This window comes from Dendrobates tinctorius, unplaced genomic scaffold (genome assembly GCF_039654945.1).
Source record: "Dendrobates tinctorius isolate UK_male_01 unplaced genomic scaffold, ASM3965494v1 ptg000004l, whole genome shotgun sequence".
Lineage (NCBI taxonomy): Eukaryota > Metazoa > Chordata > Amphibia > Anura > Dendrobatidae > Dendrobates > Dendrobates tinctorius.
Window position 1 is genome coordinate 33,365,261 of NW_027361672.1, and position 72,089 is coordinate 33,437,349.

Genomic DNA, 72,089 nt, shown 5'->3' on the forward strand with positions numbered 1-72,089 from the left:
TCAGGAACACTGGGACAACGCTCAGGTTTGTCCTCCTGGAACTCTTCCAGAGCACGTCTCAAATCGGGCGAGATGGCAGAAAGAACTACCCCTTCGCCTAAGATGGTAGCAGGCTTGGTCACCACAGGAGAATCAGCAAGGAAGCTCCTAGAGAGGGCGTCTGCCTTGACATTCTTTGTTCCAGGAAGAAAAGAAACCACAAAATCAAAACGTGTAAAAAACAAGGCCCACCTAGCCTGTCTAGGGTTCAAGCGCTTAGCTGACTCTAGGTAAATCAAATTCTTGTGGTCAGTGAGGACCACGACTTGATGCTTAGCTCCCTCCAACCAATGTCTCCACTCCTCAAATGCCCATTTCATGGCCAACAGTTCCCTATTCCCCACATCATAGTTACGTTCAGATGGAGAGAATTTTCGGGAAAAGAAAGCACAGAGATTCATTTTAGATGTTACAGGATCCTTTTGGGACAAAACAGCTCCTGCACCTATCTCAGAAGCATCCACCTCTACCTGGAATGGAAGTGAGACATCAGGTTGCAGCAAAACCGGGGCGGAGGTGAATCTTCGCTTCAACTCCTGAAAGGAAGAAACAGCCTCCGGAGACCAATTTAACACATCAGCACCCTTTTTAGTCAAATCAGTCAATGGCTTGGCAATACTAGAAAATTTTGCTATAAATTTCTGATAAAAATTAGCAAAACCCAAAAACTTCTGGAGGGCCTTCAAAGAAGTGGGCTGAACCCAATCGTGAATGGCCTGTACCTTGGCCGGGTCCATTTCAATAGTTGACGGGGACAAAATAAATCCCAAAAAAGAAATCCTCTGTACTCCAAAAAGGCATTTAGATCCCTTGACATACAGGAAATTCTCCCTCAAGATCCGGAACACAGTCCGAATATGTTCCACATGAGAATCCCAATCCTTGGAGAAGATCAAAATATCATCCAGATAGATAATCAAAAATTTATCGACAAAATCTCGGAAAATATCGTTCATGAAGCACTGGAAGACAGAAGGGGCATTAGTGAGCCCAAAAGGCATCACCAGGTACTCAAAATGTCCCTCCGGAGTATTAAACGCCGTCTTCCATTCATCCCCATGCTTAATGCGAATAAGATTATACGCCCCCCTGAGGTCAAGCTTGGTAAACCAGCAAGCACCTTTAACTCTGGAGAATAGATCAGAAATCAGGGGTAACGGATACTGATATTTAACAGTAATTTTGTTGAGGGCACGATAATCAATACAAGGTCTTAATGATCCATCCCTTTTGGCTACAAAAAAAAACCCGGCACCCAAGGGTGACGAGGATGGTCTAATATGACCCTTCTCTAACGCCTCCTTAATATAGGATCGCATAGCCTCGTGCTCGGGTACAGATAAATTGAAGAGACGACCCTTGGGAAATTTACACCCCGGGCTCAGTTCAATTGCACAGTCATAACTCCTATGAGGAGGCAGAGACGCAGACTCATTCTCACTAAATACATCATAAAAGTCCGCCAAATAATCAGGAACATCATGCGACTGAGGAGAAGTGGAAAACACCGGAGCCTCACTAAAGGCACACCGACAACCCCAACTCACCACAGACACAGATTTCCATTCCAAAACTGGATTATGAATCTGTAACCAGGGAAACCCCAGAACAACAGTATCATGCAGATTATGCAACACCAGAAATCTGCAATTTTCTTGATGGTCTGGGGCGACCCGCATTACCACCTGGGTCCAAAACTGGGGTTTATTTTTAGCCAAATGAGTAGCATCAATTCCCCTCAAAGGGATAGGCGTCTGCAGAGGTGTCATCGGAAATCCACAACGTTTAGCAAAATCCAAGTCCATTAGGTTTAGGGCTGCTCCCGAATCCACAAATGCCTTGGCGGAAAATGTGGACAGGGAGCAGATCAGAGTAATAGCCAGGAGAAACTTAGGTTGAACACCCCCAACAGAAAACGTGTGTGCAAAGCGTTTCTCTCGTTTGGGACAGACAGAAATAATATGCGAGGCATCTCCACAGAAAAAACACAACTTATTACGCCTTCTGAACTCCCGACGCTGCTCTCTGGAAAAAACTCTATCACATTGCATAGGTTCAGACATTTCTTCAACAGGTGGCAACACCTCTCGTGCAGCTTTCCGTTCGCGCAAACGCCGATCAACCTGAATGGCTAATGACATAGAATCGTCAAGACCAGAGGGAACAGGAAATCCCACCATAGTATCTTTTACGGCTTCTGACAACCCCTTCCGAAAGAGAGCAGCCAAGGCATTATCATTCCAGGTAGTAAGTACTGCCCACTTTCGGAATTTTTGACAGTACAATTCTGCAGAATCACGACCCTGGCTCAATGCCAGCAGGGTCTTTTCAGCCTGATCAATGGCATTAGGTTCGTCATACAACAACCCCAAAGCTTGAAAGAATGCGTTCACATTAGTCAGAATAGGATCATCTGGTTTCAAAGAAAACGCCCAATCCTGGGGATCGCCACGCAGCAAAGAGATGACAATTTTAACCTGCTGCGCGGAGCTCCCTGACGAGTTAGGCTTCAAGGCAAAAAATAATTTACAATTATTTTTGAAATTCAAAAATTTAGACCGATCCCCAAAAAATACATCAGGTGTAGGAATCTTTGGTTCAGCAGCATGTGAATGAGCAAGGTAGGCGGAAATTCCCCGCACTTCCGCAGCGAGCTGCTCCACACGATCAGACAATTGCTTTATCTCCATTGAGAGAAAAAAAAATTCCCCCTACGGCCTCAGAGAAATAGAGGAAAAAATATACACAACTTTTTTTTTTTTTTTTTACAATTCTTTGCTGCTATTGAGTACCCTAGAATCTGCGGTATGGCGGGTTATTCTGCTATGAATGAGTAACCGTAGGAGGCAAAAGCAGAAATACAAGCTAAGTCCAGAAAACCAGAGAAGTTGGCAACTATCAGATTGCAGACCCCTGAACCTATCAACACAACTAGCAGTAGCCGTGGGGGGTTCCTACGATGCCCTAGACCCCTCGATCACAGCTGGAGAAATACATAGGCCTAAAGAAAGAAAGGGGAAATCTAAACTGCCCCAGAGCAGACCCCAAAGCAATAGGCAGCCCCCAACATATAATGACGGTGAAGCAAGATGAAAATACTAACACAGACAGAAAGATAGACTGAGCAAAGACGGGGCCCCCAAAACTACCTAGACAGGAAAGGACAGAAAGGCTGCTGTCTGCAATCTGCCAAAACCCTATCAAAGACATAAGCCAACCAGCTGATATGAAAAAGGCCCTGAAGCGGCTAGGCTTCAAAAACTGAATCAGCACTCAGGTATTTTCAGAAGACAGAGCTAAATGAATTCAGCACACCCCAGCAGGGAATGGCAGAAATCCAGAAAAACAAAGCAAAAACAAAGTCAATGCAAAAAAGCAAAAGGCAGAGCAGCAAACTTAGCTTTGGAGGAGCAGGAATTCAGACTGGTCTCCAAGGATCCAACAGAGAAATAACCCGCAGGGCAGAAGGGCATCGGCAGCATTATATCCAGTCCGTAGCTCCACTCAGCCAGTCACAATCATCAGCCTCAGGTGTTTGACAATCAGGCTCACTACCTTTCTTTACCAGAAGAGGGAGTTCCTCGGGCCTCAGTAATGAATGGGAAAATGAACTCACAACAGTACACATATTTGGTATCACCGTGTCCACAATGACCCGACCTATAAAACCATCCCACTAGTTAATCCCTTTAGTGAACACTATAAAAAATAAAAAAGCAAGGCAAAAAATAATGCTTTATCATCATACTGCCGAACAAAAAGTGGAATAACCCGCAATCAAAAAAAGATATAAATAAACATAGTACCGCTGAAAACGTCATCTTGTCCCAGAAAAACAAGCCATGATATAACTCTATCAGTGGAAAAATAAAAAGTTATAGCTCTCAGAATAAAGCGATGCAAAAATAATTATTTTTTTCTATAAAATAGTTTTTATTGTATAAACGCACCAAAACATAAAAAAATAAATGAGGTATCGCTGTAATTGTACTGACCCGAAGAATAAAACTACTTTATCAATTTTACCACACACGGAACGGCATAACGCCCCCAAAAGAAATTAATGAATTGCTGGAATGAATTGCTGGTTTTTATTCATTCTGCCTCCCAAAAATCAGAATAGAAAGCAACCAAAAAATGTCACGATCCCGAAAATGGTACTAATAAAAATGGCAACTTGTATGGAGATTGACTGGACCATGGGTACCTGCATGCCTGATCCGGAACTAAAAAGGCTGCATCCTCTGATTCCAGGGGAAAGCCTGAGAGAGGTGGACCTTCCCCTGCTGCAGGAGGGAAGGAGGAGAGAGATGGGTTTTCCTGCTGACAGGAAGGGGTGGGGAGAGCCTAAAAAGAGCGTGCAGACACAGGGGTATAAGAAGGAAAAGCGCGCTCTGCAGGTTGAGGTTGACGCCAAGTAAGTGCAGCGTGCAGAGATTAGAAGAGCGCGCTCTGCTTCCCCCACCAGAGAGTGCTGGCCTTGTGACAGGCCGTGCTGCTGCTGTCCAGGATAGGAGCTGTAGTGCTAGTACCAGCAGAGCCATGCCAGCAGTGAAGAGCTGTGCAGAGCCATGCCAGCAGAGCGGAGCTGTGTTGAGCAGTACGGAGCTAAGCCAGGTGCTATACACTATGAGACTGTGAGTACTGCACCTGCTCTGCCCAAGAGTGACCGCATACTTGATAGACCCCTGCATTCAGGTCCTCCGTTTGTGGATGACTGACTGTCAGCTCCCGCTAGCCTCCACGCTAGGAGGTGACCCCAGTTGAAGGCAGAGACAGCACTGAGTGTGCGATGCAGAGAGAGAGACAGACGGCTAGGCCAGAGTCTGACTACTAAGGACTCGTGTAAACCACGGAGCGAAGTCCCGTTCTGGCAGGTCCCTCACACTGGACTCAGTACCGTGCTAGATATGTTTAAGCATGGGGAATCTTCCTGCCCCTCAGAGACTTCGCCGAGACGTCCCGTGCCGCTGTTGCCGGTGCCACCATTGGAACACTGAACCTCCTCACGTCTGAAGACTCAATTACGATAAGTTTAAACTCTTTCTTACTGAACTCTCGTTCGTCCCTTACCAACCCTGTCATACTCCCAGTTATACCCCGTCCAAAGTGCCTTTCCCATCCTTTGTCCTATTACCACTTCTCCGTGCCCTGCTACTCCCTGCGTGGAGTATATTTGTTGTTAATAAAATCCTGTTAACTCTTGATCTGTCTCCTGTCCGTGGCGACATCCCACGTTCCCGCTTGTTATCTTACAAACTCGTCCTGCAAAAAACAAGACATCACATGACTTTGTGGGCCACAATATAGAAAAATTATATCTTTCAAAATGTGGTGATGCAAAAACAAATTTTTGCAATAAAAAGCGTCTTTTAGTGTGTGACAGCAGCCAAACATAAAAACTCGCTATTAGGCCTCTTTGACACGTCCTGATATTTCCGGTATCGGAGATGTCGGTGTCTGTGTGTAATACTTGCAGCACACATGTGGCATTCGTGTTCTGCATCAGTACCACACGGACGGGCGCTAGGGAAGAAGCGCTACAGTAAGCACTGTTCCAACGCTGAACACGGCTCTCATGATTCTCCCCTGCCCTGCCGGCAATTGGCGCGAGCAGGGTAGAATAATGAGAGTTACATTTAAGTGATAAAAGAGACAGCACCCTGTGGCTGATGGGACTATTACTCCCATCAGCCTACCCCCCGCTGCTGCTAATAACACTGACAGCAGGAGCGGCTGATGGGGTTATTCATCAGCCAACGCCTGTGCTATAAATTAATAAATTAATGAAAAAAAACGATGTGGGTTCCCCTGCATTTTCTATAACCAGCCAGGCAAAACTCACAGCTGGGGGATTCAGCCCTCAGCTATCAGCTTCAGCAAAGCTGGTTATCAAGAATAGAGGGGTCCGCATGCTGTTTTTTAAAATTATTTAAATAAATAATTTAAAAAACGATGTGGCCCCCTCATTTTTGACAACCAGCCTTGCTAAAGCTCACAGCTGGGGGCTGGTATTCTCAGGTTGGTAAGGGGCCAAGAGTATTGACCCCCAGCCTAAGAATACCTTTGTATTTTCAGGTGACATCAAGCCCTGAGGTTAGTAATGGAGAGGCGTAAATAAGACACCTATCCATTAACATCGCCGGCAGAGCAGGGGAGAATGATGAGAGCCGAGTTCAGCACCCAGCGCTGGGGAACAGCTCTTGCTGTAACGCTTCTTCTCCAGCACCAATGCATGTCACATGGATAACATCCATGAGTGTTATGCGTATGCACACGTGCAAAATGTTTTGTGGCCTGTGCTGACATTAAAAAACTAACATGTCAGTGTGTTTTGCCCACGGACACACGGTCTGTGGAAACATACTGACTTGTGCACAGACCCATTCACTTGAATAGGCAAATAGCGTTCTGTTCCTCCTGAGTCTCCCCTCAGGGCTGCCACTAGGAATTTCTGGGCCCCATACTGGCAAAATTTTCAGGGCCCCCTTGAGACTCCGCCCAGGCTCCATCCCAGCCCAGCCTCCACCCCTCAAACTGTCCACAGTCCCACTGCTCTCTCTTGGAAAAACTCCACTTCTCACCAATCACATCAACACATTAACAGTTCCCATTTACAGATCACACACATAGCCAGCAGCTCTTATTTTGGCCAAAAGATTTTTTAAATATGCCACCACGATAAGGTAGACTCTTTTGGCCAGGCCCTACTCTACTCTAACCTATTAAACATTTGTTAAAATATCCAATACAATTTAGGTATATTTTTTTATTTATTTTTCAATTTTTAAAATTATTATTTATTATTATTATTATTATTTATTTATTTATATAGCACCATTGATTCCATGGTGCTGTACATGAGAAGGGGTTACATACAAATTACAGATATCACTTACAGTAAACAAACTAACAATCACAGACTGATACAGAGGGGAAAGGACCATGCCCTTTCGGGCTTACATGCTACAGGATGGTGGGGAAGGAGACAGTAGGTTGGTGGGTTGCAGCAGTTCCAGTGTTGGTTGAGGTGATATCTCTGGTAGTGGTGAGAGAGAAGGAGGTAGCGGGGTCATTGCAGGCTGTAGGCTTTCTTGAAGAGGTGGGTTTTCAGATTCCGTCTGAAGGATCCTTATGTGGTGGATAGTCGGACTTGTTGGGGCAAAGAATTCCAGAGGATAGGGGCAATTCAGGAGAAGTCTTTGAGGCAGTTGGGTGAGGAGCAAATAAGTGTGGAGGAGAGAAAGAGGTCTTGGGGGGGCCGGAGATTACGTGAAGGAAGGTATCGGGAGATTAGTTCAGAGACATATGGGGAGACAGGTTATAGATGGCCTTGTAGGTCAGTATTAGCAATTTGAACTGGATACGCTGAGGGAATGGGAGCCAGTGAAGAGATTTGCAGAGGGGAGAAGCGGAGGAGTAGCAAGGAGAAAGATGAATTAGTCGGGCAGCAGAGTTAAGGATGGACTGGAGAGGTGCGAGGGTGTTAGCAGGGAGACCACAGAACAGGATGTTGCAGTAGTCGAGGCGGGAGATGATGAAGGCATGCACAAGTATTTTAGTAGATTGAGGGTTGAGGAAAGGACAGATTCTGCAAATATTTTTGAGCTGGAGGCGACAGGAGGTAGAAAGAGCTTGGATGTGCGGTTTGAAGGACAGGGCAGAGTCAAAGGTTACTCTGAGGCAGCGGACTTCCAATAATATCACATCCAAAGGGACAAATACCACCGCACCATGACCAGACACCATATTACCACCACATGGTGACCAATAATACCACATACAAGGAACAGATACAGCCACACCATGACCAGACCACATATTACCACCACAGTGACAGAATAATAGCTCAGTCAAGGGACAGATACCACCGCACCATGACAAGACACCATATTACCACCATGTGGTGACCAATAATACCACATACAAGGAACAAATACAGCTACACCATGACCAGACCACATATTACCACCACATTGACAGAATAATAGTTCATACAAGGGATAAATACCACCGTACCATGCCCAGACTACATATTACCACCACATGGTGACTGAATACTACAATACTGATCATTATTAAAAAAAAACATAATACTATCATCATAAGTGCCATTATACACTATTAGGGCTGGCGGAATGCACCAAATTATAAAATAATAGTAGGTGCGTTCGCAGCCCGGGGTCCACCATGCAGAGGTGATACACTGCTGCTAAGTAAAGGCGGAAGTATAAAGCAGTGTGGGAAGGTCACACATGGGTTATTGTCACCCAGTGTGACCAGCAGCGACTATGTTAACTCACAGAGCTGCACTACAGCTGAACATAAACACCAGAGCCTGTTTAACTCACAGAGCCCGGCCAAGGAGCGCACAGAAAGCGGTCACAGAACCCTGCCCCAAGGACACGGGTCAAAGTCCCTCTAGACCTTCTGAGCGCGCGGCGTCGCAACTGCGGACGCCGGTATGGACGCTGACTTCAGTGTGTAGAGCACATGCACTGTGGCATGCTGAACCACTGGTGGAGACCAATGCCTTTCACTGACTCTGACCTACCTACACCTAAGCCTGGGTGCTTAACAGGCTAGGCTGCACAACACATGCGTACCAAGGGTAGGGGTTCTTAATGAGTCATTCACCAGAGACATTCATACATGCATACAACACACACTCTTGATAGTCAGCTAACGCAGTCTATACTAGCACATGGCAGAGCAGCCATGCGAGCCTTTTATAGCCGCATGCTTCCGGGACCTTCCTGGCCTTTCGGATGGACCAATCCTAGCTGGAGAAGGACCTGAGCACGTGACCTTCGATCTCCAATGGGAGATCACACCACGGGCATGCTCAGTGGACCACAAGGAGGACTTAGTCCCTGGAGAGACTAGCTGCTGGCCAGCCTGCGTTGCTAAAGGTGGACCAGAGGTGGCAGCAGCAAGCAAGTCCACAGTGCTGGTCTGAGCAGAGCATTGAGAACGACGAGTCTGCTGAGCAGGCTCATCTGCGGCCAAAGGAGAATGGGAGACCGCCGAGTGCAAGGTTCGGGATTCCTGCTGTGCAGTGGCAGAAACCCAACGACTAACATACACAGGAGATCTGTACATAGTTTTTAGTGTCTGTGTACAGGTAATACATTGATCACCAGTGACTTTATACACCTGAGCTCTGTATATAGTGTCAGTGTACAGGTAATACAGTGATCACCAGTGACATTATGCACAGGACTTCTGTATATAGTGCCAGTGTACAGGTAATATAATTATCGCTGGTGACATTGTACACAGGAACACTGTATATAGTGTCAGTGTACAGGTAACACACTGACTCACCAGTGACGTCTCTAGGTTGAATGTTTGGTTTTCTTGCACTAGGCTGGACTTCTGGGTGTCACGACACCCGCTTCTGCTCAGGTCAAAGATGCATTTTGTGATGTCATGATGCAATTGACCTTCTTTGCACCTTTTGGATCAGAAAATGTGGACTGGACGGTTGACAATGAGCAGTGGAGGGGTCAGAGAAGTAAGTGGTGAGGTGAGTACAATGATTTTTTTAGTCTTTGTTTAACCATTTCATGGCACATTATTGTCCAGAAAAATGTCGGACAGCTGTTGCCATTTTGCTGAATGCAGAAAGTTAATTGCAAAAATCCACATTTTGGTGAATGTGGATTTTTGTAAAACTTTGCTCATCTCTAGTTGACAGTGTAAGGAATATTCTGAAGGTCTTTACCTTCACCCCACCTGATTCCCACATTTAGATTTGCTCTTACTCAGAGAACCACTACCACTTTGGCTGCCACTGCAATGCCCCTACCACTATGACTGACAGACCTTATGTCATGTCATCTGAGTACAAAGGTTGACTGTTCATCTCATCCAGTAAATCAATAGGAACAAGTTTTTGCTGTGAAATATCCTCCTTAGCCCCAGGAGGGCAAACAGGCAGGACAGATAGATATATCATTAATGTAATTGAAAGTCCGCAATGGAAAAGATTACCGTATATACTCGTGTATAAGCCGAGATTTTCAGCCCATTTTTTGGGCTGAAAGTCCCCCTCTCGGCTTATACGCTAGTCATATATGGAGGTCTGTGGGGGAGGGGGAGTGGGTGGTGTCAGAGACCATACTCCCCCCTCCTGGCACCGTCTCCACAGCCCCCCTGCTTCCCCATGATCTCAGTGTCCCAGCTGTTCCTGCATTCAGCGGTCACGTGGTACCGCTCATTAAACTCATGAATATGCGCATATTTATTGAGCGACTGCGGTACCACGTGACCGCTGAATGCACGAACAGCCTGGGACGCCGACATCATCCTGGAAGCAGGGGCTGAAGAGACCGGGCCCCAGGAGGGGGGTGGTGAGTATGATGGGGGAGCAGAGCAATACTTACTGCTCCCCATTCCATTGCTGTCTCCGGGTCCTCTGGCTGTGACATTTAGCGGAGGGCACGATGACGTAGTCAGTGCGTGCCCTCTGCTAACATAACTGCACAGGACCTGGGAAACAGCGATGGAACAGGGAACGGTAAATATAGCCAGTGCCGGGGGCCTGAGCCAGCAGCTACACCGGAACCTGGCCCCCAGCGACGGAGAGGTGAGTATGTCTTTTTTTTTTTTATAGCAGCAGCATAGGGGAGTATTTATGTATGGAGCTTCTACTTGGGCCACCATTAACCCTTGTCCAGCATATGGGGGTATTTATGTATGGAGCATCTACTTGGGCCACCATTAACCCATGAGCAGCATATGGGGGGTATTTATGTATGGGGCATCTACTTGGAACACCATTAACCCTTGTGCAGCAATATATGGGGGGCATTTATGTATGGAGCATCTACTTGGGACACCATTAACCCTTGTGCAGCAATATATGGGGGGGTATTTATCCTTGGAACATCTTGTTGGGCCACCATTTACCCTTTTGCAGCATTTTATGGAGGTACTTATCTATGGAGCATCTTTTTGGACCACCATTAACCCTTGTGCAGCACCACCCTCGGCTTGTACATGAGTCAATAAGTTTTCCCTGTTTTTTGTGGCAAATTTAGGGGGGTCGGCTTATACGCGGGTCGGCTTATACACGAGTATATACCGTAAATATTACAGTGGATTGTGCAGAGCACTAACTTGAATTGACAATTTTGCTTTCAGAGGTAACATCATCGGGCTGTGTCTGAGGTGAGGGATGTGCCATATATTCCATAACACCTTCTACTTCCTCTCCACTAATGCCCGGATGGCTGGTGCCAATGGTGGTGGTGCTACAGCTTGCGGCTTCCACTTTGTAGTATTTTTTTTCCTTCTACACTACTCTGTGCATTGTCTTTGCCACTTTTTCTTTGACCATACATTTTGTACAATGCTATAATCATTCCTAAAAAGAAAGTAACAAAAAATGCTAAGTTGACATATAGAAAGCAAAATGGGTATGGAAAGTATTCAGACCCCTTAAAATTTTCACTCTTAGTTTCATTGCAGGCATTTGGAAAATTCAAAAGAGTTCATTTTTTTCTCATTAATGTACACTCTGCACCCCATCTTGAATGAAAAAAACAGAAATGTAGAAATTTTTGAAAATGTGTTAAAAAAGGAAAACTGAAATATCACATAGTCATAAGTATTCAGACTCTTTGCTCAGACACTCATATTTAAGTCACATGCTGTCCATTTCCTTGTGATCCTCCTTGAGATGATTCTACTCCTTCATTAAAGTCCAGCTGTGTTTAATTAAACTGATAAGACTTGATTTGTAAAGGCACACACCTGTCTATTAGAGATGAGCGACTTTGCCTTTTTTAGGGTCGAGTCGGGTTTCATGAAACCCGACTTTCTCAAAAGTCGAGTTGAACGAAATCGGCCGACTATCGGGAAAAATCGAAGGTCCGAGTGAAACACGAAACCCAATGCAAGTCAATGGTGAAGCAAAGTCGGAAGGGAGTGGAGGACAGTAAACACAACTACATGCCGGACCGCTTTTTTAAAGTGCGCAAAATCTCTCTCTCTCCCTCTCTCTCACCAGACGCTGCACATGTCATCTCGATGCCCACAGTGTACGTCCTTGCTCAGTGGCTGAAAAAAGTTACGTGAAAGCATTTTGTGAAATCCGACTTTGGTGCTCGTTTTGCCGACCGCATGGCTGACTTCACACTGTGGTCGGGTTTCGGTAAGCGAAACCCGACTTTGCCATAAGTTGGCGACTTATGAATCTGGCCAACCTGTTTTGCTCAACTCTACTGTCTATATAAGACCTCACAGCTCACAGTGCATGTCAGACCAAATGAGAATCATGATGTCAAAGGACTTGGCCAAAGAGCTCAGAGACAGAATTGTGGCAAGGCACACATCTGGTCAAGGTTACAAAATAATTTCTGCAGTGCTCAAGGTTTTTAATAGCACAGTGGCCTCATTAAACCTTAAATGGAAGAAGTTTGGGACCACCAGAAATCTTCCTAGACCTGCCCGTCCAGCTAAACTGAGCAGTCGTGGGAGAAGAACCTTGGTGAGAGAGGTAAAGAAGAACCCCAAGATCACTATGGCTGAGCTCCACAGATGCAGTAGGGAGATGGGAGAAAGTTCCACAAAGGCAACTATCACTGCAGCCCTCCACCAGTCAGGCCTTTATGGCAGAGTGGCCTGACAGAAGCCTCTCCTCAGGGCAAGACATTTGAAAGCCCACATTGAGTTTGCCGAAAAACACATCAAAGACTCCCAGACTATGAGAAATAAGATTATCTGGTCTGATAATACAAAGACAGAACTTCTTGGTGATAACTCTAAGCATTATATGTGGAGAAAGCCAGGCACTGCTCATCACCGGCCCAATACAATCCCAAAAGTGAAACATGGTGATGGTGATGGCAGCATCATGCTATGAGGGTGTTTTTCAGCTGAAGGGACAGGACGACGATTGCAATTGAAGGAAACATGAATGCGGCCAAGTACAGAGATTCCTGGATGAAAACCTCTTCCTGCCATGGGAAGCAATGGGAAAACAGGAGATGAGGAATCTGGGCCCCCGAACGACCCCTAAGACTCAGGGGTACCCTTGAAGGTAGGGAGGCCTGAGTCACCAACCTGTCCCTATCTCCTGTCTAGCCCTGAGATAAAACTTCATCCCCCACCCCTGGAGGTGAACCGCAAAGGAAACTACAGATGAAGACTGACAGGGATAAAATAAACTGCACCACAAATCAAACTATCAGGATGACACAATATGTGTGAGAGAAACACAATACAAATAGGGAAATGAACAAACAACAAAGTATACTTCACCAAACTCCTAAATAAAGACTTGAGTACCAACAGCTCCTCTAACATAGGACTGGTATGCAAGAGACACGCAAATGCTATAGTCAGCATCCAGGAATGTTCTGAGCCATACTTAAAGGGATAAGGCATTCTCCGCAGCCTCCGACTTCAATTGAATCTAATCAAAAAGTTAAGTTCTGCAAAGCTGAATATCAGAGAACAAACCACCACCGACGTCCAAGCTCAGGCTGAGCAACAGGAAGGTCTAAGAATGCACATCAGACTCCCTAGTGTGAACAGAGTCTGAAGCTGGCATGACAGTACCCGCCCTCTACGAGGGACCCCAGGGCCCTCAGGACGCCATGGACCTGATTTATCAGGGTGACAACGATGAAAAAGAGCAACTAGTCGATCAGCATACATATCTGCTGCAGGCACCCAAGTCCTCTCATCAGGACCATAGCCTAGCCAATGTACTAGATATTGTCATAGAATCATAGAATGGTAGAGTTGGTAGGGACCTCCTGGGTCATCTGATCCAACCCCCTCTGCTCAAAGCAGGCTTCACTAAATCATCCAAGGCAGATGTCTGTTCAGCCTCTGTTTGAAGACCTCCATGTAAGCAGACCTCACCACCTCTCGTGGCAGCATGTTCCACTCATTGATCACCCTAACTGTCAAATAGTTTTCTCTAATATCTAATCTGTGTCTCCCCCATTCAGATTCATCCCATTACTTCTAGTCTTTTCTTGTGCAAATGAGATTAAAGATGATCCTTCTACAATGTGATAGCCCTTGAGATATTTGTAGACAGCTATTAAGTGGGCCATTTATATGGATACACCTAAATAAAATGGGAATGGTTGATGATATCAACTTCCTGTTTGTGGCACATTAGTATATGGGAGGGGGTAAATTTTTCAAGATGGGTGGTGACCATGGTGGCCATTTTGAAGTCGGTAATTTTGGATACAACTTTTTTCAATGCGAAGAGGGTCATGTGACACATCAAACTTATTGACAATTTCACAATAAAAAGAATGGTAGGCTTGGATTTAATGTAACTTTATTCTTTCATGAGTTATTTACAAGTTTATGACCACTTATAAAATGTGTTCAAAGTGCTGCCCATTGTGTTGGATTGTCAATGCAACCCTCTTCTCCCACTCTTGACACACTGATAGCAACACCACAGAAGAAATACTAGCACAGGCTTCCAGTGTCAGTTGTTTCAGATGCTGCACATCTCATATCTTCACAGCATAGAGAATTGCCTTCAAATGACCCCAAAGATAAAAGTCTAAGGGGGTCAGATCGGGAGACCTTGGTGGCCATTCAACTGGCCCATGATGACCAATCCACTTTCCAGGAAACTGTTCATGTAGGAATGCTCGGACCTGACACCCAGAATTGATGGTATGGTGTGGTATATGGGGTACAAAGATATTGGGGCCATTCTTCATCAATGGAAACCTCAATGCCACTAGATATCTGAAATTGCTACATGATGATTTGTTGCCCTCTTTATGCACTGAAGATGGGGCGTTCCCTGAGTTTTTCCAGCAAGAAGGTGAACCACAACATTATGGGTGTCAGGTCCAAGCATTCCTACAAGGAATCTGACCCCCTTAGACTAACATTTCTTCTGTGGTGTTGCTATCAGTGTGTCAAGAGTGGGAGAAGAGGGTTGCATTGACAATCCAACACAATGGGCAGCACTTTGCACACATTTTATAAGTGCTCATAAACTTGTAAATAACTCATTAAAGAATAAATTTATGTTAAAACCAAGCACACCATTGTTTTTCTTGTGAAATTCTCAATAAGCTTGATGTGTCACATGACCCTCTTCCTATTGGAAAAAATAAAGTTGGATCAAAAATGGCCAACTTCAATATGGCCGCCATGGTCACCACCCATCTTGAAACGTTTCCCCCCCTCCCATATACTATTGTACTACAAACAGGGAGTTGATATCACCAACCATTCCCTTTTTATTTAGGTGTATCCATATAAATGGCCCACCCTTTAGTTTAAAGCTCTCCTGATGAGTGTAGCAAGGTGACTTCCAAATACATGTTTTTCAGTCTTTGTAAGTGCACCCCATCTCTATCAAGCAGTCCATCGTATAGGTAATTCCCTCCGTGATCCAGAAATTCAAATCCTTGCTGATGACACCATCGACGTAGCCAGTTGTTTACCTGCAGAATATTATTCCACCTCCTTGTTCCATGGCCATCCACTGTGAGGATGGATGAGAAGACCACCTGCGCTCACAGCTCTTTAACTTTCTTACCTAAGCTTACAAAGTCACTGCAGATGGTTTCCAGGTCCTTTCTTGCGGTGTCATTTGTCCCCACATGTACTGTAATAGCAGGAATGGGTGGTTGTCTGTAGGTCTGAAGAGTCCTGATATCCTGCCAGACACATCTTTAATTTTTGCACCTGGAAGAAAGCACATTTCTCTTGAGGTTATATCCGGTCTGCGGTGATAGCGACCTCTGTTCCTCTCAACAGGGAATCCCTTCACAACCATTTTCTTTCTCCATCCAGGAAGGCTCTGAGGGCGTATAAGATTGTTCTTTGTGGGTAAAGTCTTGTCTTGATGTATTTTCTCATCGTTTTCCTGCGTGAAATCCTGGTCCTCCTGCTTCTCTGTGTCACAAGCTTCCATTTCTCTGTTTCTTCAGGTGCACTTCGAATTTCTTGTCTTTCTGTAACATGAAGAGATAACTCTGCTCTTTCTAAGAACTCCTCACCTTCCTTAATGGTTTTCAATGTAGCTAACTTCTCTCTTCTAGTTTTTGCAACTTTTTCTCCAACAGGGACACAAGCCCGCATTTCTGGCGTGTGAAGTTTGGCTTTCCCACTGGTAAGTCTGTGAACATGTAGCAAGAAATGCAGATCACCAAATGGCTCCTAGCCTCTTCCATGTTCTTACTGTTAAAGATATCAATGCGCTGAAAAGCGTGCCAAAATTCCGGCGCACAGTTTACCGATGACCTCCTTTCAGCTGCAATGGCCAAAATCCAGTATTCTTTGAGCTCGCGGAGACTCTTCACTTATCCCAGAATGCACTAGGAATATGCAAATTCTCTCCTCAGGATTCCTCCCCTGGTTTTGTAGAGACTGACACACTGACTGATGTATTGTAGAGACTGACATACGATACGAGAATCAACAATCCTGGATATCTCAAACTCTATAGAGCCATCCACTAAGACTGGTGGTGGAGTCACATACACCGAACCCCCAACTTCTTCAGAAAAGACTTATGGAAAACATTATGAATCCTGTACACGTCAGGTAAGTCCTGTCTGAAATCCAGGGTTGACGACATCTGAAATTCTGAATGGATCGATAAATGGGGGCCCAACTTAAGTGATGGTAAATTGAGTTTGATGTTCTTAGTGGATAACCACACCAAATCACCCACATCCAGGTCCAGACCAGGCACAAGGCTACAGTCAGCCACATGCTTGTACCTAGAACCCATACTAAGTAAACGCTGCTTAACTTTCCTCCATGTAGATGATAATGACGCACCCACCCAATCCTCCTCAGGGACCCCGGAAGAATACCCTTGCCGAAGAGTACAAAACTGAGGATGTTGACCATAAACACAAAAAAAAGGACACATCCCAGAGGACTCATGACGATGATTATTAATGGCAAACTCCGCGAGAGAAAGGAAAGCCGACCACTCCTCCTGATTGTCAGAGACAAAGCAGAGCAAATACTGTTCAAGATTCTGATTCATGTGATCTGTTTGTCCATTGGACTGAGAATGAAAAGCCGATTAGTAAGACAGCTTAATCTCCAAGCAAGAACGGAAAGTTTTCCAGAAATTAGCAATAAACTGGGTACCCCTATCAGATACAATGTCAGATGGAACCCCATGGAGATTGACCACATCACGAATGAATATCTGAGCCAGTGTCTGGACATTGGGTAAGGATGGTAGCACAAAGAAATGTGTGATTTGGGAAAAACGGTCGACCACAACTAAAAATGCGCACAAGTGGATGAGGCTGATACATAGGAGATGACATCCCTCCGAATTTTGGGCCACCAAAATTGACACGACAGAAGCTCCAACGTGCCCATAGCCCTGGATGACCAGCCAAGACCGAATCATGATGCTCCCCGAACACCTTAAGAAGAAGGTGCAGAGGAACGAAGGACTTGTTTATTGGAAGATCTGGCATTACCTCCTCTTGAGCCTCAGCTGTCTCAGCTTCCACCTCAGTACTGAGAGCTGACACTACCACACTCTTCTGGAGGATAGAAACTGGCTCCTCATGTGGTTCTCCATCAGGAAAACTTCTGGACAATGCATCAGCCTTAGTATTTTTAGAAACTGGTTGGTAAGTAACAAAGAAATTGAACCTGTTAAAGAACAGTGACCAGCGAGCCTGTCTAGGTGAAAGACATTTGGCTGACTCCAGATACAAGAGATTTTTGTGGTCAGTAATCACTGTGACTTGATGAGTGGCTCCAAGAAATGTTGCCATTCCTCAAAAGCCAACTTAATGAACGGAAGAGACACATCCAGCTGAACAAAGACGCCTGCCGAAGCGAAGCTTCTTTTCAATCAAAAGTGCATACAGCATTCTAAGACCAGATAGTAAAATCTGTACCCTTTTTAGTCATGTCGGTTAAATGTTTAGCAACCACAGAAAATTTTTTGATGAACTTCCTGTAATAATTCAAAAAACTCAACCGCTATAACACTTTGAGATTATCGGGACAGTCCCAATTTAACACAGCCTGCAACTTTGCGGGATCCATCCTAAACCTCAAGGCAGAAATGATGTATCCTAGAAAAAGTAATTCTTGCATGTCGAAAACACACTTTTCAAGTTTAGCATACAGCTTGTTCTCCCTGAGCAATTGCAACACCTGTTTAACATGCTCCATGTGTGAATCGCAGTCAAGCGAATTAATGAGAATGTCATCCAAATAAACAATCACAAATTTACCTAAGAGGTGAGCGAATACATCCTTTATAAAATGCTAAAAAATGGCCAGCGCTTTGGTTAAACCAAAAGGCATTGCAAAATTTTCGAAGTGACCCTCAGGAATATTAAAAGCTGTCTTCCACTCATCCCCCTGACAGACTCTTATGAGATTGTACGCTCCCCTGAGGTCAAGTTTAGTAAACCATTAAGTACCCAACACCTGATTAAACAGATCCGGAATCAGCAACAAAGGATATGGATCGTGAACCGGAATTTGGTTTAGCTCCCTAAAGTCTAGACACGGACGTAATCCGCCATCTTTCTTCTTGATAAAGAAGAAACCAGCTGCCACTGGAGACGATGATGGTCTAATTTGACCCTTGAACAAACTCTCAGAAATATACTCCTTATGTGCTTGTCTCTCTGGACTGAGCAGATTATACAGTACATTCTGCAATTAGTAAGTTTGGCCCCCTTTTTTAATCTTATAGTGCAGTCATAGGGCTGGTGTGGTGGCAGCTTCTGACACCCCCTTTCAGAGAACACATCAGAATACTCCAGTGAAGCTTTAGGGATACTAGGAGTCACAGCTGAAATACACACGCCTAGACATTTCTCCTTGCAGAATGCACTCCACTGGACTATGTCCTGTGTCCTCCAGTAAATTACTGGATTGTGAACCGATAACGAAGGAAACCCCAAAACCACCTGTACAGGTAGTTTTTAGCATATTGCACATTAAATGCTCCGAATGGAGGACCCCGATGCGGAGTTCCAAATCTGGTACACACTCATTAAAAAACCCTTGAGAGAGTGCAGACGTATCAATGGCAACAATCCGTATAGGACTAGGAAGCTTGTGGACTCTTAACCCAGATGTGCGGGCAAAATGTTTGTGAATAATATTCGCTGCAGAACCACTATCCAAGAAAACCTCAATAGAAACCTCCTGACGCCCAATTATTACCCTTGCGTGAGAATACACTGAGATGCCATCATGGAGGATATACGTAGGCTCAGGCTGGCATCCCACAAACTCCCCGAGCCTACCAGTTTTCCGCTGGTGCACATTTCATCGGTACCATGGGACAAGCGCTAATGTAGTGTCCTTTTTTGCCGCAGAAAAAACAGACCCCTTCTCTTTTAGGGATAAAAGGCTTTTTAGTCTCATGCGACATCCCAGCGATCTGCATTGGCTCTATGGAGGTCTCTGATGTTGCTGCCACACCGATTTGGTCCTCTGAGACCTTTGAAGAAAACAGGGTCAATGCGGACTACATGTGCCATAGCAACCTCCAGAGATGTGGGAGTCTCATACATCACCAAAACCTGCTTGATCCTCTCAGAAACCTCCTGCAAAACCTGACTCCTAAGAGCAGGGTTGTTCCGTTGAGTATCCACAGACCTGCAGCTAAATTCGGCACAATAATCCTTGGCCAGCCGATTCACCTGAACAAGAGAACAAATCTTGGACTTGGCTAAAGCCAGTTTATCTCGATCGTCATAGATTAGGCCACGTGTCCAAAAAAAGTCCACTGATTCAAAAACAGGGGAATCGGAGGGTAGAGAAAACCCCACTTAACAATGAGACTACTATACCCACACGCTGAGCCTCACCCCCAGAAGAAAGAGGACGCAGACATAAGTACAGTTTGCAGGATTCATGGAAAGAAAGGAACTTATTGCGATCTCCGGCAAACCACTCTGCAAAGGCCAATTTTAGTTCATATTCCCTTGTCAATGCTCCTTTAAGCTCAGCAACCTGGATAGACAGAGCCTCCAACTGTCTAGTCAGGGAAACAATGGGATCCATGGAAAGTAAAGTTTTTGGGCCGGCAATAATGTCACGGGAAGCAATAGGAAAACAGGAGATGAGGAGCCTTGGCCCCTGAACTGTCCCTAAGGATAGGGAAGCCCTGTCTTTTCTTAACTCAGGGGTACCCTTGAAGGTAGAGAGGCCTGAGTCACCCCTGAGCTAAACCCCCAACCCTCACCCCAGAAGGTGAACCATAAAGGAAACCACAGATGAAAACCGACAGGGGTAAAATGAAATGCATCACAAAGCAAACTATCAGGACGACACAATATGTGTGTGAGGGGAACACAACGCAAATAGGGAAATGAACAAACAACAAAGAATACTTCACCAAACTCCAAAATAAAGACTTTAGTATCAACAGCTTCTCCAACACAGTACTGGTATGCAAGAGAAACGCAAATGCTATAGTTGGCATCCAGGAATGTTTTGAGCCATACTTAAAGGGATAAGGCGTTCCCAGCAGCCTCAGCCTTCAATTGCAACTAATCAAAAAGTTAACTCCTGCAAAGCTGAATATCAGAGAACAAACCACACCCAAGCTCAGGCTGAGCAACAGGAAGGTCTAAGGGCCCCGTCACACATAGCTATCTTGCTAGCGAGATTGCTGCTGAGTCACAAGTTTTGTGACACAACAGCGATCTCACCAGCGAGATCGCTGTGTGTGACAGTGATCAGCGACCGGCCCCCCTGCCGGTATCGCTGATCACTCTTGGAAAGCCCTGGACATTTCTTTGATCGCTGGTCTCCCGCTGGCCCTCATGCATCGCTGCATGTGACAGGCGGAAGACCAGTGATCAGCTGGTAACTAAGGTAAACGCAGGGTTTCTAAGCACCGTGCGGTGCTTAGAAACCCTCTGTGTACCTTAGTTACCAGCGTGCTGATGCAGGGAGCTGGTAACTAAGGTACATATCGGGTTTCTAAGTGATGCAAGTCCCTTGGAAACCCGATGTGTACCTTAGTTACCAGCTCCCTACATCAGCGCGCTGGTAACTAAAGTACACAGCAACGCCGGGTGCTCGACGTCGCTGGTGCTGATCGCTGGTGAAGCTGCCTGTTTGACAGCTCACCAGCAATCACATAGCGACTCACCAGCGATCCTGACATGTTGATATCATTGTCGGGATCGCTGGTGAGTCGCTGTGTGTGACGGTACCCTTAGACTGCACATCAGACTCCCCAGTGTGAACAGAGTCCGAAGCCGGCATGACACTTCCAGAGTGCTCTGGACCTCAGACTTGGCCGAAGGTTCACCTTCCAACAAGACAATGACCCTAAGCACACAGCTAAAATAACAAAGGAGTAGCTTCAGAACAACTCTGTGACCATTCTTGACTGGCCCAGCCAGAGCCATGATCTAAACCTAATTGAGCATCTCTGAAAATGACTGTCCATCAACATTCACCATCCAACCTGATGGAACTGAAGAGGATCTGCAAGGAAGAATGGCAGAGGATCCCCAAATCCAGGTGTGAAAAACTTGTTGCATCATTCCCAAGAAGACTCATGGCTGAACTAGCTCAAAAGGGTGCTTCTACACAATACTGAGCAAAGGGTCTGAATACTTATGACCATGTGATATTTTAGCTTTTTTAAAGTAAATTTGAAAACATTTCAACATTTCTGGCTTTTTTCAGTCAAGATGGGGTGCAGAGTGTACATTAATGAGAAAAAAAATAACTTTTTTGAATTTACCAAATGGTTGCCATGAAACAAAGAGTGAAAAAATTAAAGGGGTCTGAATACTTTCAGTACCCACTGTATTGTTGTCAAATTGGACTAGTAAAACAGTTGTGCATAAACTCACATACAAGGGTATGCTTAGTATTTTTTTATACAAATGAAACCCCCCTTTTTCAATGAAATGATAGGTAAGTACACATATAGAAAGCAAAATGTGGCAGTAAGCTGAAGTATAGGTGTAGAGAGCATGTTTTTAAATTGCATTAGTCAAATAGATGCGCAAAAACAGAACTGCACAGTTAATTGTAAATTTTTTAATGACTTTCTTTAATTTTAATCAAAATTAAAAATCCCTTACTCAAAAAAAAGATATAAAAAGAATGTTAGGTAGGTGCATATTCAAAAATAAAACACTATGTGGCAGAGAGTTGTACTAATGTTGCATTCGCAAATAAAAAAATTTATGGGAAAAACAGGTAAAAAATTGTTTCTCACATGCAGTTAAATTTCTTGATTGTGGGAAATCTATTTTGTATTTTCAAACAATTATTCTCTCTTCACAAAAGTCAGAACAGTCTCTTGTGACAAGCAAACCACACCTTCTCTGGCTGACACTGATTTCAGATTTTGTAAAAATTACTGTGCTGGCTTGATGATGTTTTATAGTGCATTAAGAATAAAGAAAAAGTGTAAAATGTAGCAGGACAAATACCAGCTACATTTCTTCACTGACCAAAAACAGAGAGTTTGGCACTGTTGCTGATAGAAGCTTTAGGCTGGAGTCAAATTAAACGTATGAAAAATTGGTCAGAGTCTCCCTGCCGAGAGTCGCACGAGTGTAATGCAAGTGTCATGCGAGTACAATCCGATTTTTCACACCTAGCATCCAATTTGCATCCAAATGCAGTGCGATTGCTATCCGATTGCAATGTGATTTTAACGTGAGATTTTATATAGAGCAATTCTCTAAGTCATTTACAAAACACACACACATATACATACTGAATATAAATATATATATATATATATACAGTGGGGAAAAAAAGTATTTAGTCAGTCAGCAATAGTGCAAGTTCCACCACTTAAAAAGATGAGAGGCGTCTGTAATTTACATCATAGGTAGACCTCAACTATGGGAGACAAACTGAGAAAAAAAAATCCAGAAAATCACATTGTCTGTTTTTTTTCATTTTATTTGCATATTATGGTGGAAAATAAGTATTTGGTCAGAAACAAGCAATCAAGATTTCTGGCTCTCACAGACCTGTAACTTCTTCTTTAAGAGTCTCCTCTTTCCTCCACTCATTACCTGTAGTAATGGCACCTGTTTAAACTTGTTATCAGTATAAAAAGACACCTGTGCACACCCTCAAACAGTCTGACTCCAAACTCCACTATGGTGAAGACCAAAGAGCTGTCAAAGGACACCAGAAACAAAATTGTAGCCCTGCACCAGGCTGGGAAGACTGAATCTGCAATAGCCAACCAGCTTGGAGTGAAGAAATCAACTGTGGGAGCAATAATTAGAAAATGGAAGACATACAAGACCACTGATAATCTCCCTCGATCTGGTGCTCCACGCAAAATCCCACCCCGTGGGGTCAGAATGATCACAAGAATGGTGAGCAAAAATCCCAGAACCACGCGGGGGGACCTAGTGAATGAACTGCAGAGAGCTGGGACCAATGTAACAAGGCCTACCATAAGTAACACACTACGCCACCATGGACTCAGATCCTGCAGTGCCAGACGTGTCCCACTGCTTAAGCCTGTACATGTCTGGGCCCGTCTGAAGTTTGCTAGAGAGCATTTGGATGATCCAGAGGAGTTTTGGGAGAATGTCCTATGGTCTGATGAAACCAAACTGGAACTGTTTGGTAGAAACACAACTTGTCGTGTTTGGAGGAAAAAGAATACTGAGTTGCATCCATCAAACACCATACCTACTGTAAAGCATGGTGGTGGAAACATCATGCTTTGGGGCTGTTTCTCTGCAAAGGGGCCAGGACGACTGATCCGGGTACATGAAAGAATGAATGGGGCCATGTATCGTGAGATTTTGAGTGCAAACCTCCTTCCATCAGCAAGGGCATTGAAGATGAAACGTGGCTGGGTCTTTCAACATGACAATGATCCAAAGCACACCGCCAGGGCAACGAAGGAGTGGCTTCGTAAGAAGCATTTCAAGGTCCTGGAGTGGCCTAGCCAGTCTCCAGATCTCAACCCTATAGAAAACCTTTGGAGGGAGTTGAAAGTCCGTGTTGCCAAGCGAAAAGCCAAAAACATCACTGCTCTAGAGGAGATCTGCATGGAGGAATGGGCCAACATACCAACAACAGTGTGTGGCAACCTTGTGAAGACTTACAGAAAACGTTTGACCTCTGTCATTGCCAACAAAGGATATATCACAAAGTATTGAGATGAAATTTTGTTTCTGACCAAATACTTACTTTCCACCATAATATGCAAATAAAATGAAAAAAAAACAGACAATGTGATTTTCTGGATTTTTTTTTCTCAGTTTGTCTCCCATAGTTGAGGTCTACCTATGATGTAAATTACAGACGCCTCTCATCTTTTTAAGTGGTGGAACTTGCACTATTGCTGACTGACTAAATACTTTTTTTCCCCACTGTATATACAGATTGGGCCATGTACATGTATACACCTAAATAAAGTGGGAATGGTTGGTGATATCAACTTCCTGTTTGTGACACATTAGTATATGGAAGGGGGAAAACTTTTCAAGATGGGTGGTGACCATGGATGCCATTATGAAGTTGACCATTTTGGATCCAACTTTATTTTTTCCAATGGGAAGAGGGTCATGTGACACATCAAACTTATTGATAATTTCACAAGAAAAACAATAGTGTGCTTGGTTTTAGCATAACTTTATTCTTTCATGAGTTATTTACAAGTTTCACTTTGTTTACAGCCATTGACATGTCACAGAGGTTTATACGTGAGGAGCGGATAGAAATTGTGTTGATGTCCGGTGAATGCAGTACCTGGGTCATGGCAGCAGATTTCAATGCAAGACACCCTACGCAAGAAAATTGTCACCATTTTCATTTTATTTAGGTGTATAAATATAAATGGGCCACCCAAAAAAGTTTGCCTCATCACTCAACATAATGTTCTGTGTAAACTGAGGGTCCTGTTCCAAGTTTTGTTTTGCCATTCTGCAAAGTATATAATATACTGTATATATTTGTTATAAATAGAATAAAAGCTGGCAATTCATGTACCACGTACAATAAAGTCACAGAGTGACAGGTTAGAATAGATAGAATAGATATACACATAGGATAGGTAGATATATAGATGTCAGTGACACACATACATTGTCACGACCACAAGGGTCGGTCCAGCAGATGGCACCACAAACACCAACAATGGGATTGGAAAAGGGGGAGAAAGGCCCTAATAGTAGGGAATGAGGGATGGGGCACCTCCTAACTCAGCCTGTGCCTATCCCTAAGCTCCCCTAACACCCTATGAACCTGGTCCCTAGCTGTCGCCTCACTTAACCCTGGCTAGTGCACTGGCCAGCAAGGAGGCTAGCATCACCACTGCAAATGGTGTAAACACAGCAACTCAGCAGCTGCAACAAGCTGCCAGCAAGGAAAACTGACATTAACCCCTGCTGTCCTGAAATGAAAAACCTACATTTAAATTATAGTGGAACCAGAGCTTCTACAAATGCAAAAATGGATTGTGACATATATATTTATACTAGCTGAAGAGCCCGACGTTGCCTGGGCATAGTAACCAACTGTGGTTAGTTATAACAAATTATAATGATTATATTGCACATAAAAACATTTCACATCATATATTCAATACTACAGATTTGCAGCACAAATTAACTAAACGATTACAGAAGTATTGATAGTATTTTATTTTCAACTCATTCAAGAGTCTTTTGATAAAAAACATGTTTGGTTTTTCCTTTAGGTGCAAAGATGAACAGATTTTTGGCAGTTCCAACTCTTGAACAGATCACGTAAAGTTGACCATGAGAAAAGCATGGAGATTGCAAATCGATCCCTACTAATTAAATCGATCCCTACTACTTTCAAGGACTGTCCCTGAGCATTGTTAATGGACATTGCAAATAGCAGTTGAACTGGAAACTGGAGGCGTTTAAAATCAAAAAACAAATCAGATGGAATGAGTGGAATTCTTGGAATGAAAATGTCCTCTCCTTTGGCACATCCTGTTTCTGAGCTGTGTGTCTAACCCTATCCTGTATAATAATGTCTGCTGAGCTGTGTACCTAATCCTTTCCTGTGTGATACTTTCTGCTGAGCTGTGTATCTAATCCTATCGTGTGTTACTGACTGCTCAGCCGTGTATCTAATTCTATCCTGTGTGATACTGACTGCTGAGCAGTGTATCTAATCCTATCCTGTGTGATACCGTCTGCTGAGCCGTGTATCTAACGCTATCCTGTGTGATACTGACTGCTGAGCCGTGTACCTAATCCTAACCTGTGTGATACTGACTGCTCAGCCATGTATCTAATCCTATCCTGTGTGATACTGACTGCTGAGCCGTGTATCTAATCCTATTCTGTGTGATACTGACTGCTGAGCCGTGTATCTAATCCTATCCTGTGTGATACTGTCTGCTGAGCTTTGCACTAATCCTATTATGTGTGATACTATCTGCTGAGCCGTGTATCTAATACTCTTCTGTGTGATACTGACTGCTGAACTGTGTATCTAATCCTATCCTGTGTGATACTGACTGCTGAGCTGTGTATCTAATCCTATCCTGTGTGATACTGACTGCTGAGCCATGTGTCTAATCCTCTCCTGTGTGATACTGACTGCAGAGCTGTTTATCTAATCCTATCCTTTGTGATACTGACTGCTGAGCCGTGTATCTAATCCTATCCTGTGTGATACTGGGCTCCCCCTGCAGTCTGTGTCAGAGAGTGGTCTGTGTTGGCACTGTAATAAATTGTGTTATTTCCAGCTTTACAGAAGGACGATAACACCATAGAAATGATAAGAATAATAGGCCTCAGTTACCACAACTGTCTACAAAGAAAACTGTTGCTGATAGCAACCAATCACATTTCATTTTTCATATTTTAAACAGCTCTGGGACAGCTTGGTGAGTTTTGAGTGGCGACTTTTGTGTTTCGACTTTTATGTGGCGAGATTGGTGTATGTGTGGTGAAATGTGTGCTGAGCGTGGTATATGTGTTGAAGCACGTGGTAGTGTGTGGCGCATTTTGTGTGTGTTCATATCCCCGTGTGTGGTGAGTATCCCATGTCAGGGCCCCACCTTAGCCACTGTACGGTGTATATACTCTTTGGCGCCATCGCTCTCATTCTTTAATTCCCCCTTGTTCACATCTGGCAGCTGTCAATTTGCCTCCAACACTTTTCCTTTCACTTTTTCCCCATTATGTAGATAGGGGCAAAATTGTTTGGTGAATTGGAGTGCGCAGGGTTAAAATTTAGCCTCACAACATAGACTATGATGCTCTCGGGGTCCAGACGTGTGACTGTGCAAAATGTTGTAGCTGTAGCTGCGACTGGGCAGATGCCAATCTCAGACATTCACACACATACAGTACATACATACACTTTTTCCCCATTATGTACCTATGGGCAAAATTGTTTGGTGAATTGGAATGCGCTGGGTTAAAATTTCACCTCACAACATAGCCTATGATGCTCTCGGGGTCCAGACGTGTGACTGTGCAAAATTTTGTGGCTGTAGCTACGACGGTGCAGATGCTAATCCCAGACATACACACATACATACATACACTTTTTCCCCATTATGTACCTAGGGGCAAAATTGTTTGGTGAATTGGAACGCGCGGGGTTAAAATTTCACCTCACAACATAGCCTATGATGCTCTCGGGGTCCAGACGTGTGACTGTGCAAAATTTTGTGGCTGTAGCTACGACGGTGCAGATGCTAATCCCAGACATACACACATACATACATACACTTTTTCCCCATTATGTACCTAGGGGCAAAATTGCTTGGTGAATTGGAACGCACGGGGTTAAAATTTCACCTCACAACATAGCCTATGATGCTCTCGGGGTCCAGACGTGTGACTGTGCAAAATTTTGTGGCTGTAGCTACGACGGTGCAGATGCTAATCCCAGACATACACACATACATACATACATACACTTTTTCCCCATTATGTACCTAGGGGCAAAATTGTTTGGTGAATTGGAATGCGCGGGGTTAAAATTTCACCTCACAACATAGCTTATGACACTCTCAAGGTCCAGACGTGTGACTTTGCAAAATTTTGTGGCTGTAGCTGCGACGGTGCAGATGCCAATCCCAGACATACACACACACACACACACACACACACACACACACACACACACACACACACACACACACATTGAGCTTTATATATTAGATATATTACATAGATAAATAGAAGAAAAGCCGGCAGTTCAGCAGTTGTGTAGTGTAAAATCACTGCAGGAGCCGACAGAATGGAATAGATGGATTACATACAGTAAATACACATAGAATAGGTAAGGCTCCCCAAAACGTAGAGACAACACCCAATGTAAAAGAACCTGCTGAATTGTGTTTAAGGTTAGGCTCTCACCCATGTTTGTCACAAACCAGCAAAAACAAGACACCAGCAGGGACTCTATTTGAAAGATTGGGGGAGGAAACTTCTTGTGGAGCCAATATATGGGCTTCTTGGTTCGGTTTTAATTCATTTCCAACCATTGATCCATTTAATGGGGAAAATCAATAAGAAATGTAAAGTCATACGGATGTCATACGGATAAATGGGTCAGAGAAAATTGCTTCTTCGCATTGCAAACGCATTACACATGGATTACCATACAAAGAACACTCATGCAACTCTCAGCAGGGAGACTCAGACCAACTTTTCATACATTTAGTGTGACTCCAACCTAACACTTGTCTACGGCTACAGTTTTACACCCAGTGTCTGGAATAGTTGTCCAAAGTTTTAGGATTTTCTTTACCTATCTTTGTTGCTGAGTTGTGAACTTTGAATTCCTCTCTCCATGCTGAATCACCCTAACATGACTGATGCATTCCCTACCTCAGCTTTATTATAGACTGATAGTCTCTCATTATTGGCTGCGCTATACCATGTTAATGTCATAGCTGCAAGGCATTATGGGGAAGCCTCTGTGGCCACAATGGAGGTCATATGATCCTTGACACTGATGAAATCTTCTGCAATTTGTAAAATTGCACAACTTTTTGGCAATTCTCATAAATTGAATTTCACATAGTTTGAATTTGCTGCAACCTGCGAAACTTACGTAAATGCAACCATAATATCATGCAAATCTTGCCACCATTTTTTTGTAAGTGCGGTGATTGGTCGCTCAACAGTCTAATGTAAATTCTGCTTTTGATCACTACATGATGTAATGTAGAGAATATGGAGGCCAGTAATGATTGAGGCTAGGGTCCATTCATGGATCCCCCAATCTAACACTGCACAGCAGACAACAACACAATTGACTTTGGCCCATGCCACAACTTCTGGAATCTACCACTTTTTTGTAGCAAGCTTGTTGGAGGATGGTGCTAATAGAATATCATTAAATCTCAAGGGGCACTTATACTGTATGATCTACAACTAACCTGTAAATTGTACTTTTTTGGGGCTGAACCTCTTCATTATCCGGTGTTTATCCCTACATCCTCATGGTGGCCCTAGGGCATGACCCTGATCTCCTCATACAATCTAGCTAATAATATCTATTTTTATTGTTTCTTTAACACTTTTAACTTAGGATGAAGATGAACGAACTCGAACTGTAAAGTTTGGAATTTGTGCCGGACACCTGGTGTCCAGTGCTGAACTCTAAACACGGACTTCTTCTGGAAGTCAAATTTAGTGTTTGAAGTTCCATGTGAAGTTCGTGAGGAGACAAAGAGAGACTTTGGCAGCCCCCTAGCACTTACTATGACCATTTTACAACATCAAAGTTCGGGTCCCCATTAACTTCTATATTGTTTGGGTTCTAGTTAAAGTTTGGGTGGAGTTCTGGTACCCGAACAAAACTTTGGACTAAAGTTCGATTGAACCAGAAGAACCCAAACTTCCATGGGTTCCCTCATGCCTACTTCTAACTTCACTGACAGAGATGATTATTTTCAATTAAAATTAGGAGTTATAATGGAGTTTTTCATATTCTGTTATCAAAAATATGGTATGTAAGAGAGCGCTTACTGCTTGTGTTGGGAGACACTCGCTTGGCAACGGGATTCAATCACACAGGAACGGTTTCTTCACAAACAGTCTATTCCGGTTTATTCAGACTCATAATTTGCTCCACGAACATTTCATTACATCACATTTTAAATAACTTCAACTCACAGTAACTAAATACGACGGACTTCTCACTTCATCCAGTTACTGTGGGTGACTGCACGTCGCACAGTTCATTCATGTTCACGGAACACAACAGGTACCAACAGATGATATTAAGTTGCAGTCTCTAAACATGCTGGACCTTACTCCGTCCAGTTACCATCGGTGACCGCACAGTTCATAAACATCGATGGAACATCATGGGCACTAAAAGTCTGTTCCACTGGCAGACACTTGTTTGCCCATAACCCCCTTGTCTGGAGTTACATTACAGGAGCTCCTGCTCGACACGCTGACTCCTGTTAATCCTCTCTCCTGGGGAAAGCTGCCTTACTGGGATCACCGATCTTGTGACCAGGGCACTTCTGACAGTCCAAACCCACAGAAGGAACGGTAGCTTCCCCAACACAGTGCCATCACAGACTCTGCACATATGGCCACTCCATGTGCTATTCAGGAAGTCCACCCATTGGACCTTCCAATACACAGGCCTTCAGGTCCATGGCCTCACCATGTGCTTTTCAGGAATCTGATCCTACTCTCAGGATCTTCCAACACAGGCCATCCTGGACCTTACACTCTGACCATTCAGGTCCATACACTCTCCCATGTGACCCAAACCATGGTCACATTATGTAGCTGTAACCACCCTCACAAGTGGGCAGTGTATGTGTTGCTAGTCAGTCCCACCCAGCTCTCCAACTAACCCTGTAAGCCTTCCTTATAAGTAAACAACCACAAGCAAAGCTCGTAGGACTACAGGTCCCAGAGCAACATTACTGGATTACAGCGCAGAGGATTTCCTCTGTGACACATACTGGCCATTCACAATGACGTGGGTCACTGTTTCACTTTCACCATTATGCCCCCATGCGTATCCCGAGAAGCTCATACAGCGCTCCCTAGCTGTAACAGGGGTCACTGCCTCACAGGTATAAAAGTAATATAAGTTATTATAAGACAATACTGTATGTTTATGCTGTCAAACTTCATATCTTGCTACATGGGTCACTTAATTTTGTCAGGTAATTGTGAGGAAGAAAGCCAAACCCCATTATGTGGAGCATCACATAATTTGCTCCAAGAGTATTTTCTTACAAATGAGAACCGTTTCAGGTGAACATTTTCTGTGTTAGGTGAATGAACCATAAACATTGCAGGTATGGATGACTAATTCTGTCACAATCTGTCACAGAGTAATGAAGACAAGGAAAGACACAATGTAATCAGTGAAGGCAGCATTGGGCGGCTGGATACCATCTTCAGTAAATGATTTTGGATGATATTGGGTTAATGGAAGGACTACTGTTTAAAACTGGACATAGTATGTTTATATGCAACATATGTGCGCACAGTTTTGGGACAAGACTACATTTATTAGCATTTGTTACTACTCAGGCAAACATCTGAATTCTTGCCAGTGCAACCATGCATGTAATGCATATGTGTCTGGTTTGACATGGCTGACTTGTCTTGCTTAACTATTAGTGAGCAAACTAAAAAGAACTGTTGAATGTGTATTATCTGTTTCTGTGGTATCCCATATAAACATAATATATAGCTTTCATTTCCATATGTGAGGAGAAATTTGCAGTCTAAATTCAGTACTAGGTTCCTTGTACACATCTTTCCCATCCTTTTTTCTTTTTTTTTCTGTGGTGGGGGAAGGGGAGGGTTTTTTCACAGTAACTCCAAATAGCAGCAAATGTTAAAGTTGTAATAAGTCATTCAAAAATTCACTAAACACCATCTATTGGGGCAGAAAAATATATAAAAGGAGGTGAATCTTTATTAACAACATAGAACCAATTAAGATGATCTGAAGACATTATAGTGGGTTATTTCTACACACGAATATCAGATATTGTCAATGGCTGTAAGTCCTTATAAATACTAGATTCACGTCCAGCAAAACTGTCAATGTTGGCAGGATCAGAGAACCATGAGATGTGCATTGGGGCTTCCGACTCTTTCCTGACATATAATTGGGGAGAAGAGGATCGGGTGATTAAAATTTAACCCCTTAACGACAGGAGGTATTTTTGTTTTTGCGTTTTCGTTTTTTGCTCCCCTTCTTGCCAAAGTCATAACTTTTTTATTTTTCTGTCAAAACAGCCATGTGAGAGCTTTTTTTTTGTGGGACGAGTTGTACATTTGGACAACAGCATTGGTTTTAACATATCGTGTACTGGAAAACAGGGAAAAAATTTCAAGAGTGGTGAAATTGCAAAAAAAAGTGCAATTCCACAATTTTATTTATATTTTTTACCATGTGCACTAAATGCTAAAACTGACCTGCCATTATGACTCTTCAGGACATTACGAGTTCAAACACGTCTTGATTCTTTTTTATTTCAGTGGTGAAAAAAAAATCCAAACTTTGACGCCATTTTCCGATACCCATAGCGTCTCCATTTTTCGTGATCTCTTGTTGGGTGAGGGTTTATTTTTTGCACACTGAGCTGACATTTTTATTGATAATATCTTAGCGTAGATGCAATCTTTTGATCGCCCATTATTGCATTTTAGCAAAAGGTGAGAGAAGAAACCTGTAATGATGAAATCAAGAAGGAAAGTTAATTTTTTTTGTAAAAAAATGAAAAAACTTTTATTTGGTACAGCAGTACTTTAAAAAAGACATGGATCCTGGTCACTACAACCTGTGATGAACAACCAACATGTTTCAGCTAAGAGCCTTAATCATGGAATGTAACACCCTTGACTGAAAGGCTACGTACACACGCTGTGGAATCTTCTGCGGATTTGGCCGAGCGGATTTTGTAATATCCACAAGTAAATCTGCAGGTCAAAAGACCTGCGGCTTTACCTGCGGATTGGCCTGCGGTTTTGCCCTGCGGCTTTTCATCTCCACAATGGTGGAGATGGCAAACCGCAGCGGAATCAGCAGAATGAATTGACATGTCAATTCTTTCTGCGGTTTTGAAACCGCAGCAAATCCGCACGGAAAAATCCGCACCGTCTGCACAGCGTTTTTTTTTTCCATTGGTTAGAATGCTACTGTACACCGCAGCAAAGACTGCTGCGGATGCGCAGCAGAATCCGCAGCGTGTGCACACAGCCAAATGGTTTCTAATATAGATCACAAGTTAGTGATGCACAGGTGTGAGCTAATGGAGATAACAAAACACCTGAAAATTTAACTCAAAAAGTGCCACAAAAACTTAACACAAACAATTAGAAAGAAATAAACACATATATCATGCATAAATATACAAAGATGGTACGACATAGAAAGATCCTATTGTCAGATAAACCTAAAACCAATAACACTAATAATTGTATTACCTTTTCCACCCAATATAGTTCCCAGTATACAGGAATTGTTAATATCATATGTAAATATCTGCCGATGTTAAACGAAGATCCTAAACTTACTGATATTCAAAAATGAAGTGCGTTTTGTTGCTAAGAAAGCACCTACACTGGGGAATATTCCCTCACCCAGTTATTTTTCCAATGAAACATCCTCACATCAGCCTACCTGGTTATCTAGAAAAGGTTTTTTCAGATGCAGACATACTCCCTATAAAGCATGTTCACATGTAGTTCATAATAGTGATGAGCGAGTATGCTTGTTACTAGAGTTTTCTGAGCATGCTCGGGTGTTCTCCGAGTATTTTGGGCGTGCTTGGAGATTTAGTTTGTGTCGCCGCAGCTGCATTATTTGTGGCTGCTAGACAGCCTGAACACATGTGGGGATTTCCTAACAAACAGGCAATCCCCACAATTTGAGCAACGAGCATACTCGCTCATCACTAGTTCATAATAAACACAAATTTATATTTATCATAAATCTATCATAGCAAAGAATTTTCTACTAATAATTTTATAATTTTATAAACTGTAATACAACAGGTGTTATTTATATCATTGAATGCGAACAATGCAATATCCAATATACAGGTTGTACCACTGGACCCTTGAAGGACCGCATAAGACGGTACATGTCTGACGCGGTTAATATGAAAGCTGTTGGTGTATCAGCAGTCTCAAAACATTTTTCTCAAATACATGAGGGTAATATCAGCTCCCTAAAATTTTATGGTATAGAAAAAGTGCATGGTATAGAAAAAGAGAGGAGGTGATTTAAGGCGAAAAATGTTGAACGGCTAAGTTTAACCCCTTCACTACCAAGGGTGGTTTGCACGTTAACTACCGGGCCAATTTTTACAATTCTGACCACTGTACCTTTATGAGGTCATAACTCTGGAACGCTTCCATGGATCCCGGTGTTTTCTCGTGACATATTGTACTTCATGTTAGTGGTAAAATTGCATTCAAATAACTTGCGTTTATTTGTGAAAAAAATGGAAATTTGGCGAAAATTTTGAAAATTTCGCAATTTTCCAACTTTGAATTTTTATGCCCTTAAATCACAGTGATACGGCACACAAAAAACTTAATACATAACATTTCCCACATGCTTACTTTACATCAGCACAATTTTGGAACCAAAATTTTTTTTTGTTAGGAAGTTATAAGGGTTAAAAATTGACCAGCGATTTCTCATTTTTGCAACACCATTTTATTTTTAGGGACCACTTCACATTTGAAGCCACTTTGAGGGGTCTATATGATAGAAAATACCCAAAAGTGACACCATTCTAAAAACTGGACCCCTTAAGATGCTTAAAACCACATTCAAGAAGTTTATTAACCCTTTAGGTGCGTCACAGGAATTTTTTGAATATTAAAAAAAAATTGAACATTTAACTTTTTTTCACAAAAAAAATACTTCAGGTTCAATTTTCTTTATTTTACCAAGGGTAACAGGAGAAATTGGACTGCAAAAGTTATTGTGCAATTTGTCCTGAGTACGCTGATACCTGACATGTGGGGGGGAACCACTGTTTCGGCGCATGGCAGACCTCAGTAGAGAAGGAGCGCCGTTTGACTTTTTCAATGCAAAATTGGCTGGAATTCAGATCGGACGCCATGTCGCGTTTGGAGAGCCCCTGATGTACCTAAACAGTGGAAACCCCCCAAGTGACCCCATTTTGGAAACTAGACCCCCCAACGAACTTATCTAGATATGCGGTGAGAACTTTGAACCCACAAGGGCTTCACCGAAGTTTATAACGTACAGCGGTACAATTAAAAAATCATATTTTTTCCACAAAAATGATCTTTTCACCCCCAATTTTTATTTTTCCAAGGGTAACAGGACACTAAAAGTTATTGTGCAATTTGTCCTGAGTACGCTGATACCCCATATGTGGGTGTAAATGACTATTTGGGCGCATAGCAGAGCTCGGAAGGGAAGCAGCGCCATTTGACGTTTTTGGCTAGATTTGAGATCGGACACCATGTCGCGATTGGAAAACCCCTGATGTACCAAAACAGTGGAAACCTCCCACAAATGACACCATTTTGGAATCTAGACCCCCAAAGGAACTTATCTAGATGTGTGGTGAGAACTTTGAACCCCAAAGGGCTTCACAGAAGTTTATAACGTACAGCAGTACAATTAAAAAATCATATTTTTTCCACAAAAATGATCTTTTCACCCTCAATTCTTATTTTTCCAAAAGTAACAGGACCCTAAAAGATATTGTGCAATTTATCCTGAGTATGCTGATACCCCACATGTGGGGGTAAACCACTATTTGGGCGCATGGCAGAGCTCGGAAGGGAAGCAGCGCCATTTGACGTTTTTGGCTGGAATTGAGATCGGACACCATGTCGCGTTAGGAAAGCCCCTGATGTACCAAAACAGTAGAAACCCCCCACAAATGACACCATTTTGGAAACTAGACCCCCCAAGGAACTTATCTAGATGTGTGGTGAGCACTTTGAACCCCCCAGTGCTTCACTGAAGTTTATAACGTCCGGGCGTGAAAATAAAAAAATCATATTTTTTCCACAAACATCATCTTTTAGTCCCCATTTTTTTATTTTCCCAAGGGTAACAGGAGAAATTGGACCCCAAAAGTTGTTGTCCAATTTGTCCTGAGTACGCTGACACCCCATATGTGGGAGAAAACTACTGTATGAGGACACGTCGGGGCTCGGAAAGGAAGTAGTGACATTTTGGAATGCAGACTTTGATGGAATGGTCTGTGGGTGTCATGTTGCCTTTGGAGAGCCCCTAATGTACCTAAACAGTGGAAACCCCCCACAAATGATCCCATTTTGGAAACTAGACCCCCTGAGGAACTTATCTAGATGTGTGGTGAGCACTTTGAACCCCCAAGGGCTTCACAGAAGTTTATAATGCCCAGGCATGAAAATAAAAAAATCGTATTTTTTCCACAAACATGATCAATTAGCCCCCAATTTTTTTATTTTCCCAAGGGTAACAGGAGAAATGGGACCCCAAAAGTTGTTGTCCAATTTGTCCTGAGTACGCTGATACCTCATATGTGGGAGAAAACTACTGTATGGGCACACGTCGGGGCTCGGAAGGGAAGTAGTGACGTTTTGGAATGCAGACTTTGATGGATTGGTCTGCGGGTGTCATGTGCGTTTGGAGAGCCCCTGATGTACCTAAACTATTGAAACTCCCCACAAGTGACCCCATTTTGGAAACTAGACCCCCCACGGAGCTTATCTAGATGTGTGGAGAGCACTTTGAACCCCCAAGTGCTTCACAGAAGTTTATAACACCTGGGCGTGAAAATAAAAAAAACATTTTTTTCCGCAAAATTATATTTTTGCCCCCAATTTTTTATTTTCCTAAGGGTAACAGGAGAAATTGGACCCCAAAAGTTGTTTTGTAATTTGTCCTGAGTAGGCTGATACCCTACATGTGGGGGTAAAACACTGTTTGGGCGCATGGCAGAGCTTGGAAGGGAAGGAGCACCATTTGACTTTTTCAACGCAGAATTGGCTGGAATTGAGATCAGACGCCATGTTGCCTTTGGAGAGCACCTGATGTGCCCAAACAGTGGAAACCCCCCAATTATAACTCCAACCCTAACCTCAACACACCCCTAACCCTAATCTGAGCCCTAGCCCTAACCCTAGCCCTAACCCTAGCCCTAACTCTAGCCCTAACCCTAACCCTAACCCTAGCCCTAACCCTAACCCTACCCTAACCCTAACCCTAGCGGGAAAATGGAAATAAATACATTTTCTTTTAGTTTTATTATTTTTCCCTAACTAAGGGGGTGATAACGGGGGGTTTGATTTACGATTTATGGCGGTTTTTATGTTTGGTGGCTGTCGCACGCTAAAAGACGCTTTTTATTGTAAAAATAGTTTTTGCATCACCACATATTGAGAGCTATAATTTTTCCGTATTTTGACCCACCGAGTCATGTGAGGTCTTATTTTTTGCGGGACGAGTTGATGTTTTTATTGGTACCATTTTCGGGCATGTGACATTTTTTGATCGCTTTTTATTTCGATTTTTGGGACGCAGGATGAACAAAAACCAGCGTTTCATGAATTTCTTTTGGGGGGGTGCGTTTACACAGTTCCGCGTGCGGTAAAATTGATAAAGCAGTTTTATTCTTCGGGTCAGTACGGTTACAGCGATACCTCATTTAGGTCGTTTTTTTATGTTTTGTCGGTTTTTTGCAATGAAAACAATTTTATATAAAAAATAATTATTTTTGCTTCGCTTTATTCTGCAAGCTATAACTTTTTTATTTTTTTGCGGATGATGCTGTATTGTGGCTCGTTTTTTGCGGGACAAGATGACGTTTTCAGCGTTACCATGGATATTTATATGCGTCTTTTTGATCGCACGTTATTGCACTTTTTGTTCGGTGGTATGATAATAAATCATTATTTTTTGCTTTGTTTTTTATTTTTATTTTTTAAGGGGTTCACTAAAGGGGTTAACTAATGGGACAGTTTTATAGGGCAGGTCATTACGGACGCGGCGATACCAAATATGTGTACTTTTATTGTTTTTGTTTTTTTTTATTTTGAAAAAATGGATTTATTGGGGAATATTTTTTTTTTTTTTTTACTAATTTATTTAGCGATTTTTTTAAAATTATTTTTAACACTTTTTTTTTTTTTTCTACTTTATTACCTTGTCCCAGGTGGGACATCACTGTCCTGTGACAGATCGCTGATCTGTCACATCACAGATCACTGTGACAGATCAGCGATCTGTCACAGGCACTGCTGCAGACTTCCTCATGCCTGCGCTTTGCAGGCACTGAGGAAGCCAGCTTCCTCAGGCCCCCAACGGCCCCCGTCGCCATCTTGGATTCGGGGGCCTGGAGGAAAGGAGCCCCCCGCAGCAGCGCTGCACATTGCGCTGCCGTGGGGGGCTCAGGGAAGCACGGAGGGAGCCCCCTCCCTGCCGATGCTTCCCTTTAACCCCCGGTACACCACGATCGCGTTTGATCGCGGTGTGCAAGGGGTTAACGTGTCGGGGGCGGTCCGTGACCGCCCCTGACACATTGTGCCGGGTGTCAGCTATGATAATTAGCTGACACTCGGCCGCGATCAGCGGCGCTCACCACGTGGGCGCCGCTGATCGCGATGACGTAATATTCCGTCCATGGTAATTAGGTCCATGGTCACATGGACGGAATATTACGTCAATTGTAGGTAAGGGGTTAAGTTACAGACTAGAGTCCCCCACGGTATGAATCTATGACAAGATCTTATTTTACTATACAATTAATTCTAATGAATTTTATTTATTTTTTTTATTTGTATTGATATACAGTATACTAAACATTTTTTTAGCAAGGAAGAAATATATTTTTTAATTTTATTGTTGTTTTTTTCCCCTCTTTTCAAACCGTCTTTGTATATTTATATATGATATATGTGTTGATTTTTTTTGACTGTATGTGTTAAGTTTTTATGGCACTTTATTGAGTAAAATTTTCAGGTGTTTTGTTATTTCCATTAGCTCACACCTGTGCATCACTAAGGCCGGGGTCACACTAGAGAGGAATACGGACGAGTGAGAGGCATTAAAAGCACGCATTACACACGGACAAATGATTCTCTATGGGTTTGCTCCTAACAGTCGTATATTTATCGTCCATATTCTACGGACCGTGCCAATCGCAGCACGCTGTGATTGTCAGCGTACTACGCCCGTAATACGCCAATGCAAGTCTATGGGAGCGCAAAAAATACGGATTACACACGGACCACACGTATGACTTGCGAGAAATACGCAGGTCTTTTGCCAGATGACAGGAAATGGTCCAATCCATCATCAGGAAGCCTAGACATGCAAATGAGCTCAAAAACCGATCCAGACATCCAGGAAGTACGCCTCCACGGAGTACAGCAGCGTCATGGCACCATATTTCCTGAATGTGGAGATGCTCATTGTACTGGTTCAGGAGCGGCCAGAACTCTGGGACCATCGTGATGCTCATTATGCGAACCTGGCAAGAAAGGAGGTGTCATGGAGGCGCATATGTCGCCAGATGTTCCATGATTTTGGTGATCGGCCACGTGAGGAGCAGCAGAAACTCAGTAAGTACAAGGCCAAAAACTGATTAAAATTACCTCACATCAAAAAATGCATACAGAATCAACCCCAAATCAAGGCGAACAGCCTCAATAACATCACGCTCTCTCTATGTATTATCAAGTGAGTAGTCTATTTTGATCCTTTGACTTTCCCAGTATAGCGCGGTGAAATATAGTCTTTTTTTCAGACATGTAATATGTGTCAGAAACGCGTAAGGTAGCCTTGCCTGTCATGGTGGCTTATTAATATGATTTGAAAACCTTCCTAATAAATGTGAGTTTTATCTTTTTTATATAATTTTGATGATGGAGAACACCTCTTTTTTTCTTTGGACTCTAAATGTCTAATGTAGCAATTTTGTTATTGCATTCTGTTAATTTTTGATATGTGTGAAAATTGTATTTTTCTAAAATGTTCACATCTGCAAAATGGCCAATTTGGCCCATTGCCCCAGTTTATCATAGCGCAATAATATGTTTGCCTTTAAAAAAAAACAAAACAAAAAAAGGCAAAAGTAAAAATTTGTCTAACACACTTTACGTCTCTGTCTCAATTCTCAAAAACCGTGTCAGCATACTAACATACGCTTACCAATGCAATTGAACAGTCATAGAATCGAAGGGGTAGAAATATATCTATTTAGACACACATAAAACCAAAAATTATAACATAGATACAGCATGCTCTTGCCAAGAAGTTTCCCCCTCAGGTGACATAAAGTAATTAGTGAAAATATCACGCACTTTGAGCCCAGAGAGCGGTCTACGTTGAGGGTTGATAGGTGGTCTCACCCAACGCACATTGTCCGGCCTGCGCACAACACCAGCAGAGGAGGAGCAATCATGTATCCTGGTGAAGTTATGAAGAACCACACAGGCTTTAACTACTTCATTAACATTTTGTTCTCTCAGCTGAATGGCAGACTGGAGTACCCGCCATTTGGCACAAAGAATGCCAAAGGAACACTCCACCAGTCGCCGAGCACGTGATAGGCGCAAGTTAAAAAATTCTGCGCCTGTGGTCAAGGTTGCGCCGGGGATATGGCCTCATGACATTGCGTGTTAACTGAAACGCCTCATCTGCCACAAGGACATAAGGGACTGATTCTTGAGTGGAGCCTGGTATTTGGCGTGGTGGTGGTAGATCCAACTGGTTGGTGCGTAGCCGCCGAGCCATAATGGAAGTATTGAAGACTCTAGAGTCTCCCGTCCCTCCATAGGCCCCAATGTCAACAATTATAAACTTGTATTGAGGGTCGGCCAAAGCCAACAATACAACAGAAAAGTATTGTTTATAATTGAAGAATTGAGAGCCAGAGTTCGGCGGCTTACGCACCCGGATATGTTTGCCATCAAGGGCCCCAATACAATTAGAAACTGGCATTCCTCCTCAAAGTCCTTTGATATCCTCAACCAGTCTTCCATCCTGGGCTCGGGCATAACGACTTGATGTAGTTTTGTCCAGATTTCAATACATGTTGACCTGACTATGCCAGAAATGGTAGATCTTCCAATGAGAAACTCATGGTGGAGGGCGGCATAAGACAGGCCAGTTGACAGGAAGCTGAAGAACAACAGAAAAGGAAGATTTTAGAATGCACAAATTCCAAAAAAAACAGGTACATACATACCAAACTTGTTAGGAATTCAGATCGACTAATACACATATATTTGGTTGCACAATTACTAAGTGATATTCAGTACATATTACACATAACATTCTGGTCTGTAAGTTGAAACATATGTGGCCTGATGAGGGCATTAAACTTAGTCCAAGAAGCCAAAAATACATACTTTGGTCAACACATTATGAACATAGAATGTGGTTGGGTAGTACATACCGTATTGTGAGTAGAAGTCGCTCCTCTGCAGATATAGCTTTGTGCATCCTTGTGTCCTGAAAGGTTATCCCAGGGCGCACTGTCTCCAAGAGTCGATTAAATGTTTTAAGGCTCATGCGACAGTATTGGTAGAATTTTACAGGATGCTCCCGCATAGAGGAATAGAGGCAGTGAAAATGACCTCTTGTGAGTCGTTGCCTCAAAAGTGGATGTACCCACATGCGTCTCCTCCTCCGCGGATCCACTATCACTGGGTATGGTTGGCCAAAGCGGCGTGACAAAAGCCAGTTGAAGAGAACCTGCTCAGTTGAGTTGAATCTCAGACTGTTTGCCATGTTGCACATACAACAGCAACACACCTAGTGAAGGCAAGGTCACAAATGGCCAGAATGGAGGCAGCCACCTGTTCCTGAGGCAATAAATAGGGTGCAGGCTAATGATTTAAATAGTTAGCAGGCCTCAAAACCGTTAAATGTCCATTTTGCAAGGCTGCGAGAAAATCTCGCAATACGGATTCCATACGGATTCCATACGGATTACATACGGATGCTGACATGCGCAAAATACGCAACCACACCTTGCTTACGGATGACATACGGAGCACTATTTAGGGGTCATTCATCCGTATTACGCCTGTAAACTACGGACCGTATTTTGCGTCGGTTAGTGTGACCCCGGCCTAACTTGTGATCTATATTAGAAACCTGTTCAGTTCAGGGTGTTACTTTCCATGATTAAGGCTCTTAGCTGAAACATGTTGGTTGTTCATCCCAGGTTGTGGTGACCAGGATCCATGTATTTTTTTAATGTACTAATGTACCGAATAAAAGTTTTTAAAACATTTTTACAAAAAAAGATTAACTTTCCTTCTTGATTTCATCTTTGGAGGTTTCTTCCCCATCCTTTTTCTATTTCACCGACGTCCAAGACTGAGACAGCTTCAGGGGATGTTACTTTATCCGGCAAGGTGCTGCAACAGATGGTGAGCTGACATTTTTCCCCATTATTTCCCCTCTATTGTTATTGCATTTTATAGCAATGTAGTGATAACCAAAAAACGTAATTCAGGCGTTTTGAATTTTTTGCTCATTATGCTGTTTACCGATTGGGCTAATTCTTTTTTATATTGATAGATCGGGCGATTCTGATCGTGGCGATACCAAACATGTGCATGTTTTGTTTTTTTATTGTTTTATTTTGAATGGGGTGAAAGGGGGTGATTTGAACTTTTATATTTTTTTAAATATTTTTAAAAGTTTTTTTATACTTTTTGTATTCTTTAATAGTCTCCATAGAAGACTAGAAGCTGCAGTTGTCTGATGGCCTGTGTGTAGTAGAAATGCTCACTTGCTAAGAGAAGTGACTGGCGGTGGGTGCGCATAGCAATTCGGCTATGACAACCATAGAGGTCTGCTGGAGACCTATGGCTGTCATGCCAACCCATCGATGATGTGATGGATTCACCAATAGGCAGGATTTCCGATGCACTCCCAGTAAGCGCAAGTTAAATACCGCTGTTAGAAATTGACAGCGGCATTCAACAGGTTAACAGCCTGGCTGTTAGAGGCACATTTCAGCTGTTAAAAACAGTTGACACGTGTCGGGAAAGATGTAAGCTCAGCACCGGAGCCCACATCAAAGGGAAGGATTCCGACATGGGTATACTATTATGCCCAACGGAATAAAAGGGGTTAAACACTCAATCCATTTGTTCTCAGAGGCAGGCATTGATTTGTATGAGGGAGTTGGGAAGAATCACCAGTGTGTAGCCACCTTATTGCCACAGGTGTTCTAAGTATAGGATACCAGTAAATCATGACCTTTTGGAAATACTTGAGAACTAGCGTTAAGGCTATAATACAGACCCTATAATGTGGAAACCTTACAGCTTTTAGCCTAATGCTAGCCTATGAATGGTTAGAAATAAGTGAGAGAAGACAAAGGTATTATTAAGAATATCCAGGATAAATACCATGGAGAGAATTCAGTTTTTTTTTTTTTTGCAAAATTCTTAGTTACACGAAAAGGTTCTCGTTCTTGTTTTGTTTGCACACAATGAAGGTGAAGCTTTACAAAAGGGTCTGGGCAATGCGTAGGCCAACAAGTTAACTATAGTGCATTCATAACTGTTGTTGATTTCAGTTTATGACTCACAGATAGTCCAAAGATGCACAAAAATGTATTAAATGCAGCTGAAATTTAATCAAGATTGACATTTGAGAAGTAGTGTAAATTTTCTTAAGTCTAATATAAATGGGTAGTATTTTGGAATGTTCATCCTGTCATCTGTAGATTTCCACATGTTTGTTGTGTTGTGTGATTTTTGGAAATAACATAATATTTCACATTCCTTAAGAATAGGAAAAACTCAAAATGTTTCCATATAAGTTGGAGAACAGAACATTGGAGTGGCAATTGCCCCAGGGACCATATTGTATAGGGATAAAAATGTTATGACTTTCACCAGCCCTTAATGTTAAATAATCCAGTGGCATGCACTTGTTCTTTGAGTTACGCACAGGTGTAGTGAGTGTCTGCCTGGAAATCGGAAGATAGTGGCTATTGTTTTAACTCAGTTGCTGTCACTATAGTGGCATGTAAAAGTTTGGGCACCCGTGGTCAAAATCACTGTTATTGTGAACAGTTAATCAAGTTAAAGATGAAATGATCTCTAAAAGGCCTAAAGTTAAAGATGACACCTTTCCTTGGTATTTTAGGAAAATTTATATATTTTAATCTTTTTCATTTAAAAAAATTACAACAAATTCATACAATTTAGAATCTGATTTGCACAAACTGCCTCAAAAAAAATGCACCATTTTACATATTGCAGAAGATTGCATCAGCAACAGAAGGATCCCATGACCACTGGCACCACTGCCCAGGCTTCCCCACATTGCTTTACAGGTATCCCAACACATGATACAGCGCTGCTAATCAAGATGGATTATCAGAGCTTGTTTAATAGCTAAGGGTACCGTAACACTTAGCGATGCACCAGCGATCCCGACAACGATATGACGCGGTCAGGATCGCTGGTGCATCGCTAAGTGGTCGCTAGTGAGCTGCCAAACAGGCAGATCTCATCAGCGACATAGCAGTGGTCGCTATTTACCTGTCAGACAAGGCGATGATGACGTCCTCCGCCCGTGTCCATGCGACGCTCGTCGCCACAGCAGGAATGCCGGCATGAAGCAGATGACAAGAAACGGCCCAGGACGTTCTCGCACGATCAGCGATAACCAGTGGGGGAGCCGGTCGGAGGTAAGTATCACACATAGTGATGTCACTAGCAATATTGCTGCTGCGTCACAAAACCAGTGACGTTATAGCGATATTGCTAGCGATATTGCTTAGTGTAACGGGCCCTTAAGGCTGGCGTCACACTAAACAGTATGGAAAATCATACTGAGTCTCCCTGCCGAGAGTTAGATAAGTTTTCTCCATATGGTAATCCGTGTGTAATGTGTTAGCAATGCGATGATGTGATTTACTCCCACCCATGTATCTGTATGGCATCCGTATGATATGCGTATGGCTTTACATTTCTCACTGACTTTCCCCATTGAATTAAATTGCTCAATGGGCTGAAATGAGGAAAATGTATGCATATTTGTTGCAAGCTAGATGGATGGTCCCTGTGGCATCCGAGTTTTTCTAGCAACCATAGGCTTGCATTGGCAAATCTCAGACGATATACGCGTACAATTGCAGCATGCTGTGATTTTATACGCACGTTGAATACACCTGAGAAAAAACCAATGATGTGAGCTGCCCCATAGATTAACACTATGTTTTCTCACATAGCACTCGCCCGTGTGACTGCGGACTAAGTCAGAGAATACTCAGTATGATAGATCAGTGATATGGCATAGTTGGCTAGATTACACTTTTTCTTCATGCACTAGAAAGCAGCAAACCCGCATAATACTTTTTACAGATGTTTTTCTAAAATTTTTGTTAATCTGAGAAGGTGTGTATACATTTCACAAGTGACTCTACTGAGTATTTATATTTCTTATGCAATCCTTTTTCAATAATCACTTTCATGAACTATTTTTCTCTAAATCCAAGTATACAGTATGTATAGTGGGGAAAGTAGGTATTTCATCGCTGATCTGTGATGTTCCAGGTACTGACCACTCTTATGCCTAGTATGATAATCTGTTAGATGTCGAATCTCAAAATGTTTGCATTCATGTGAAACCGCAAACTCCACAGAGTTATCTGCTCATCTCTAGAACTTACCTACTGTATCTAGCATTTCTTGTTATGTCATTTTTGGGAAAAAAATAGATTTTTTAAACTAATATTTAACTGTGCATCTCTGGTTTTGATACAAGAAAGATATTGTATCCCTGGTCATAGCATGATGGACATTAAATTACTTGTATTAGTAGGTAACTTCAAGTCTCAGAGAGACAGAAGAGTTTCGGAGTACAAATTTATGACAACTTTTGACACATTCAGTACAGGAATGAATGTGTTGCATGGATTTATGTCTTTTTACATCACTTAAGGAATTTGCTCTTCACCTTCTGGGGTCATCACAACACAGAACCAGACCCCAATCAGAGGGCAATAAAACTTTCACACTCTTATCTATGAACTGTCCCAATATTTATGTCTATCCCTCTCCCATAATGACAATTCTGCTTCACATCACTTGTCTTATCTATTGCGTTATTTCTGTGCTGTTTTTGTGTGATTCTTCAGATGTTGTATTGGTCTAGCCTGATGAGGAGACCTGAGTAGTCTCAAAAGCTTACAATTTGTTACCATCTTTTCAGTTAGCCATTAAAAGGTATCAACCACTGAGGACTCTGAATTCTAAATATTCTTCTCTGGTTTTGAACACCTAGTTTATTAGCCCATTTTGACAACCATACACATCACACCTATATTTCTGCCTACAGCCGCAATTTGAATTCTGTACGTTTACATGAACCTTGAATTTCTTGTTCAGTAGTTTTTGGCAAGACTTGAATATTTGGGGTTGAAAAGGTTGTCAAAAGTTAATTTATAGTGTTGTTCAAAATTATGATAAAACAATAAGGGACTCTGTCAATTTTGGGGGTCATATAAAACAGAAAGGAATCCACTAACAGCAGTGCCATCACTACTTACACCACCAATGGCTTTCTGGACAGTAGTACTACCTATTTTGCCTCTGGCAAGGGTATTAGCAGGGAAGTTACAGATACATAACTTGTCTCAGGCACAGACAGATGATTTTAGAATTTATCTCAGTCACTTGTGTTTGGGGGTCATTTAACCTATGACAAATCAAAAGACAAGATATTGGAAAGGTTTCATGAGCATAAAGAGGTAAAGAAATATTTAGAGTTTTGCCCAAAGTATCAGTTGCATTACCTGGTAGCACACTTTATGAATTCTCTGCTGTCTCTATCACTGTCTCTATCACTCATTGAACCTCTTTATGAAAGGATAGCATTGAATCTGAAGGGGCCTCTTATTAAATCAGCTAGCGGTCACTAAGACATTCTGGTTGTTCTGGATTACGCTGTATGTTATCCATAAGCAATCCATTTAAGGAAAACTCAGTAGGAATAATTACCAAAGAGTTGTTTCTTGTATTTACCCAGACAGAAATACCCAAGGAATATACTCACTGATCAGGGAATGTCCTTTATATTAAATGTCACTAAGGAATTGTGCAGTTGTGCACTTAGTTTACCATCCACAAACAGATAGTTTAGTGGAGAGGTTAAAAAAACCTTTGAAAGGGATCCTTAAAAAGTGGTGGCAGTAGATAGTCTTGGACTCTTTTTTTTTACCATATTTTTAGTTTGCAATTTGGGAGGTCCCCAAGCATCAACAGGGTTTTTCTCCCTTTGAGTTGTTATAAGGTCGAAACCTCATATGTCATCTTTATATCACCAAAGAGACATGGGAGATGGAAGCTACCCCATACAAAACTTTTGTGGAGCATAATGCCCAAACACAGGACAAAATTGAAAATGTGTTGCCCCTTAAATGCCTAATTGGATTTCCTTGGCTTATCTTTAGGAGGTACCACACCTCCCACCTAATGAGCAAATGTGTTACTGTAGTATACCTTAAATGTTGTGCTTTTTTCTTATTAATCTATTTGTTATCTTGCCTGAAAAAGGAGCCACTGCTCTGAAAGCTTGCAAATATATTATTTTCTGGTTAGCAAATAAAAGTATCACTCCTGGAATACTTCTGTCATCATTGGGCAGAAAGGTATTCACGTCCCTTAAGTGAAAAAATTTAATCATGTTATCATGGGCTAAGGTACTGTACAAGACATAAAGGAGTTTGTCCAGAATGATGTGTTTTCAGAGCTATACAATATATATACAATTATACAAACTTGATAAAACATGACAACATCACAGAACCAGAGGTGAGTAAACCAAAAGCCACATCAAATTGATGTGGCAAAAGTGGGAGAAAAGCAGAAGTGTGACCTGATGATTCGTATCATTACAACATTTTAGTTTTTCCTTTCAGTATAGACCAAGATGTCAGTTTGGCAATGTATATGCCCTTTATAGGGTGTAGTATGTGTCACGGTCCCCGATCCCCCTGTCACGCTCCCAGCCCTTCGCCCCCGTGCGCGCAGCGATACTCACCTCGTCCGGCAGCCGCGCTCCCTCCAGCAGCCTCGCTCCCTCCAGCCCCGGCGTCGGCCTCTCCCTTCCTCTGGCCCACGGCTGGTGACGTCACCTCGGGTCCCGCGCATGCGCAGTAGGTCGCGGCCGGTCCTCCGCCGCTAAGCTGGGTTCCGGCGGTGCTCTGCCCCAATTGCACCGCCGGACCAATGGGGGCTCAGCAGCAGCCATATCAGGCCGCCCTCCCTTAGTGGAGGCGCCTGACCGTGGTTGTTTCCTTCTGCGCCTCAGGCCCTGTGTACTCCGCTGGAATCCGGCTCGCTGCCTAACCTCTGTGCTTGCTTCCAGCCCTGCTCCAGTCCTGTGTCTGTGCCCGTACCTGTCCTGTGTCCGTGCCTGTTCTAGTCCTGTCTCCGCGCCTGTTCCAGTCCTGTCTCCGAGCCTGTTCCAGTCCTGTGTCCGTGCCTGTTCCAGTCCTGTGTCCGTGCCTGTTCCAGTCCTGTCTCCATGCCTGTTCCAGTCCTGTCTCCGTGCCTGCTCCAGTCCTGTCTCCGTGCCTGTTCCAGTCCAGTGTCCGTGCCTGTTGCAGTCCAGTGTCCGTGCCAGCTCCAGTCCTGTGTCCTTGCCTGTTCAAGTCCTGTGTCCGTGCCTGCTCCAGTCCTGTCTCCGTGCCTGTTCCAGTCCAGTGTCCGTGCCTGTTCCAGTCCAGTGTCCGTGCCAGCTCCAGTCCTGTGTCCGTGCCTGCTCCAGTCCGGTAACCGTGCCTGTTCAAGTCCTGTGTCTGTTCCTGCTCACGCCCTGTGCACCATTCCGAGCCGCCCCTCTTGGTTCCGGCTGCCGTGGCATTCGAGTCTCTGGTCTTGCGCCTAACGATCCCTGTATAGGGGTCGGTCACACCAGGTTGCTCGTCCGGAGTCCCTCGGTGCCACGGTCCAGAGGGTCCACTCCAAGGTATTCCTCCTCACAGTCTGTGGTGCTAACAGTATGTACTACTGTTTAGGAGAGTATTCCATCTATGAGATTGAAATTTGGTTTTGGGCTGTAAGGGGTATCTGATGGAACCAGGGAAAAAGGTATGATGGCATGAACATTTTACTTCAGTTCCTGTCTTATACTGTGTAAGTGAATCAGCCACCTAGGATATTATTTTGTATCCTTTTTCAAATTTTATTCCTACTAGACTCCATAGGCAGGAAATAAGACTGGTTGAGGCCAGTTGTATCAAACTTGTTGGTGTGAACTGTGTTCTTGCAGTGCCAGAAGAACCTGTCTGTCCCTAGAGACAGTGATCCCATGAGCTAAACTGTTACTTGCTTTCGTGGGAATATGTGCTGCAGCCAGCATTGAATTTTAGGGCTCCATAATGATTGGGATCAGCTGACAAACACGTTTGCTTGTTCATTGGCCGATAGCTGACCTTAGTTTTATTGGTCAAGGATTGGGAACAAGCATTTTTATGAAACTTTCTTTAGCAGCTTATCATTTAGTTGTTTGTTCCGTTGCCATTGTGTTTTGTGACTGTTTCATCCAGTCCTGTTGAGTCTGCAACTTGAACCTTTGCAAATATGATTCCAATGGATGTTCTGTGATTTGCACAGTTTACATTAAATACAAAACAAGACAATATGAAGGTAGGTATTTTTCTTAACTACACCTTTTAAAGTGTCTTATTCGGTGCTGTGACAAGGTGTATATATAGCACTTGTGGCTTAATCCTTCTCTGATATTTTAATGCAGCACTATTCAGAGAGAAAAATGTAAAGTATTTCCAAGTTAAGGAGGAGAAATGACTTAACATGTAAATTCAGCATTTTATTCCTCCACATTAATGTCAGGAAATGTTCTGTTTTCTCACTTAACTGCTCAGTTTAAAGGGGAGGGGGGTTCTTTTTCAAGCGTCTGAAGGCTGTAAGTTATGTTACGGCGATGTGGGAAAGTATTGAATACTTAAACACTTCCAGCTTAGAGACTAAGAAAAAGCAAAAACACACACATACGTCCCGCCAGCACAATTAAGACAAAGCAGAAATGGCACAAATGGTGACAAAGGCTCAACAATTTTCAATTGCCCGCTCAGTCTGTAATGAGAAGAGCTGTTTACCCCATGTTCCTTATTAAAGTGAAGTATTTTATTTAATGAGCATGACTCATGCAAGGTGTTCCTATAAATCATCGGCTGGTTTACAAACTCAATAACTAGGCTTCCTGCTATAACTAGGCTGTGCACACCTTAAATTATTAACACACCAAGGCCTAAAGGCAGATCTTTGATGGTGATATAAACACTGTGAGCACAAGGTGCTCTCTCAGCAAAAGATTATTGACTCTAATTATCATTTACCACTGAAAAAAAGACAATAAATTATGAAGGGGGGCAGGGGCAATGGGTTTTAATTCTACCAGGAGTATAAAAGAAAGAAAAAGTCTGTTGTTGTTGACAGATAGCGTAAGCTACAATTCTAAAGCTGCTTGTGTTTTTCTTTCTGAGCAATAGGAACAATAGGAGAAGAAAATGTGGAGAAGATTGGATTCATGCAGCCTTTGAAATGCACTGGAAAGCGCCAGGGGGCACAAACTAAGAAGATACATTGGAAGGGCTCCCATTTTTAATTGTTAGCTAGCATGGCTGAGATGTAACCCAAAGAAGGGCAAAGCATCAGATATGTTACAAGATGATTCTACAAAGAATTGAAATTTTTTTTAACACCTTAACGACCTTTTAATGGTCATTAAGGGGTCGTATTCCTCAGTGCCGCTTTTTAACGGTACTGAGAAATAAGAGTATAGCTCCGCCCCTCGATTGAAATTCTCACAGATCTCAGCTGTACAAGACATCTGACAACCTGCGGTATCAACCCCAGATGATTTTGATCTCGATTGGGGCCGATTAAACTCTGTAAATCACGACAGCGATATTTAATTGGCTGCAAGGGGGTCTTAACCCCCCCTAGGGTATTGTGGCTTGTGAGATCCACTTATAAGCTGGATCTCACAGTCCAAGTCAGTGAGACATTGACAGTCTCCTGTACTGTTGTACATGAGTACTATAGTGTATGAGACCAGTGATGTATAATTTTCAGTTTCATGTTCCATAGTGGGGCTAAGTAAAAAAGTGAAATTAAATATGTAAAAAAGTTTTTAAAAAATTTAGTGCGCACAAGTCACTAAAAAGTTGTTTCACCACTCAAAACACAGAATTTATGATAAAACAAAAATAAACAAATGCAGTACACATAATTGGTATCCCTGCATTTGGAAAGGCTAGCTCTATAAAAACTGGCAAATTATTTATTCTGTGTGGCGTATGCTGTAAAAAAATAAATCGAAAAAATTTCCCTTTTTAATCATACTGTCTCACAGAAAAATGAATAAAAGCGATCAAATAGTCATATGTAAAAATTAATGTTATAAATGAAAACACCAAACCATACCGTAAAAAACAAGCCCTAATTTGGCTCATTTGGCAAAAAAATAAAAAAGTTACAGCTCTCAGAATATGATGATGCAAAAACAAAAATTCATTTTTCTAAAATATTGTTTTTAGTGTGTATAAATAGCAAAGCATAAAAAACAATATAAATCTGGTATCTCTGTAATGTCATTGACCCGACAAACAAATCAGTCTTATCACTTTTAACGCATCCTGAACGGTGCAAAAAATAAAAACAATAACTTCATTGCTGGTTTTTGTTCATTCTGTGTTTTAGAAATCTGAATAGAAAGCGATCAAAAAATATTATGTACCCCAAAATAATACCAAAAAAATCTACAACTTGTCCCGCAAAAAATAAGCCTGCATACAGCTCTGTTCACCAAAAATTAAAAAAAAATAACAACTCTCAGAATATGGCAACGAAAAAAATGTTTTTTATAAAAAAAGCATTTTTACTGTGTGATGCAGCAAAACCTAAAAAAAATATAAATTTAGTATTGCTGTAATCACACCGACCCGAAGAATAAATCCGCCTTATTAGTTATACCGCACGGTGAACAACGCAAAAATAAAAATGAGAACTATTCTTCTACTGCTATTTGTTCATTCTACCTCCCAAAGATCCGAATAAGGCTTGACTCACATTTATCCTGAGCTCTTCGCTGAGCGCTTACGTCAGAGTTTCCGTGTAAAACCAGGATTCAGACAAAACCCCTACGGAAACCACTCACTTATGAGGCAGATGGAGACACTTTGGACTGGTCTGTGTTCTGGCTGTGACACGTTATTTTAAGCATCTTTTTGGCGCACAAGTGTGGACGACCACAGATCTGTGAACGTCTAAAAAGATGGACACCAATGGAGCAGATGCCAACTGGAGTACGAAGTGTCTCCATCTGCCTCATTATTGTGGGTGTTTCTATTGGGGGTTTCACCTGAATGGCATTTTTGTGGAATTTACACGGAAACCCTTATGCAAGCGCTCAGCATTGAACATAAGAATGTCATCCCAGCCTTATGCTGAAAGCAATCAAAAAAGTTTATGTACCCCGAAATGATGCAAATAACCCCCCCAATTTATCCTATACAAAATAAACCCCCACTCAGTTCTGCCATCTGTCAAAGGAACTATAGGGGGTTTTCACATTACTGGTAGAACAAAGTGACATGGCTCCCACCCCCTTAAGTAAAATCCAGTGAATTCTGCGCTTCCAAATCCAAATGCCCCACTGTGCCTAAACTACAGTAATCGACCACATGTTTGGCATTTTTGTAGTGGGGAGAGAGCACTTAATGTACAGGGTGCATATCACCAGACGCAAAAGCTTGGCAAAATGTATGGGGGTGCTACAATATATGGGGGCTCTACACTTTATGGGGGCACAGTGTATGGGCACTAAACTGGCATATTTGCAATTCTACAAAAAAGAGCCTGGTATGAATGTAACAAAACAATCACTGCAACCATAGATGAATTCGTTAAGAGGTGCAATATCTATAATTGGGTCACTTTTGGGGTTTTTCTTCTGTTCTTGCACCTTAGGGGTCCGCAAATGTCGACCGTAAACTAGTCTACGATAATCTGTGTTCAAAACCTAAATATATCTCTTTCCTTCTCAGCCCTGATGGACATGTGGCCTAACAGTAACTTCTGACATCTGGGGCATCACTGCTTTCAGGAGAAATTGTGCATTAAATTATGGGCTGCAGTTTCACCTATAAACAAACCCCGTGTACCTGACAAATTTGCAGCAAATACAAAAATTATATTTTCACCACTAAAATGTCAGATTTACAGTTGGGAAAAAAAAGTATTTAGTCAGCCACCATTTGTGCAAGTTCTCCCACTTAAAAAGTTGAGAGATGCCTGTAATTGACATCATAGGTAGACCACAACTATGAGAGTCAAAATGAGAAAAGAAAATCACCTTGTCTTACTTGGCAAGATTTATTAGCAAATTATGGCGGAAAATAAGTATTTGGTCATGTAAAAACAAGATTTCTGGCTCTCACAGACCTGTAACTTCTTCTTTAAGAAGCTCCTCTGTCCTCCACTAATTACCTGTAGTAATGACTCCTGTTTGAACTTGTTATCAGTATAAAAGACACATGTTCACCTCAAACAGTCACACTCCAAACTCTACTATGGTGAAGACCAAAGAGCTGGCGAAGGACACCAGAAACAAAATTGTAGCCCTGCACCAGGCTGGGAAGACTGAATCTGCAATAGGCAAGCAGCTTGGTGTGATGAAATTAACTGTGGGAGCAATAATAAGAAAATGGAAGACATCTAAGACCACTCATAATCTCCCTCGATCCAGGGTTCCACGCAAGATCTCACCCTGTGGGGTCAAAATGATCACAAGAATGGTGATCAAAAATCCCAGAACCACACGGGGGACCTAGTGAGTGACCTGCGTAGAGCTGGGACAACCGTAACAAAGGCTACCATCAGTAACACATTACAACGCCAGGGACTCAGATCCTGCAGTGCCAGATGTGTACCCCTGCTTAAGCCAGTAATGTATGGGCCCATCTGAAGTTTGCTAGAGAGCATTTGGATTATCCAGAAGAGAATTGGGAGAATGTCATATGGTCTGATGAAACCAAAGTTCAACTGTTTGGTTGAAACAAAACTTGTCGTGTTTGGAGGAGAAAGAATGCTAAGTTCCACAGAACACCATACCTACAGTGAAGCATTATGGTGGCAACATCATGTTTTGGGGCTATTTCTCTGCAAAGGTACCAGGACGACTGATCCTTGTTCATGAAAGAATGAATGGAGCCATGTAACGTGAGATTTTGAGTGCAAACCTCGTTCCATCAGCAAGGGCATTGAAGATGAAATGTGGATGGGTCTTTCAGCATGATCCCAAGCACACTGCCAGGGCAATGAAGGAGTGGCTTCGCAAGAAGCATATGAAGGTCCTGGCGTGGCCTAGCCAGTTTCCAGATCTCAACCCCATAGAAAACCTTTGGAGGGATTTGAAAGTCCATGTTGCCCAACGACAGTACCAAAACATCACTGCTCTAGAGGAGATTTGCATGGAGGAATGGGCCAACATGCCACCAACAACGTGTGCCAACCTTGTGAAGACTTTAAGAAAACGTTTGACCTCTGTCATTGCCAACAAAGGATATATAACAAAATATTGAGATCAAATTATGTTAATGACCAAATACTTTTTTTCCACCATAATTTGCAAAATAAATCTTGCCAAATCAGACAAGGTGATTGTCTGGATTTGTTTTCTCATTTTTACTCTTATAGTTGTGGTCTATCTATGATGTCAATTACAGGCCTCTCATCATTTTAAGTGGGAGAACTTGCACAAATGGTGGCTGACTAAAATACTTTTCCCCCACTGTACACTTCTCAATGTAATAAAATTCTGTGAGGGACCTATGAGATAAAAATACTCACTAAACCTCTAGATGAATTCCTTAGGTAGTGAAGTTTCCAATATGGCATGACCTGGGGGGGGTTGCTGTTCTGACAGCTCAGGGGCTCATCTAATGGCGTCCACAATCTATTCAAATGGAATCTGCAATCTAAAAGAAAAGTAGTGCTCTTTCCCATCTGATCCCTGCCATGTGCTCAAACAGTAGTGCACATCCACATATGGGGTACTGCCACATTCAGGAGAAATCACATAATAAATTGTGGGGTCCAATTTCTCCCATTATTCCTAGTGTAAATTATAAATTTGGTGCTAAAACAGTATTTTAGTAGAAAAAAATGTAATTTTATGTTCTCATATCCAAATGTTATAAAGTTTTGTGAATCATCTGTAGGTTAAAAATGCTGAGTACACCTCTAGAGGAATTCCTTAAAGGGTCTAGTTTCCAAAATGGGGTCACTTGTTTTTTGTTTTTTTGCTGCTTTTGCATGTCAGGGGCTCTCCAAATGTGACATGGCATCCACAATCTATTCCAGAGAAATAATGCTCTTTCACCTTCCTAGGCCTGCCATGTGCCCAAACAGATGTTTTTGACCAAATATATGGGGCATCATCGCGTTCAGGAAAAATTTACTATCAAATTGTAAGTACTGTGTAATGCTATTATCCATTGTGGAAATTACAACTTTGGGGCTGAAACAACACATTTTCATGAAAATTTCAATTAAAATTTTCAATTTGATGACCCAATGTTATCAAATTCCGTGTAGTACCTGTGGGTTCAAAATGCTCACTATAGCCCTGGATTAAATCCTTGATGGGTATAGTTTCTAAAATAGGGTAACTTGTGTTTTTCTTCACTGTTTAGGCATATCAGGGGCTCGCCAAACATGACATGATACCCGCAGACCTTTCAATCAAAGTCTGTGTTCTAAAACATCACTCCTTCCTTTTCATACCTTGTTGTGCATCCATACAATAGTTTTCCCCCACATACTTGGTATCAGCATACTCAGAGTAAATTGCACAACAAATTTTGGGGTCCTTTTTCTCCTATTACCCCTGTGAAAATAAAAGGACATTTTTGGTGGGAACAATTTGATTTTTTTTTTTATTTTCACGGCTCCACCTTATAAATGTCTGTGAAGCACCTAGAGGTTTAATGTGCTCAACACATCTAGATACATTCCTTGGGGTATCTAGTTTCCAAAATGGTGTCACTTGAGAGGGGTTTTCACTGTTTAGGCCCATAAGGGGCTCTCCAAAGATGACATGGTGCTTGCTCTTGATTCTAGCCATTTTCGCATTCAAAAAGTCAAATTGTACTTCTTCCCTTCCAAGCCATGCTGTGTGCTCAAACAGTAGTTTTGCCCTACATATGGGGTATCAGCAAACTCAGGAGTAACTGCACAACAAATTTTGGGGTCCATTTTCTACTGTTACCACGGTGAAAATAAAACATTTGTTGCTAAAGTAAGATTTTTGTGAAAAAAAGTTTTTATTTTCACATTGCTTTAATTCCTGTGAAGCATCTAAAGGGTTAATAGACTTCTTGATTGTGGTTTTGAGGATTGTGAGTGGTGCAGGTTTTATAATGGTGTCACTTTTAGGTATTTTCTACCATATATGCCCCCAAAGTCACTTAAAATGTGATGTAGTCCCTAAAAAAGAATGGTTTTGTAAATTTTATTGGAAAAATGAGAAATTGCTGATCAACTTTTAGCCCTTATACTTTCCTAAAAAAAAAATCTGTTTAAAAAATGTAAATGTCAGATGTAAAATAGACATGTGGTAAATGTTATTTATTAACTATTTTGTCTGACATAACTCTTTGGTATAAGGCCATAAGAAGTAAAAGTTTGAAAATTGCTAAATTTTCATTGAATTTCCAATATTTTCACAAAATGTGAGTCTTATCAAACAAATTTTACCACTATTATGAAGTGCAATATGTTACAAAATAAAAATCTAAGAATCATTGGGATCTGTTGAAGCTTTCCAGAGTGATTACCACATAAAGTGACACTCATCAGATTTAAAATATTTGGCCTGGTCATTTCAGTCAAAATTGGCTTCGTCACTAAGGAGTTAATGTTCAAGATAACTATAGATGCAAATATTATTTGGCCGATATAATAGTTAATGAGTGCATGCAATAATCTGCCCTAAATGACCACCGATGATGATCAGTGTTCCTGCATGCTTATTGCTCTTTCCAATTGTAAAGAACAGACAAGCTGTTTTCTTCCTTCTTGTACGTGCATTGTGGCTTTTTTAAAATTTTCAACACGCTATTTGTGCATAAATATTTTTATTTTCCTGCATTTGTAGTTGGCATTTACAATATGCTGAAAGTGGCAAGGGATCTCTGGTGATTTTAGATGAGCAGATTAATCCATAGACGATTGAGTTTGCATCAGATTTCCTGAAATTTGAGATTTAATGCAAATTTGAACATTTTTAGATTTGATTTGTGGTTTGGAGAAAAGAAACTAGCCTGGCACAATTTCCCACACTGCTGAATCATCAGATGCAATAGCTAGCTAATATCATTTTACATAGCCATGCAGACTTCCCCATAAGGCCAGCCATCTAGCATATTATTACAGTCATATGTTAAAGTTTGGGCACCCCTATTAATGTTAACCTTTTTTCTTTATAACAATTTTGTTTTTTGTAACAGCTATTTCAGTTTCATATATCTAATAACTGATGGACTCAGTTATATTTCTGGCTTCAAATGAGGTTTATTGTACTAACAGAAAATGTGCAATCTGCATTTAAGCAAAATTTGACCAGTGCAAAAGTATGGGCACCTCAACATAAAAGTGACATTAATATTTCGTAGATCCTCCTTTTGCAAAAGTAACAGCCTCTAGTCGCTTCCTGTAGCTATTAATGAGTTCCTGGATGAAGGTATTTGTGACCATTCCTGTTTACAAAACAATTCCAGTGCAGTTAAGTTTGATGGTCGCCATAGGAAATTCAATGAAAATTTAGCAATTTTCAAACTTTTACTTCTTATGGCCTTATACCAAAGAGTTATGTCAGACAAAATAGTTAATAAATAACATTTACCACATGTCTATTTTACATCTGACATTTACATTTACATTTTTTAAACATTTTTTGTTAGGAAGGTATAAGGGTTAAAAGTTGATCAGCAATTCATGCAGAGGAACAATTACAATGATCTGGAATGGCCATCCCAGTCCCCAGACCTGAATATCATTGAACATCTGTGGGAGGATTTGAAGCGGGCTGTCCATGCTCGGCGACCATCAAACTTAACTGAACTGGAGTTGTTTTGTAAACAGGAATGGTCACAAATACCTTCATACAGGATCCAGGAACTCATTAATAGCTACAGGAAGTGACTAGAGGCTGTTATTTTTGCAAAAGGAGGATCTATGAAATATTAATGTCACTTTTATGTTGAGGTGCCCATACTTTTGAACCAGTCAAATTTTGCTTAAATGCAGATTGCACATTTTCTGTTAGTACAATAAACCTCATTTGAATCCAGAAATATAACTGAGTCCATCAGTTATTAGATATACAGTATGAAACTGAAATAGCTGTTGCAAAAAACAAAATTGTTATAAAGAAAAAAGGTTAACATTAATAGGGGTGCACAAACTTTAACATATGACTGTATACCTTGTGCAGTGTTGAATAACCAAATGATGCCCATTAACACATAAAGGGGGGTCTTCCAAAAATGAAATAATACCCAAAAACAGATGAAGTGCAAAAACCCAAGTAAAATGAAAAACTTCATTAACGAATCAAATTAAAAGAATATTTAAAAATAAAAATAAAAATAAATGATAAGGATATAAGAAGTCCTAAGCAACCAAACTCCTAAATAAGACAAGTGTAACAGATAAGTATATATGCACAGAAATTTTCAGGTAAGGATAATCACAGCATAGGTATATCATATGGTAGATTTCAAATGACCTTGACAGCTAATATGCATGTGTGACAATCAAAAAATGAGTACGTATACGTGCTAATAGTGGCAGCATATTCGTATAAAAAAAGATGATGCCAAAAGCTTTGATCATGTAAAACTGCCCCATAATGTAAAAATAAAATTTACAAAAGTTTTTTGCACAAAAAAATCAAATCAAAGTAACATGTCCCACACCAAGTAGAAGTGCAGTGTGCTGAAAGTGCAAATGCATAAGAGATGAGAACATTGTGTAAATACGTGCAAATGCAGAAAAATGAGCATTACAAGAGAAGTGCAAAAGACGAAATCAAAAGGCTAAATACAAGGGCATAACTGTCAATACCTATGCGTGGAGGTTGCTCAAGCGAAAAACCCTAACGTGCGTTTCGCAGACGCTTCTTCCTGGGGGGCCGTGTTTGCACAGCTCTTGGGATCAGAAGGGTCCTCTCTCTCCTCTGTAGAGTATAATCTCTTATAATAAGGGTCCTCTTTCCTGTAGAGAGTAGATTCTTAAGATCAGTGGGGTTCTCTCTCTCCCCCCCACATGTATTTTCGGAGCGTTGAGACTTCAGCAAATTTAATGACCAAAAATCAAATTTTGGGGCAAAATTTGGTGAAGTCAGCAGGTTTGTATTTCAAAAGATCTGCTTATCACTACTGGTGATATGAAAATATAATGTTAACATTTTCTTTTAGTAAAATAAAATATAGGTTGACAAAATGCCAGGTGCAAGGATGACACTGAAATTAAATTATATGTGAAATGTGCATATTGTCCTCTTTCCCAGGCCTTGACTGTGACATGAGACATATTAATGGAGTCATAGGCCACATTTGAAGCTTTAATTATGTATCAGTTTGACCACCTTTGGTCTAGATGGTTTGTAAAGGTCTATATGTGGGCATAGGCCTATGTAAGGTATAAGACCTTTCTGTAATGATAGAGAACACCTCTAGGTAATAGGAAAAAGCGGCACAGTATGCTTGAGCATTACAAATCCTACTAGTCTGGTCTTGTACCTTTTTGGGTCCTGTTTACCATAAGCTTTCACAGCTCCTCTTCTAGCGTTACATGTCTGTGAGCATTCAACATGCATGCCACAAAACATCCTTGTGGTCCCAGACCATGGTATGACAAACAGTCACAGTCCTAGTTATAAGACATGTCCTGTTTCTTTGAAAACTGCTCATCTCCAATATGCAATAACAGCAAAACAGTAGTGAAAGTCTAACAGTCAACTTCTTCTTCCATCAAACTGACATTAATTTGATCTAGGTTGATAAATATTACACTCTGTATGAGGTGAACCTTTGCAATATATGGGAGGAGCAGCAATTCTCACTTGCGTGGACAATTTTCAAGTGTGGGCTAACAAATCGATTCACTTCAGTGGAACAAACAGTTCACTTCTCAGTCAGTCTCTTATTAGGTTGGTCTCTTCATACTGGAAAGAAGTCCAGCACTGCCCATACTAACCCAACTATGACTTCCAAACTCAACTAACGAAAAAATTCTCTCTATCAGCTTTCCCTGATAACAACAGAAATAACTTTGACCATCAATCCTTGTGATCAATCTCTACTTATTCATGAAGGTAGCAGCTGTCAATAGTGAATGTTAGACTGTTCTATAACTGTCAATCTGAGACAAACTTTCCAATTGGTTAACTTCTAAGATGATGTCATAAACCAAACCTTTAAAAGGTTTGTTTGTCTGCGAGGCAGCTCATTATAGTCTCATTCCCCTTATGGCGCCAGCTAGGTGAAACATGTTAGGAGACTATGAGCAAACCTATCTTTCAATGAGCAAATGCGATTGCTTAACTGAATTAGGGTACTATTTAACCTAGTGATGTGCTGCAGCCGCACAATGTATAGCTTATGGAAACTGACAAATTAGTGACATATTACTAATTACCTTTACTGGGAAGGACTTAGAAGGATAATAATTAATAATAAAGATAGTATATGCTCCAAGGAAGGTTATCGTAATCAATCACAGTTTCTGGTTTCAGAAATAAGACATTCCTACAAGTTTTTTTGCATAGAACAAAAATAAAATTTTCATTCTCACTGTACAAGGATTTTTTTGCCATTGCCAATTAGTAAATATAATCCGCATGAGTTAGCTCCATTTTTCTTGAAGTTACTGCACAAAATGTTAATATGGATGGCTTATGAGGACAGTATCTCCCACCATAATTGCACATAGGTGTATTTAGTTTGAAAAGGGCAGTCTTATGAAGTTGAGATATAAAAATTTGGAATACAACAAGATATCATTTGATCAAGAATATTTCAGTGGGCCACTCCTTGCGTGCTACAATAATTTTCTCCAATGACCACTTCTTCGAGAAACAAGCTAATGATTAGTGATGAGCGAGTATACTCGTTGCTCGGGTTTCCCTGAGCATGCTCGGGTGGCCTGAGTATTTTGGCGTGCTCGGAGATTTAGTTTGTCATTGCAGCTGCATGATTTGCAGCTGCTGGACAGCCTGAATACATGTGGGGATTGCCTGTTTGTTAGGGAATTCCCACGTGTATTCAGGCTGTACAGTAGACATAAATCATGCAGCTGAGGAGATGAAAACTAAATCTCCGAGCACGCCAAAGTACTCAGAGGACACCCAAGCATGCTCGGGAAAACCCAAGCAATGAGTATACTCGCTCATCACTGCTAAGGCTCTTCAAGTACGGTTTATTGATAGAGGATACAGTAAGAGGACTATTTGTTGAGCATATGCAAGGGCATATTGCAATAAAAGATCTGATCTTCTCAACTGAAGGAAATCCAAAGAGGAAACTCAACCATGGTACATCGAATCTTTAAGTACAATTCACGTAGTGATGAATTGAGTAGAGCAGTTGAAAAACATTGGTCTGTGATGTTGTTAGAAAAATCATTGTCGAAACCAATGGTCCCCAAATTTTCTGACCTTGAGAGCCACATTCAGCTTAGAGGGTCGTGAGCCACATTTAGCACAGGGAGAGTTGCGAGCCACATCCAGCTCCCACCCTCTTCAAAGTAGTGTCAACCAAAGCTCCCATTACAGGTATAATGATAACCAAAGCTTTTCCATGAAATCACTCCAAAGCAGTACACTGAGATCCAGGGGTTCCCACAATACCCCCATTCAGTATTCTCCCATCAAGGACTCCCAAGACACTGTCACATCCTGCTTTGAGCATCTCCTCTAACAGGTAGTACCATCCTCCAGCGTACCATACCTAAAACATCTCTAAACCTCTAAGACCAGTAAATGTGCATCCAGATCTGCACATCTGTGCAGGGCTACTCACAAAATTCACCATTTTAAGATGTACTCTTCATACCTGTTAGCTAGACCTGGACCTAATGCACCAAGCTGGCAGACAGTTGCGAGCCACAATTCATGGGACCGCGAGCCACATGTGACCCCTGGTCTAAACACATCACCTCCTCTCCCACTATAACATATAGGAAGTCCAGGAATCTTCAGGACCATTTGATGTTGAGTTACCCATAACTGTAAAAAGCCAGCAACTACTTGAAATTCTAAAGGTCCCAGATGAGCTTATTACATGTACAACAAGGGCAGTGGTGTATTGCACCACTTGCCCTGTGGCTTGCCCTATGTAGGAATGGTATCAAAAGAATTATGAAGAAGGGTATGTGAACACGTCCTGGAGATTGAAAAATGCAAAACAGGAAGAGGACATCTCTTTTCTTAAACCTATTCTGCATCATTTTAAATCTGTACACAACTGCGACTCATCATTACTATGCATTAAATGTATTAACAAAATTTTGATTGGAGTAAGAGTCGGTAATTGGAAACTCTGATCGAGAATCCATGTGGATATATACATTGAACATTCTGACTCCATGTGGTTTAAATGACCATAATATCTTTGTACCATTTTAGCCTATATGAAAGTCTTTAATACAATATCATTCATGTTTTACTCATTTGTACATTATAGTATTCATGTTTTGCACCTTTCATGGGGCTTTTTTATCTTTATTCTTTTATTCAATAAACAGTTATTTTAGTACTTTATGTTTTGTGTGGTTGTTGTTTTACTTTCTTTTTTCTTCTCTTTCTTTCTTTAGATTTGTTCTATCATCTGGGGTCACCATTGTTGACTTTGGACTTTTTTTTACGACTGATTTCCTGGACATAATTCTTTTGGACACATTTTCTGGGATATCTAATATGTTTCATTATTCATAAATATTTGTATTTATTAATTTTCTTGCATTATTTATTTTTTAGCTTCTTTTTCTTTAGTTAGGTAGTATTATGAATCAATATGATGAGTTTATTGGTCTTTCTGGTACTCACTTTTTGAGACTATCCATGTACACCATTATGATCATTATCATTATACTTGGGTGTCTGTGGGCATTTTAACTTCTTGATTCTATTTATTGATTACATATATTATCCATTTTTCTGGTTTGTATTTAATTGTTTTATGTGAATACACTGATGTTTGTTCATATACACTTAGACCCATTTGATTATACTTTGAGTCTGTACTGTATATATTTAATCATATTTTAGGATATTGTTGCTTCATGAGTAGCACTGCAGCCTTGCACCGCTGGAGTCTTGGGTTTGAATCCCACCAAGGACAGCATCTGCAAGGAGTTTGTATGTTCTCCCTGTGTTTGCGTGTGTTTCCTCCAAGTACTCTGGTTTCCTCCCACATTCCAAAGACATACTGATAGGGAATTTAGATTGTAAGCCCCATCAGGGACAGCGATGATAACGTGTGCAAACTGTAAAGCGCTGCGGAATATGTTAGCGCTATATAAAAATAAAGATGATTATTATATCATATTTCTTTGTTCGCTTTGTCATGTCAATATATTTTTTTTCACACCTTCTTGGTTGTCAATTAATTGATTAATAAAAAAGTAAACCTTAGTTCATACCTTCTTGTTACTTTTTTCTTTGCTTCACTTTTATCACATTATTAGTAATATTTTTTGGCATTACACACATGCAGGAAATTATTTGTTCAACATGTATTTTTGTGATGTGTTTTGTTTCAGTATATATTTTTATTTACACTTTTTCACTGGTATTCAGTTTTTTTGCACTTCCTTGTCACATGTGATTTTGAGTTGTTTGTATATGGGCCTGTTATGAATGAGTCACCGGAGGAGGAAAAAACAAAAACACAAGCTAAGTCCAGAAAATCGGAGAGGTTGGTAGCTAGCGGATTGCAGACCCCTGATCCTATTCACCACAACTAACAGTAGCCGTGGGGGGTTCCTACGGTGCCCTAGACCCCTCGTCACAGCCGGAGACCTAAATAAACCTAAAGAAAGAAAGGGGAAATCTAAACTGCCCCAGAGCAGACCCCAAAGCAATAGATAGCCCCCAACATGTATTGTCAGTGAAAAACAGATGAAAACACAAACACAGACAGAAAGACAGGCTGAGCAAATGATAGGGCCCAACTAACTAGATAGGAAAGGACAGAAAAGGTGCTGGCTGCAATCACGCAAAAAACCCTGCCAAAAATAATGTCCAACACGTCTGATAGAAAAGGCCCTGAAGTCACTAGACTTCAAAATCACTATATCAGCACTCAGGTATATTCTGAAGACAGAGCAAAGAGATCAACTGATCAGAGACAAAAATGGAGTTCAGCCCGTCCCAACTAGGGAAGGCTGAACACAAGCACTAAGTAAACAGACAAAATCTGATGGAAAAATAGCAGAGCAAAAACTTAGCTTTTAGTAGACAGGAACTAAACTGGATGCCAGAGCTCAGAGCAGAAAGGATCACGAGCAACTTTGCAGGGCGTCGGCTGCCTTATGTCCACTCAGAAATTCCGGATGTCCAATCACACTCCACCTGTTCAGATGACAGGTTCTTCCCATCCAGATCAATTTCACTACCTCTTTTCACCAGCAGAGGGAGTTCATCAGACATCAGAGGTGAAGGAGAAAATGAACTCATAACTGTACCTCCACCTTGAGGAGGGGTCACCGAACCCTCATCCACGCCACCAGGGCGATCAGGATGGGCCCGATGAAAAGCACGAACCAATCTTTCGGCATGAATATCGGATGCAGAGACCCAAGAATTATCCTCCTGGCCATAACCCTTCCATTTAACCAAATACTGGAGTCTCCGTCTAGCCAGACGAGAGTCCAGTATCTTCTCAACCTCATATTCCATATTACCTTCAACCAATACAGGGTCAGGAGGTGCCACCATAGGAACTACTGGCTCAACAAACCTCTTTAACAGAGACTTATGAAACAAGTTATGAATCTTGAATGTAACAGGAAGAGCCAATCGAAAAGAGACTGGATTAAGAATCTCCAAAATCTTGTAAGGTCCAATAAATCTAGGTTTAAACTTTGGAGAAGCCACCTTCATAGAGATATTCTTTGATGACAACCAAACCATATCACCCACCTTAAACCGGGGACCAATGGTCCTATGCCGGTTGGAAAACCGCTGGGCCTTTTCCTGGGAAAGAGACAACTTATCCACCACTTGGTCCCAGATCTGGTGCATTCTCCCACCACAGTGTCAACACTTGGGCAGGCAGAAGACTCCACCTGCCCTGAAGAGAATCGAGGATGAAACCCAAAGTTACAAAAGAAAGGTGACATCAAAGTGGCAGAACTAGCTATATTATTTAAAGCAAATTCGGCCAAGGGCAAAAATGAAATCCAATCATCCTGATCAGCAGAAATAAAACATCTCAAATACGACTCCAAAGTCTGGTTTGTTCTCTCCGTCTGCCCATTGGTCTGAGGGTGAAACGCAGAGGAGAAGGACAACTGAATTCCCAACTTGGAACAGAAAGTCCTCCAAAATCTAGAAACAAACTGAACTCCTCTGTCAGATACATGTTCTCAGGAATCCCGTGCAAGCGAACCACCTGTTGCAAAAACAAGGGCACCAACTCTGAGGAAGATGGCAACTTAGGGAGTGGTACAAGATGGACTAACTTAGAGAATCTTTCACAAATCACCCAAATAACAGTCATTCCCTGAGAGACAGGCATATCAGAGATAAAATCCATTGAAATATGGGTCCATGGCCTTCTGGGCACCGGCAAAGGCATCAACAACCCACTAGAGCGAGAACAAGGTTTAGACCGGGAGCAAGTCCCACAGGACTGCACAAAATTCCTGACATCACGAGACAAGGCGGGCCACCAAAAAGACTGACTCACCAAATCTCTAGTACCAAAAATACCTGGAGGACCAGCCAATGCGGAGCAATGAACTTCAGTCATTACTCTCTTCCTCCACTGGTCAGGAACATACAATTTTCCAATGGGACAACGCTCAGGTTTGTCCTCCTGAAATTCTTCCAGAGCACATCTCAAATCGGGCGAGATGGCAGAAAGAACTACCCCCTCACCTAAGATGGTAGCAGGCTTGGTCACAACAGGAGAATCAGCAAAGAAACTCCTAGAGAGGGCGTCTGCCTTGACATTCTTAGTGCCTGGAAGAAAAGAGACCACAAAATCAAAACGTGTGAAAAACAAGGCCCACCTAGCCTGTCTAGGATTCAAGCGTTTGGCCGACTCCAGGTAAATCAAATACTTGTGGTCAGTAAGGACCACGACTTGATGTTTAGCTCCCTCCAACCAATGTCTCCACTCCTCAAATGCCCATTTCATGGCTAACAGTTCCCGATTCCCCACATCATAGTTACGCTCGGATGGGGAGAACTTTTGGGAAAAGAAAGCACAGGGATTCATTTTAGATGTTACAGGATCTCTTTGGGACAAAACAGCTCCTGCACCAATCTCGGAAGCGTCCACCTCTACCTGAAACGAGAGTGAGACATCAGGTTGCCGCAAGACCGGAGCAGAAGTGAACCTTCGCTTCAGCTCCTGAAAGGAAGAAACAGCCTCCGGAGACCAATTCAGCACATCAGCACCCTTCTTAGTCAAATCAGTCAATGGTTTGGCAATACCAGAAAAATTAGCTATAAATTTATGATAAAAATTAGCAAAACCCAAAAACTTCTGGAGGGCCTTCAAAGAAGTGGGCTGAACCCAAGCATAAATGGCCTGTACCTTGGCCGGGTCCATTTCAACAGTTGACGGAGACAAAATAAATCCCAAAAATGAAATCCTCTGTACCCCAAAAAGGCATTTCGATCCCTTGACATACAGGGAATTCTCCCTCAAAATCCGGAACACAGTCCGAACGTGTTCCACATGAGAGTCCCAATCCCTGGAAAAGATCAAAATATCATCCAGATAGATGATCAAAAATTTATCCACAAAGTCTCGGAAAATATCATTCACGAAGCACTGGAAGACAGAAGGGGCATTAGTGAGCCCAAAAGGCATCAACAGGTACTCAAAATGTCTCTCCAGAGTATTAAACGCCGTCTTCCATTCATCCCCATGCTTAATGCGAATAAGATTATACGCCCCCCTGAGGTCAAGCTTGGTAAACCAGCAAGCACCTTTAACTCTGGAGAATAGATCAGAAATCAGGGGTAACGGATGCTGATATTTAACAGTAATTTTGTTGAGGGAACGATAGTCAATACAAGGCCTTAATGAACCATCTTTCTTGGGCACAAAAAAACCCCCAGCACCTAAGGGTGAAGAGGATGGTCTAATATGACCCTTCTCCAATGACTCCTTAATATAGGATCGCATAGCCTCGTGCTCGGGTACAGATAAATTGAAAAGTTGACCCTTGGGAAACTTACACCCAGGGCTCAACTCAATTGCACAGTCATAACTCCTATGAGGAGGCAAAGACGCAGACTCATTCTCACTAAATACATCATAAAAATCAGCCAAATAGTCAGGAACATCATGCGACTGAGGAGAGGTGGAGAAAACAGGAGCATCACCAAGGGCACACCGACAACCCCAGCTCACCACAGACAAAGATTTCCAATCCAAAACTGGATTATGGATTTGCAACCAGGGAAACCCCAGAACAATGGTATCATGCAAATTATGCAACACCAAAAATCTGCAATTTTCTTGATGGTCTGGGGCGACCCGCATTACCACCTGGGTCCAAAACTGAGGTTTATTCTTCGCCAAAGGAGTAGCATCAATACTCCTCAAAGGGATAGGCATCCGCAGAGGTGTCATAGGAAACCCACAACGTTTAGCAAAATCAAAGTCCATCAGGTTCAGAGCTGCTCCAAAATCCACAAAAGCCTTAGCGGAAAATGTGGACAGGGAGCAGATCAGAGTAATTGCCAGAAGAAACTTAGATTGAACACCACCCACAACAAATGTGTGTGCAAAACGTTTCTCTCGTTTAGGGCAGACAGAAATAATATGAGAGGCATCTCCACAAAAAAACAGCTTATTACGCCCTCTGAACTCCTGACATTGCGCCCTAGACAAAACTCTATCACATTGCATAGGTTCAGACATTTGTTCAACAGGTGGCAACACCTCTTGTGCAGTTTTGTGTTCACGCAAACGCCGATCAACCTGAATGGCCAATGACATAGAATCGTCAAGAACAGAGGGAACAGGAAATCCCACCATAGTATCTTTTACGGTTTCTGACAAACCCTTCCGAAAGAGAGCTGCCAAGGCACCATCATTCCAGGTAGTAAGGACTGCCCACTTTCAGAATTTTTGACAGTACAACTCTGCAGAATCCTAACCCTGGCTCAATGCCAACAGGGCCTTTTCAGCCTGATCAATAGCATTAGGTTCATCATACAACAACCCCAAGGCTTGAAAAAATGCGTTCACATTAGTTAGAATAGGATCATCAGGTTTTAAAGAAAACACCCAATCCTGGGGATCGCCGCGCAGCAAAGAGATGACAATTTTAACCTGCTGCGCGGAGTTCCCCGATGAGTTAGGCTTCAAGGCAAAAAATAATTTACAATTATTCTTAAAATTCAAAAATTTAGACCGATCCCCAAAAAACACATCAGGAGTAGGGATCTTTGGTTCAGCAGCATGTGAATGAGCAAGATAGGCGGAAATTCCCCGCACTTCAGCAGTGAGCTGCTCCACATGATCAGACTATTGCTTAATCTCCATTGAGAAAAAATTCCCCCTACGGCCTCAGAGAAATAGAGGAAAAAATATACACACACACAAAAAAAATTCTGACAGTTTTTTTACAATTCTTTCCTGCTATTGAGTACCCTAGAATCTGCGGTATGGCTGGTGATTCTGTTATGAATGAGTCACCGGAGGAGGAAAAAACAAAAACACAAGCTAAGTCCAGAAAACCGGAGAGGTTGGTAGCTAGCGGATTGCAGACCCCTGATCCTATTCACCACAACTAACAGTAGCCGTGGGGGGTTCCTATGGTGCCCTAGACCCCTCATCACAGCCAGAGAGCTACATAAGCCTAAAGAAAGAAAGGGGAAATCTAAACTGCCCCAGAGCAGACCCCAAAGCAATAGACAGCCCCCAACATGTATTGTCTGTGAAAACAGATGAAAACACAAACACAGACAGAAAGACAGGCTGAGCAAATGATGGGACCCAACTAACTAGATAGGAAAGGACAGAAAAGATGCTGGCTGCAATCACGCAAAAAACCCTGCCAAAAATAATGTCCAACACGTCTGACAGAAAAGGCCCTGAAGTCACTAGACTTCAAAATCACTATATCAGCACTCAGGTATATTCTGAAGACAGAACAAAGAGATCAACTGATCAGAGACAAAAATGGAGTTCAGCCCGTCCCAACCAGGGAAGGCTGAACACAAACACTAAGTAAACAGACAAAATTTCATGGAAAAATAGCAGAGCAAAAACTTAGCTTTTAGTAGACAGGAACTTAACTGGATGCCAGAGCTCAGAGCAGAAAGCATCACCAGCAACTTTGCAGGGCGTCGGCTGCCTTATATCCACTCAGAAATTCCGGATGTTCAATCACACTCCACCTGTTCAGATGACAGGTTCTTCCCATCCAGATCAATTTCACTACCTCCTTTCACCAGCAGAGGGAGTTCATCAGACATCAGAGGTGAAGGAGAAAATGAACTCATAACATGGGCCCATATATTTGTATGCATGTTGGTAACCATATCCCTTCTTGTATGTGCTGACATGTATGTGTTGTTTCTAATATGAGTATATGTGTATATATATACTAGATGGAGGCATGATGCTATTGCATCGGGAGGGCACTAATGTCATGATGGGGCCAGGCTTTGCAGCGTTGAGAATCTCTCCCCCCATGTGCTCACCCACCTATCCACACTCTCTTTCCCATGTGCTGACTTCTCCCATCTGTGCGTTCTTCTTTGACCTGTCTACCCATGTGCTATCCCCCTTGTCTGTTGTGTCTGTGCTGTGTTCTCCCCTCATGTGCTGTCCGGTTTGAATTGTCTCCCCCCCTGTGCTCTGTCTGTCTCACCCCTGTGTCTGACCATGTACAGAACATACCACAGCTCCTTGGTATCATTTGGCCAATTCTTTTGCTTTCAGGAGAGCTAATCCACAACCAAAAGTGTCTGAAAGTGGCTTTTCTCCTCTATTTCAGTTGAAAACAGAGAAATGGTAAAGTGAGCCAAATGTTCATGTTTATGGGGAAGTTGGAAAACTGTTTGTAGATTGACTATTCAAGGATTTGAAAAGCCACTGTTTCAATTAATGAACAAGACCCTCATCCTAAATATCATCCAAAAAGAGGCCATATCACAGAGATATGAGGCTCATGAAGTATTACGGCTCCCCACACCCATCCAGTAAAAATGCAGGCTCCATAAAATTCTAAGAGGTATCACTTTATACTTTCATGCCATCTTTGCTGTGCAAATAGTAAAACTTAGATTAACAGCTGGTTCTATAATTTATCAATTACAATTAATTTCTAACCCTGAATAGCTGACGTTTTCAGCTTAGGGTGCCCATAAACACATGCCTATAGGAAATTGCCACTAAACCACTAAATGGATCTTAAAATCAAGCAGTTATCACCACGTATAGTTTGACCTGACTAAGATGTGTGTTGTTCTACAAGCTAATGCAAGTATGTTCTTTTTATACTGTACATTCTGAAAAGAATAGACTAATAAAGCAGCAGAACGCATTGAGGGATTATTGTATTATATTCTTTAAGAGTAATTAGAAAGAAACTTTCTGATTGTTAATCTGTTACTATCCAAGACTACAAAGCATTTTATTATATTATGTTATCATTTGTTGACCCAGTTGAGGTAGAAATTGAGCAAAACGTAGCGGTAAATAAGAGTTAAAGGGTTATTCCGTACTCATAGATGAATATTGTTGGATAGTGCTTGTAAAAATAAGATTTTTTTGCTGTTTACTGCTTCTTAAAATTTGCAGCCATTCTGAGATATTAACGCTTTTCTTTTAACAGTTTGTTACCTAGGAGACCGACCACTACTACTGTCTAGTGTTTTGCAGGAGTTAGCTAGAACAGGAAGGTAATAGCATGCTCCAGCAATCTCGGCCAGGCTTCAAAACAGTACTTACAAGCTCATTGGAAAAGACATTGTAAGCATTGTACAAATTCTGCTGTATAAGAGCTCATACTCATCTGCGTTCAAAATTGCAGAGTGCAATCTGATAAAAAAATTCGGATTGCACTCTGACTAATGTTATTGAATGAATCTCCGATTTTTTTTCTAAGCTCGGAATGGACTAAGAAAAAAATAGCAGTATGCTGGGAGTGGCCACGTATATCAGACGAGACTCGGCAATGCAAGTCAATGGGTGTGAGAAAAAAAATCGCCCAGCCCATGGACCTTGAGTATGACATCCATATTGCGTCTGTATAAAATAAAACGCACCTACATAACAAAAAAAACAAGAAATTTAACTTCCAAGGAAGCTCATCATTTGACCCAAGGGATATTACAAAGTGGAAAAAAACAAGATACACCTCCATTGAAACCATCACTATGGCTCACACCATCAACGTGTAAAAGATGGTGGTGCTGGTGCATCAAAGGTCAGAATAATGGGACAGCAGGGATGATGACGTTTTGAGAACCAGAGTTGCTGGCATGCAACGAGGACCTATATTTGCTGCCAACTGTCCAAATTTTGAAGACCGCTCACAACAGGTTCAAAAGGATATACAGTATGTAAGTACTGCAAATATAAACTGTAAGTTATAGTTGTCTGAATATGTGTAATTTTGAAGGTGAGATGAAATACAAAAAAATATTTCCACTGCGAGCGACAACATTGCAGCAAGAGTGGTGGTGTGGCCCTTAAAAAAAAAACAACCATACCTGTGTTATGACCAGCTCCAGTTTTTGGCCCCAGTCATAGTAGCTACCTTTTCAGTTTGTTGTTTGTAATGTTTTGATTATGATTTTACATAGCAATAATTTTTTCTTCTCTGTTATCCCAAACCTTA